Source organism: Canis lupus, chromosome 25, assembly GCF_048164855.1.
Source record: "Canis lupus baileyi chromosome 25, mCanLup2.hap1, whole genome shotgun sequence".
Lineage (NCBI taxonomy): Eukaryota > Metazoa > Chordata > Mammalia > Carnivora > Canidae > Canis > Canis lupus.
Window position 1 is genome coordinate 36,611,776 of NC_132862.1, and position 72,089 is coordinate 36,683,864.

The following is a 72,089-nucleotide window of genomic DNA, read 5'->3' on the forward strand; positions in this document are numbered from 1 at the left end:
AGGATCTATACCCTAAAAACTACAGAACACTTCTGAAAGAAATTGAGGAAGACACAAAGAGATGGAAAAATATTCCATGCTCATGGATTGGCAGAATTAATATTGTGAAAATGTCAAAATTACCCAGGGCAATTTATACGTTCAATGCAATCCCTATCAAAATACCATGAAAGTTCTTCAGAGAGTTGGAAAAATCATCTTAACATTTGTGTGGAATCAGAAAAGACCCGAATAGCCAGGGGAATTTTAAAAAAGAAAACCATAGCTGGGGGCATCACAATGCCAGATTTCAGGTTGTACTACAAAGCTGTGGTCATCAAGACTCTGTGGTACTGGCACAAAAACAGACACAGAGATCAATGGAACAGAATAGAGAACCCAGAAGTGGACCCTGAACTTTATGGTCAACTAATATTCTATAAAGGAGGTAAAACTATCCATTGGAAGAAAGACAGTCTCTTCAATAAATGGTGCTGGGAAAATTGGACATCGACATGTAGAAGAATGAAACTAGACCACTCTCTTGCACCATACACAAAGATAAACTCAAAATGGATGAAAGATCTTAATGTGAGACAAGATTCCATCAAAATCCTGGAGGAGAACACAGGCAACACCCTTTATGAACTCGGCCACAGTAACTTCTTGCAAGATACATCCATGAAGGCAAAAGAAACAAAAGCAAAAATGAACTATTGGGACTTCATCAAGATAAAAAGCCTCTGCACAGCAAAAGAAACAGTCAACAAAACTCAAAGACAACCTACAGAATGGGAGAAGATATTTGCAAATGACGTATCAGATAAAGGGCTAGTTTCCAAGATCTATAAAGAACTTATTAAACTCAACACCAAAGAAACAAACAATCCAATCATGAAATGGGCAAAAGACATGAAGAGAAATCTCACAGAGGAAGACATAGACATGGCCAACACGCACATGAGAAAATGCTCCACAACACTTGCCATCAGGGAAATACAAATCAAAACCACAATGAGATACCACCTCACACCAGTGAGAATGGGGTTAATTAACAAGGCAGGAAACCACAAATGTTGGAGAGGATGCGGAGAAAGGGAAACCCTCTTACACTGTTGGTGGGAATGTGAACTGGTGCAGCCGCTCTGGAAAACTGTGTGGAGGTTCCTCAAAGAGTTAAAATAGATCTTCCCTAAGACCCAGCAATTGCACTACTGGGTATTTACTACAAAGATACAGATGCGGTGAAACGCTGGGACACCTGCACCCCGATGTTTCTAGCAGCAATGTCCACAATAGCCAAACTGTGGAAGGAGCCTCGGTGTCCATCGAAAGATGAATGGATAAAGAAGATGTGGTCTATGTATACAATGGAATATTACTCAGCCATTAGAAACAATAAATACCCACCATTTGCTTCGACGTGGATGGAACTGGAGGGTATTATGCTGAGTGAAATAAGTCAATAGAAGGACAAACATTATATGGTCTCATTCATTTGAGGAATATAAAAAATAGTGAAAGGGAATAAAGGGGAAAGGAGAGGAAAATGAGTGGGAAATATCAGAAAGGGTGACAGAACATGAGAGACTCCTAACTCTGGGAAAAAAACAAGGGGTGGTGCAAAGGGAGGTGGGCGGGGGGTGGAGGTGATTGGGTGATGGGCACTGAGGGGGGCACTTGATGGAATTAGCACTGGGTTTTATGCTATATGTTGGAAAATTGAATTCCAATAAAAAAGAAAAGCTAGGTTAGTGGTAATAATATCAGAAAATATAATGTATCAGAATAAATTATGAAGATATATAAAACCTGGATCAACCAAATATTCAATATATTTTGCTGCTAAGATTCTCCCATCCTAAAATACACCAAACCTAGGATTTATCAGCACATCAGAGCAAGCCATCACAGAACAAATAATTTCTGTCCTATAAAAACTCCTTTGGCTAATAGAAAAAAAAAAAACCTACCCAATGCAATTTACTATAGAACTTGTTATAGAAGTAACCCAACCCCATGAAGTAACCTGTGAACCAGACGAGGACAATGTCACCTTTAAAATAATTTCCAAATAAATATGAAAGTCTGTATGTCTATAAAGAGTATAATGAGGCAAAAGAAATCCAACCGAATGAAACATTTGCTATTATCCTAAAAATGTACTCTATTAAAGGATTTCTTGAATTGATATTCTAACCATTCTCAATATTGGATTGGACTCAGCCGGGAACCAGGACAGACCTGGAAGTGGATAGATGGAACCATATACAATGATTGGTAAGTCCTGAGTATATCATTTATACACCCAAAGATGGGGCTCCCAGCCCTTTCCCATCAGGGAGAGATCTGAGTTACAACCCATACACACCATTCTCCTGCTAGTTTCCTTTGTGGTGGAGAATCAAATGAGCCCAGAGAAAAAGTGGTAATGTTGTATAAACTATTTTTGTGGTATTGTGGTATTTTAAGTGGTATTGTTGTACAAAGTATTTAATACTTACAGTATTCCAAAGAATGCTTCATAATTGTTGTACCATTTGACCTACACAACAGTTGTGGGAAGGAGATATATTTATCTCCACTTTACTTAATGTTCAAAGATGTGAATACCTACAATATTTTACAACACATATTTACAATGTATTTGACAATAAATCCTGCACTTCTCATCATATAGTTTATAGATTTTTTTGAGTTTATAAAGCCATATTTTAGGTTCAAGGTATATGAATTCACTTTGCTTTATATTCAAACACTTATAGTGTTGGGCTGGAGTAAAAGCTCAGACAGAGGTAATGTTTTCTCTAATTCTTCCAATCAGTACTCACCCATTCTGTTGCTTTTTTTTTTTTTCTTTCTGTGTTTCATTTCAGGATTAAAATTATTGGAATTGGAGAATGTGCCTACCTACACAAAATTGGGATTAGCAGTGCCAGCACTCACTTGGTTAGAAAATGGATTTGCAGCAAACCTGACACATGTATACCCAGAAGTTAAGACATCATAGATCTAAGATACTTTACATAAAATGTAGTTTTCATTCCTCTTGAAAAAAATATATTGGGATCCCTGGGTGGCGCAGCGTTTGGCGCCTGCCTTTGGCCCAGGGCGCGATCCTGGAGACCCGGGATGGAATCCCACGTCGGGCTCCCGGTGCATGGAGCCTGCTTCTCCCTCTGCTGATGTCTCTGCCTCTCTCTCTCTCTGTGTGTGACTATCATAGATAAATAAAAATTTTAAAAAAGAAAGAAAAAAATATATTAATATAAAAGTACATGAAATTCATGTTTAGAAATTTTCATTGGTGTTTTTTTTTACTCCAAATCTTTAAATCCATTTTTATACATCTATTAGATTCTTAGTATTCAAGAAATATATGACCCAACATATGTCCCCAAATCCTTTATAAAATAAAATTTCTGATATGCAATACATTAAAATATGAATGAAAAATTTAAATGACATTTTAAGATATTTACTCATATGAATTCAGACTAATATCATTTAAAATTACTTGTTTATCTAAGAACTCTAATATTTTTCCTTATCTTCTTACTTTTATTATCAATACTAGTTGTTGATTTTCTTTCAGTTTGTAATATTTATGAGATTCACTTGTGAATGTAGTGTAATTTAAACACAGCATTGTGCTGAGATGTGTTGATTTACTACCTAAACATATCTCTTTCATATACCACCTTGCAGCACCTTGAAATTTCAAGTTCAGACCATCATGCGAGTGGCATCAAGATTTTGAGTGAACAGTATGAACTAGCGGCTTTCTAGTAGTGAATGCCGGGAACCTGTTGGATAATGGACAATATGAATGGTACCAATTTGGGAAGCAGATGGGTGAGGGAGCAATCTGAACTTTGCTGTTCAAGCTTCTAGTTCAGAAAATGATTAATTAGGTTCTGTATCAGAATGGGTAACGTTTCAGAGAATATTATTTCCATGTTTGCTCAAGGTCAACAAGATCTCTGTTAACCGTAATCCTTTTCTTAAAAGTAAAATCTGTGACCTGCATCCTATGGATGTGTAATGTATACTCATTGATAGAAATAAGAACATTTATAATAGACAAGTAAGAACATAGGAAAATCACTTAGGAAAGTCTCATTCTTGCATCTTTCACAAGCCAGGCCACATTTCCCATCTTTTCACCCCCCTCTTTGCACTCTCATTTTCATTTCCTTTTCCTCCCTGAACTTCCCCTCCCCCATTCTTCAGAAAATCAGAGATTGGTTAGGTGAAACTTCCACAAAGAGTTATCAAACAGTGTTAAGAAGTGCACAAATAAATGTAGGCGATGTATGAAGAGGTTCAGTGGCAGCAGAAGGAAGAAAGTGTCCAACATCTGAGAAAGAGATTCACAGTGAAATCATTACATGGGAAAATATTGTTAAACTGACAAGTCAAGTAAGGGTTTTCCAGGAAAAAAAATTATCAGGAAGAACATTGCCAGCAGAGTGGAAAGCACACACGAGGGTACCAAATATTGCACCATTGGGAAATTATCCTAGTCTGGAAGCCCTGGGATGAGAGGTGTGAGATAGGAGAGAGTAGGAACTGAGGTTGGGATTGAGAAAGAGGAAAAGAAACAGGAGGAGGAGGAGGAACAAAGAGGGCCCAAACCAGGTTTAGGAGGATTTGGATGCCATGTCAAGGGAGAGTTAGCATTGACGCTTTCAGTTATTGCTCTAAAGTTACTGAATTCTTGTAAATAAGATAGTGACATCTTCAAATATACAATTCAGAATAATTCTCAGGGCAGTATAAAAATCTGTCTGATGGACTAAGAAATTATTTAGAAGCCTTTTCAATTGACTAGAAGAAGAAACGATAAGGACAGTGCCAGAAACAGTGGCAGGGAGAACAGAGAGGAGTGAATGTATTCAAGAACTCTTTCAGAGAGAAAATCTTAGAAAATACAGGATGAAGGGGATGAAGGAGAAATAGACATCAGGAATAAATCCCAGGGAATAAAGGGGAAAGGAGAGAAAATGAGTAGGAAATATCAGAAAGGGAGACAGAACAAGAGAGACTCCTGACTCTGGGAAACAAACTAGGAGTGGTGGAAGGGGAAGTGGGAGGAGGGTGGGGTTGACTGGGTGACGGGCACTGAGGGGGGCACTTGATGGGAGGAACACTGGGTGTTATTCTATATGTTGAATATTGACACCAATAAAAAATAAATATTTTTTTTTAAAAAGGAATAAATCCCAGGTCAGGCAGATGAATCATGGTGTTCTTAATAACTAAAGGAAAACAAAAGACACTTTCAAATTACTGAGTTTTAGAGGTGCATAGGAAATTCAGATGGAGATGTTTAGTTGAATGTCGAATGTAGAGTTCTGGAACTCATGAGCAGATCTGGGCTGGATACATGACATGGACACAAATAGAGGTGCAGAGGTCTGAGGGATGAGCTGAGATGACAAAAGGAGCATAGTCCTTGTTAGCAAAGAGCAGGTGATTATTTGCTTAATGAAAAAAATAATTTTCTTTTATAAACTCTTATTTCTTGATTTTTGTTTTATTTTTCAGGTATGCTCTAAATTTAGGTTGTTAAGGTTGGTCACAGAGCTGAATCTGTGGCAGAAGAGCACTGGTAGAGCAATAGTAGAAGTTTAGACAAATAAGTTAGCTTTTATAGAAGTGTTTTTTTATGTATACTAATAGAAGTGTTAAATGAGAGAAGTGCATTATTTTTCAGAAGACAGATGCTGAATGGCTCTGAAGAATTGAATCTACAAAACTTCTAATACTGAATAGTGTCCAAAAACAAGTAGGAAAAAGCACTGCTTCTTTGCCCTTTCAAGTTATAGTTTTAAAAATTGTATGATCATTTTATCAGCCCTCTCTAATAATGTCAAGAATCCCTTTGTATGATTCATAGCTTTTATGGCATCTAATGCTATTATATACTTAATAACATAGACTTTAAAGTTGTCTGCCTCAAGTGTACTAATTAATATTAAAATAAACTTGTTACTTTGGAAACAAATTGAGACTTTTGGCATATTTTAAGTCAAAATATTCTTACATTGCAAAACAATAATGAATAATTGTGCCTGGAAATGCATATCCCTGAAATTTTGGAGAGACAACTTCTAAAAGTTAAAACATTTTTATATTTGATTAAAATTTGTGTTATATTTTTAAGTGTAATATATATATATATGTAATACTTATTAACATATATACTTAAGAACATATGTATATGTTATACATATGTGTATATATATATGCACATACCCCCTAGGTATATATTTTTAGTATGTATATATTTATAGTATATATGTGTGTATATATAATATACTGAGTATAAACAAAATATGAGAGTAATATGTTGATTTATACAATGATTAGTGGAAAAGTCAGGGTTTTCAAAGCAATTGAGGATAAATGAGGGGAAAGAAGATGTTTAGGAATATAACCTTATCATTGTGTAAGAGTGAATATATGATATTTCATTTGACTTGAAAAATGCTTACTTGGAAATGGGAATACTAACTCAATTGCTATACAGTATCCATGGGTATGTTTCCAGTGTAGTGATTTGATACATATGAACAGTTTACTGTTAACAGTTATTGAACAATTCTTTTTTATTTTCCCTTGAGAATTCTATTTTGGGGTTGGTCCAATGGCACACCCAACATGTATGTGTCAGACCTACCACCTTTGAGTTGCCATAACATCTAATATGCATTTTAACTGTTAAAATAATCCAATTTTTTGTCTTTGATTTAGGAAATAATCAAACTGGTTTCAGGGAATTTAAAAAAGTTCAGTGGGAAAATATGATAATGGCAGAAAGGAAGCCCTCAAGAGTAAAACAGAAAAGTAGTATGGAGAGTTCCTTAGCTAAGGGTGTTCCAACAGGTCCACCCTGCTTGAAATCGCTATTCAGCAAAGCAGCATGAAGGGGGCATGTCCCAAGGTGCACCTTCCCATATTAACACAGCATCACAGAGAAACTTGCTGAAGGGGGCAAATGAGCAGTACAACTGGTTCTTTTCTCTTTTTCACACTTCTAGCCTACCTAATGTTGGATCTTATTTGGTTTTTATTACTAATGCATCAGATGAGGTGAAAAATGGTTACATGGTACAAACATTTTCAAAGAAGGGAAAAAAGGGTCAAGGAACAATGGGAGCAGGAAATGACATAATTAGATTTCAGGAGCAAAAGATTCTCAGCCATTCTTCCTTTCTCAGGGAGAGTAGGCAGATTTCGTGGTTGACTTTAATGGGAGTATAAATGGGAAAGTTTCTAGTGGTCTCATCAAAGCCTTTAGTGAAGCGACAGTGAATCAAGTTATCCCCAACTGCATATAAACAAACCTCTCTACATTCCAAAAGAAGTCTAAAGTTTAAGGATAAAAATTTTTGAAGTGCCATAAATTATATATTTATTCCTAAAGGATTTTCTACTGAGAATCTTCTAATTTACATTATTTAATATGCTCACCTCCCAACAATTAGAATCACTGTATAATTAAAAATAGTAATTTGGAGAACTGGGTAATCTAAAAATAACTTTAGTTGTTATGATTCAGACAATCTAATCCCTTAAAAATTTACATATATGTATAGTGGAAATAATAAGACAAGCTTTGATTTCGAGTAGGATTCTTAGACATGGCTTATTGAATTCACGGTAATTTTTAGAATTCTTGTATCAAAATTTCACTAGTAAAATATTTCCTTATGTGCAATTTTAGAACTTAGTGGGAAATATTTCTTTTTTAAAATATTTTATTTATTTATTCATGAGAAACACAGAGAGAGAGAGAGAGGCAAAGACACAGGCAGAGGGAGAAGCAGGCCCCATGCAGGGAGCCTGATGTGGGACTCGATCCCAGGTCTCCAGGATCACACCCTGGGCTAAAGGCGGTGCTAAACCACTGAGCCACCCGGGCTGCCCCTATTATTTCAAGAATAACCCTTGAACAAGAATTCTGTCTTTTTAAAATCCAGCCAGACTAATTGTTTTATGTTTTAATATTTAATTACTTGTTTAAACATTTAAAACAAAATCTGAGTTTCAAAGAGCATTGATAATTTAGCTTTGAATTTTAAAAAGATACAGACCTCTTAATATTCTATCATTCTTCCTCGCTTCTCCTTAACTGCAACTTGTAACATTTTTCCCACATTACATCAAATGTACACATTAATAAAATAGTACATGTTTCCATTCATTATACTAAATAAAAATGGATTTATGTTCTTTGTGTTCAATTTTTTAAGTGAGTTTAAGTTCTTATATTTCATTCTCTGTAAACTATAATTACTTCTGTTCACACATATCAATTTGCAATAATTTTTTTAAAATTCATGTATTACCTTTAAGTTTTTCTCTTAGTGGATCTAAGACCTTAAAGTAAGTTTCCAGGGATCCCTGGGTGGCACAGCGGTTTGGAGCCTGCCTTTGGCCCAGGGCACGATCCTGGGGACCCTGGATCAAGTCCCACGTTGGGCTCCCAGTGCATGGAGCCTGCTTCTCCCTATGTCTCTGCCTCTCTCTCTCTCTCTCTCTCTCTCTGTGACTATCATAAAAAAAAAAAAAAAGTAAGTTTCCCGTTGATGAATTCATATGTAATAATCTCTCTGCTCTAAGTCTCAATGTAGGTTCTAGGTTAAACACAAAAACAAACAACAAACCTGAACTTTAATGAAAAAAACAAAAGAGTGGTTTATTTCTCTCTATACAGATAAGTATTATCTAAACTAAGGGAAACTCTGTACAACTAGGAAAAATTATGCTGGGGAAACAATAAAACATGTTACAAATAATCTCAACAACATAACAAGTACTTATTTACTAACCATCAAGCATCAGGCACCTTGTCTCACCCACTCAGTGAAGATCATTGTCTTCCAGAGTTTACAGTACATTAATAAATACAAATAATTAAACAATGGCCAAAAAAAATAGGGTATTAAATGTTAAGATTGGTTAAGTACAGGAAATTGTGAGAATATACACCAAGTGCATATAATTTAGTCTGGAGAGGGGAATGGTTAAAGAATTATTTTCCACCAAATTTTGCACTTATTTAACTGGCCATCTGAAAAATAAGCAAGAGTTAAACAGGCGAGTAAGAAAGGGAAGAATGTCAAGTGGAGGCAAACATCTGATTAGATTCAAGGCAAGAGAAAGCATGACACATTTGAGAAACTGAAAAAGTTTAAGGTGTCTGCATTATTACAAGCATAGTGGTGGGGGAGAAATGAAGAGGAGCCAAGACACAAAGGATTGGTAGGAGAGGGTCAAAGATTGAATCAATGGAAAGCCCCTAAAGGGAATTAAGTAGTGAGCAATGTAGCCTGTTAGGAGGTTTAGACAATCACTCGTCATGATATGGAGAATGGACTTTGGCAGACAAAGCTAGAAGCACACAAAAACAACTGTTGCAGGAATCCAGGGCCATATGGTGGGTATGAAACTATGTAGATGGATTCAGAAATAATTATGTGATAAAAAAATAATTCATTCTCTTACTGAAGGCGAAAAGAAAGAAGTCAGGGTTGACTCCAGGGAGTCTGACTTGGACTAATGGTCACGTTGCTGCCATTCACTAGGCTAATGAGTTTAATTTTTAACATGTGAAGACTGAGAGGTTTTAAGATGTCCAATAGAGATATCAAGTGGGCAAACAGCTGTAATAAGGTCTGAGTTTGAAATATGGGTTTGGGAGTTATTAATATATTGATTACAATCAAACTTAGAGCATGGATGGGTTGAGCCAAGAATTGTGTATGATAGAGGATCTCCCCAAACTCTGAAGAATGTCAGTTTTGAAGAGATCAGAAGAAGAGATGCTTGAGAAAAAACTGAGGAGCAATAGCAGAAAACCTACATACAGGTTTAAGAGAGCATTGTGTCATAGATGCTGAGGTTACAGAATATTTCTGGAAGATAGGTCAATAATGAGCAACACTGCTGAGAGTTAAAATGAAAGCTAAAAAATCCTCATTGTGCTTTGCCAGAAGAAAGGCATTTGTGACATAATGAGAATACTTTAGTGAAATAGGAAAAGCAGAAACCAGATTTTAGAAGAACCTGGAGTAGGAGGTGGAAAGAGGAAAAAGCAAGAAGAAATAATTTCTAGGAAGTTTGACTTAAAAGAGGTGGGAGAAACTGGGCAGAAACTAGAAACCACATGTGGTTCAGGGAAACTTTTCTTGTGCTTTTGCATGTTTCATTGCTGAAAGAAAAGGAGGTAGAAAAAGAGAAAGGTTGGAGGAAGGAATCCCCTTGAAAAAATTAAAAGAGACACAATCCCAACTGTAGACTCAGAGATTTGATTTAGACAGACAGAGGGATACCTCTTTTTCAGAAATAGGAGAAGAGGAAAAGGAAATAAGTAAGATGCAGGTAAGTGTGTACACTTAGTATTAGAAAGTTCATGAATATATCTGATCGATTCTCTTTAAAAAATAATAGCTCCTTTGCTAATGTGAATAAGAGATGTAGGGAGAGAATTTTCCCTACATTAAAAATTTTTTTATTTATTTAGAGAGGGTGATAGAGAGGGAGGAGGGGCAGAGAGGAAGGAAGAAAAAATCCCAAGCAGACTCCTCACCCCCTATCCCGGGGGACGGCTCTATCCCATGACCCCAAGATCATGATCATGAGCCAAAACCAAGAGTCTGATCTTAAGGCACTAAGTCACCCAGTGCCCAGGGAGAGAATTATTGAGCAGACTAAGGGATAGTTTCTGTCTAAAATAGCCACCATATTGAATGGGATATAACTGTGGAAATACAGCACTAGTGACGAGCTAGGGGATGAGTTGATGAGGCTGATTACCCAGATTGATAGTGACACAAATCTACACCATTATTATCATCACCATAATATTTGTTGCCAAAATAATGTGATTCAGCAAAAACACATAAATTACAAAGTCCTTGTGAATTGTTTTTATGGGAAGGATAAACTGGGATCAGTTTAGAGGTCATCTTCAGCAATCGTGTTGACAAATCCAGGAACTCTGATTGCAACATTTCTCAGAAAACACATCCTTCTTTGTTATCACAGCACAGGAATTATCTTCAACCTGGCCCAGGACTTGAAATCTGTATGGGGAAAAAGCAACATTCAGTTCTCATTCGGCTAAAAATACAACCGTGTATATTTTGTGTTTTCTCCCTTCTTAGAAGGGATGTACTCTCCAAGCTGGAGATCTAAGCCACTGTAATTTTCAGACAAGAAATGCCTGTTAAAAAAATGACTTCTTTAATGAAGGTAGTTGCTCCAAATAGTTTCTTAACCAAAGATGGTCATTCGTAAATGGAAAAGCTGCATGGAATTAAAATAAAAATGTGATTAAGAAGTAGTAGTTTCCTGATTCCATGTGACCATACAAAAAAAAAAAAAAAAAGAGAGAGAGAGAGAGATCTTAGGGGACTATTATCTATAATGGTCTGAATGTTTGTGTTCCCCCCAAAATTCATAGGTTAAAATCCTCACCCATAAAAGTGATATGTTTGGAAGTGGGGCCTTTGGGAGGTACTTAAGTTATGAAGTGGAACTCTCATTAATTCCTTATAAAAAAGACTCCAGAGAGATTGCTAGCCCCTTCCACCATATTTACATGGTGGAAGGGATCTGTCTACAAGCCAAGAGGAGGGCCCTCACCAAAAGATGACCATGCTGACGTCTTTACCTTGGAGTCCCATTTTCCAGGACAGTGAGAGACAAATTTCTGTTGCTTGTATGCTACCCAGTCTGTGGTATTTTGTCATAGTAGCCCAAACGACTAAGAGGACAGACCTACCCTTTTAGGAGAAAATTTCATTTTATTACTCCAAAGGTTCCTGATTCAACTTTTTGAGTATCTGCAACAATGGAATAATGATACCAGCTTTATAACAGATAATATCATATTTATGATTCTAAGATTTAGAAATATCAACACATCTTAAAATATGAATGTTTTTCAAAAAACATTAGACCAATTCTCTGTAAAAGGTTAAACTACTAACCATTTCATTTTCCAGACCCAAATTCCAAGTGTCATACCTTTCAAAAATCTTCCTTCACTGTCTGCCTATAATAAGCCTCCTTACTTCTACGAGAGATCCTAAGAAAGAATGGTACATCTAGACTCTACATGTAAAATGTGGCAACAGTAACCCTAGTCAGAATGGGGGAAGGAGTGAAAGAATGAGCAATAGAGGAAGAAGATTTCTCCACTTTTAAACGTTTTAAACTCACATAGAGACCTCAGCAAGGGAATTTTTACTCATTTGTTTATGTATGGGGATACCCAAATCCTTTATCCATTACACAAAAGAAGGAAAAATCCCCTAAGTTCTATTTTTCCGTGATATTTTAAGCCAACTTTCTTTTCTTAAACTAAGCTATAAGGCATCTAAAAAATCAGAAAAAGAAAACCCTCAATTTTAAAAACAAGATTGGCAAATTAATAATTTTAAGCAAATTTGCAAGTGGGTTGACAGAGTATCACTTTAAAAACATAATGCTACATTTCTATTAGAAATAATCAAAGGTAATTTTTTTTAAATATTTTATTTAATTATTCATGAGAAATACAGAGAGAGAGAGAGGCAGAGACAGAGGTGGAGGGAGAAGCAGGCTCCCTGCAGGGAGCCCAATATGGGACTTGATCCCAGAACCCTGGGATCACAACCTGAGCCAAAGGCAGATGCTCAACCACTGAGCAACCCAGGAGTCCCTCAAAAGTAAATCTTAAAAGTTAATTTATTGTGCGATGTACAGAGAGTATGGCATGGGTGGGTATATGGAGTGTAAATTTTAACAAGAAATATTGTAAATAGTCTCTGTGTAAGAATATTCATTTTAGGGTGACTTTTTCTGTTTCAGAGCATTTTTTTCCCTACCCTCAGTCTGGTGGGCCTGTTTTATCCCTCCAGAGCATCTATCTCTCCAGAGCCTTCCTAAATCCCCTTAACTTCACATCTCTTTGAGAGACACAACAAAATTTCATATTTTCAAGAAGTATAATTAACTTTTGATGCTGAGGGTAGAAAGTTTCACCCTGGGCTCCCAGGAGCTTCTGCTTGCATTTTGGGGATTAGTGCCTAACCCCAAAAGATTTTAGAACTCTCTACCCATGGCATTTAAGTAGAAATGAATGAAGTGCATAAAAGTAGATACACATATTGTTGATTAAGGTGATAGTATTCAAAAAGAGTCAAATGCTATTTGTTGTATTATGTATGACATATGCCTTAATATTTCCCAATAATTGAAGTCTTCCTACTAATCAAAATAAGGATTGTTTGGTAAACTTTCAAGAAATACTTCAAAGGAAATGAAATTTAGAGAATTTTACATTAGCTACACTTTCCCATTTCTATCTCTAGCATTATAGATAAACTCAGAGCTCAAATAAGAAAACAAATTAGCATTGGAGACTTGATTTCTCTAAGGCAAATTTCCTAATCATTCACACATTAACAAGATCAAAGTCTTCAGTCTATGGAACCATTTGGTTATCTGGAGTTTCAGACAACCCCCAGGAGGGATTGGCTGCTGAAAGACTCAAATGCTAAATACTCACAACTGTAAATTTAATAGGGTGCCATCCAGCCAGGTCTATGTCTTTTGTGGGTGTGTGATGTTCAATCCAATCCAAAAGTAAATTCCATCCTGTATATTACTCTATATGATATCCTATGAAAGAGGATCCAGAGGAAACGGAGTTAAACCTATTGAAATAGCCTCCTCTGATTTTGTCCAGACTTATCTCCCTATCCAAGAAAACCTTAAGAAGCTTGAAGAAGTTTCCTATAAATTTAGGGAAGGAAACTGTATAGGAAAGTTTTCAAAACACATGACTCATATATATTATGTGCAGGCATGTGATGGTTACTGGAATTGATGGGGATGATGATGTGAACAGCAACTGCTGAAGGAGCTCAAAAAGGATGTGAAGGCAAAGCTAGGGATGAATAGATCTTCTTGAAGGAGCAAGAACTATTCAGATTGCTGTTGCCAACGTGCAGTCTTGAGAAAACTGATGCCTATGGTAAAAGTACCCACAAGTAAAGCTACAGAGCCCATCATCCCTACCCAAGATGCTAGGGCTATTGCCAGATACTGATAATGTTCAAAGAGCTCTTATCTTTCCTCCCAAGAGGTAATGTGGAAAGACAGCACTGATATTCCAGTTTTGCCATTCATATGCTGAGTGAAATTTTACAATCTGTCCGGTTCTGCAGATTCTTCATATGGAAATAGGGAAAATACTGCCTATCTCATAAAGTTATTGTGAGCACTAAGTTTTATAGCATTGTAGCATGCCTACTACCGTGTCTGGCACCTACTATGAATTCAATAAATGCCATAATTATTAGCACTATAATTCTTTTATTAAAAAAAAACAAAAAAAAACCTACTTTGGAGCACCTGGGTAATTCAGTCCCTTAAGCGTCTGCCTTCAGCTCAGGTCATGATCCCAGGGTCCTGGGATTGAGTCCTGTGTCGGGCTCCCTGATCAGGGGAGAATCTGCTTCTCCCTTTGCCCTTCCCCTTGCTCATACTCTCTCTCTCTCTTTCTCAAATAAATAAAAATTAAATCTTTTTTTTTAAATAACCTACATATTTCTCTCAGTTTTAGAAGGTATAATTTTTGTGGTGAGTTAGTTCTTACCAGTTCAGCCTTGTCTTGAATCATCAAGAGATGTGATTTCATTATTAAACAGGATTTTTGGCTATTTGTCCATGATTTAAAGGTTTTTAAAAAATGATACCATTTCCCCTTTTTCTGCAGCCAGTTATTAGGCCATAAGTTTAGCCTTGGTTTTACTGAAATGGAAAAAATAGGGAGAAATAGAAGAGCAAGGTTTGAATATCAAAAAAATGCACTCATTTTGTAAACTTTTCCCTTAAAAGTAAAGATTTTGCCCCACTTTTAATTAAAGAAGTTCTTGGGCAGCCCTGGTGGCTCAGCAGTTTAGTGCTGCCTTCAGCCCAGGGCGTGATCCTGGAGACCCGGGATCGAGTCCTACATCAGGCTCCGTGCATGGAGCCAGCTTCTCCCTTGGCCTGTGTCTCTGCCTCTCTCTCTCTCTCTCTCTCGCTCTCTGTCACTCATGAATAAATAAATAAAATATTTTTTAAAAAAGAAAAGGAGTTCTTTTTGGTATTTTAATGTATTTTAATGCACATGAACATATGAAATATTTTTCCTTACATGAAATGAATGAGGTATATAAAAGTATTAATTTCATATTCCTCATTTTGTACATAAAGTTACTAAAGTTAAGGCTAAGTACACTTAAATATACTTAAGTATAAAGTGGGAGACTGATGTAAAGGTGAAAGAACTTACTCAAAGCTATAACTATTACAGCCAAAATAGTAAACCATAGGTCATACAGAAACAAAGTAAAACAAAGAGTCTAAAAGGCATCAGGAGAAACCTGCTGTGGAAAAAAAATACATATATATTCTTTTCAGAGCCCCTGGTTGGTGCAAAAATATATATATATTTCATGATATGCTTTATCAGTAACTTTGTAAAACAAATTGTTCACCACAACCCCAATATCCTCAATGACCACCAGATGTATCTCTCTGAAAAAGGAAAAACTGGAAAAATAGACACTAACATTAAGCTATATTCAAAAATAGATACAAAGGTTTTAAGTGAATCTTATATTTTAAGCTGAGTGGTAGGTACATAAGTATTGATTGCATTCTATTTAACTTTTTGTATATCTTGGATATTGCGTATTTTTGAAATATCCACAAAATTGAGTACAAACTTGTCTGATATGTTAAACGAGATGAACATGAAAATGTAAACTATAAAATACTCTGTATAAAAGTTAGTTCTCACCCGTAGAGCTTTTTGAGAGATAGTATGAGGAATCATGTTACTTGGGGGAAAACATCACATACTAAGTTGCTATTTTGAATCAGCAAAGTAACCCAATTTGCACAACACTCTTCCCAGAGCATTTTATTTTATAAGTAATAACAACATGGACATTGAAATAGTATGTTAGTGAACTAGGTTTAACCTGCACTGGCTAGGAAAAATACCTCAACACACACTTCAAGACCAAAACTGGGGACAAATTTTAGTTCTGCTGAAATTTAGTATTGTAAATTATTGACAGAAATAAATGAATTTAAGTTCTTCTGCTTATTTAGAGGTTTACTGTGACATGCCTTTTGCTATGGTAGCATTTGGCCTCTAAAATAAAACATTAATTATTCACTTCACTCTTTGTTGGCCTGCAAGTCACATACCAGAGCAATAAAGAAGCCCAGGCTCTTGTCAGTGTGGTAAAATGGAAAGAAATTTCCATTGGAAAGTATAATTATTTAGAATGTGGAGATTATTATTGATATGACAAGGAAAAAAATGATGAAAACAGCAAACAATTTTTGAGTGCTTTAATGCTAGGACCCCTATGGTAAAAAGGCTTCCAAGTGGTCTAGAGAAACCTAGAAGGTAATTAATGTACAGGGAGTAATATAGAATGGCCATAGCAGAGAAGCACTGAGTTGACCTATTACAGAAATGCAATATAAAGACTAAAGTCTGAAGGGAAAAGTGCCTACAAAAGCATTCACATTAGTTATATTTTTCATAGTATTTTCCATCACTCTCTATGATCATCAATGTTTAATTAGAATGTACTTATTATTTATCCAAACTTAATCTGAGGTTTAGAAATATATTTTGGCATACTTCGTAGTATCTAAACAATGCAAAACTTTATAGTTTTTGGTAGATTGTTTTTACTTAGAAAATAGTTGTAACGTGGGAGAAAAGGTTAATTTTCTTATTCTACAATAAGCACTGATAAACACTCAGGCACCTGGGTGGCTCAGTCAGTTAGGCACCTGCCTTTGGCTCAGGTCATGATCTCAGGATGTCAGGCTCTCTGCTCATCAGGGAACCTGCTTCTTCCTCTCCCTCTGCTACTCCCCCTGCTTATGCTCCCTCTCTCTCTCTCTCTTTCTTTCTCTGTCAAATAAATAAAATCTTTTTAAAAAATAATAAAAAATAAATGCTTATTTTTTTTAAAAAGAACAAAAACCAGTTTAGAGTAAAAATGTAAATATCCAGTGTATGTGACTTTATTTTTAATTTGTGTATTATATAAGAAATTTAACTAAATACAACTATGTGTATTTTTGTCAGATTATATCAGTCTTATAGTCTGAACTGTGTGTGTGTGTCTGTGTGTCTGTGTATCTGTGTGTCTGTGTCTGTGTCTGTGTTAGAAAGGTTCCGAGGGTAAGAAGTTGCAGGTAAAGATAAATATTCAAAAGAGGTGGATTGGATCAGCAATGAACAAAGACTTGAGGTTGAGAGAGTATGTTGCATTTTATTATCATATGGAGGTTTGTTTTGCTGGAGGCTGGAGTGCAAAAGGGAGAGTTGCATTGTGAGAAATGAGACTTGGCATAAGGTTTATCCTGAGGTGGTTGCTTTTAAGGAACTGCAGACACTGAAAGTCTAAAAACCTAGTAGAAATTATCCTTTTGTAAGAGATATTTATATTTACATTTACAAGGGAAATCTCCATTAGCAAGTGTGTCCTTCCATTCTGTGCCAGGAAGAAGAGGATGACCAAAATCTCTAGAAACTTTTCAAAGGAGAAGGCATGGATTTAACTTTTCACAACCATATACTTGTTGACTGGGCTTTGCCTGAAAACCTCCTGTAACTGGTGAAGGGAGGAAAAAATTTACCTTGTCTAAGGCTTCTCCCAGATGGACTAAGAATTATATTCACATGAGACAGCCTTCAGAGCAAAACCCAGAGTTTCATTACATGTGCATGGAGGCTCAATAATGAAATGGAGACCCAAACAAATGACCACAGGCAGTTTCAATACATCTTAGACAGAGAGATGATTAGTTTGTGAGGAAATGACCAGATGCAGAAAACAGGTTCGGAAGCTTTAATTACCAAGGAATTCTGAAGAATTTGGGCTAAGGTTGTGTATTAGAAAAAAAGGAACAAAGTTTGTTTATTTGTTTGTTTATTGGCTTTAAAGTTTCCAATCTCTTGTGATAAGTATGTGTTTTTACTTCTCTGTATGAGGAGCATACCTTTCATATAAGAGATTTGCTTCCTACTGTGAGGGTGATAGAAGAGAGGGATGGAGTGTCTCCACACCTACAATTTCCCAAGTAGCTTCAATTCAAAATCATTTATATGCCATTGTGGTACATTTGGGCCAGCCTGCCCTTGGCGCCTACACCTGCTCCCCTGCCCCAACATTTTCTTTTGTCTTCAGCTGGAGATGGCATATAAGATGGTGGCTTGTGCCTTTTTGGGGAATTACTCAATTTTCCTGGGTATCTTACATGTACACAGAGAATGTAAATGTTATAAAACTTCAGTTTTTCTCCTGTTGATCTGTCATTTATTACAAAGGGATCTCACCAAAAATGTAGAAAAGTAAAGGGGAAAGGATTTTTCCTCCCTGGCCACTGATTTGCATTTTAGAGAGATCTTACTGGCTACAGTATGGAAACAAATAGAAATCTAGGTGATGATAAATTAATAATTAGTAATCACCTTCTTTGTGAGACATACTGATCTCCAAATGCCTTACAATTGGATCTTTCCACATTAATTTCTAAAGGATGATCTAAAACACCTTAATCACATATAACAAATGAAATTACAAACAGCAATCAACGGAGTATAGAAATGGGATCTGCAAGGATAAAAATAGGTACATAAAGCTGGAATTGTAGAGTAAAAGGCAATGACATCCACCCATTTGAAGCCAATGCATTTCCCAGTTTTCCACCAAATCACCTCCAACAACAGAGGACAATAAACTTGTTTCTCAGGGACTTAGGCACAATTTCCTGAAAAGCTGATTTCTCTTGAAGTTCTTATGCAGCTGCTAACATCCTAATCCTTAATATATTTGTGAGTTTGATTAAATATGATACCATCTACCATCTACATTACTTCCCATCAAATAAAGTTATTACAAAAATATTAACTCTATTGCTATCGAGTAACCATTATATCATCCTTAACCATACCTCCTTATTTGTAACTTACCTTTAGAGATACTATACTCATGTTTAGCTCAAGATGCTGCTCTAGACCCCCATCAGGAAAGTTTTACCAGTTTAAACTGCATGTGGCAGTGCCATTTGACTTTATCTTTATTACCTCATACATTAATCATGAGATTGTTAAGGGTAGTGACTTTTTCTTAAATTCCTTGCCATCTCAGTAAACCAATTACTTTGTATTGGCCTAGAAGCCTCCTCTGAGCTTCTCTTATTTGACTAAAAATAGAAGCTTCTGAGGTATGAGACTGTAATAAATTCCTCTTTTAAGTCATTTACTCTCAGGAAAAAAAAATAAATGAATAAATAAAAAACAACTACAAATCGACTATGAACTCTACCATAAAGGCCTTTTCTAGAGAAATTTTGTAACTTTGGGGAAGGAAAGACTACTTACACCTCTGTATGCAAACACTATTACTAATTTTGTCATCTCCAGTTTCTTCTTCTGAAAAAGCCATTTGTCTTTCCTAAAAAAAAAGTATTTGTTTTTCCCAGAGAAGCCACTCCCCATCACCTTTCTCCTAGGAAGCTGGGTATATAAACCTTTAACTGTAACCATCTAGAGCTAGCTACTTCTTTTGTTACCTCTCCTATGAATGCGAATAAATCTTTTCTTCCTGTTAATTGGTCTGTTGACAGTTTAATTCACAGTCTCCCTGGTACTAAACTTAAGAGGGTAAAGGAAGTTTTTGCTCCTCTACAATGCAGTGAAATATAACCACTTACTTGTGAAGTTTGTATTGTCCTGCTGTTTCCTGGGAGAAATATTCATACAATCACAATCTTTGGTTCCATTCTCACTACTTAGGCGACTTACTAACAAATGAAGAGAATTAGTAACACTAATTAAATTTCTACAAATATAAGCTTGTGCCTTTTAATTATCTGTTAAAATAAAACTACAAATGATTGCAGACACTGGTGGCTGAGAAATCTCTCTATAGCATTTCAACTCTATAATTTGGCAAAGCCTGAATGAACCTAGAGACTCGAGAGATTTCCACTTACAAAAAAGTAAGTAGAATCAAACAATAAAAAAATATCTAAGTAAAATTAAAAATATATTGAAATTTTTATCTGTTTCATAGGATAGAATGCTATGTGATCTTGAATGGGTTACACAGCTTTTCTGTTTCTCAGTCTACTCTCAGTCTATAAAAGTAGGAAAAGCTTAACAAACTTAGTTGTCTTGAGGCTAAAAAATAATTTATGTAAAATGCTTATCACAATTCCTAACACATAGGAGGTCACAACAAGGGTGCCTGGGTGGCTCAGTCAGTTAAGTGTCTGACTCTAGATTTCAGCTCAGGTCACAATCTCAGGGTTGTGAAATCAAGCCCTGAATAGGGCTCTATGGGGAGTATGGAGCCTGCTTAAGATTCTCTCTCCCTCTCCCTCTGACCCTGCCCACCTCTAAATAAGAAAAAAGAAAAAAAGAAGGTCACAACAAGTAGAAACAATAACAGATATAGTTACCCATAACTTTTCTTGAAGTAGAGCTCATTTGGGGAATAATTCAAGTGACTTTTTCTTAAATTCCTTGCCATCTCTTATATGAATATATCACAATTTCTTTAACCAATTCACTTGTTGTTGGACATTTGGCTTATTTCCAGTTTGAGCTGTCAGTCAGAATAAAGTTGCTATGAACATTGGCATATAAATCTCTGTGTGAATATATGCTTTCAATATTCCTGAATAAAAACCCAAGAGTGGAATGGGCTCAGTCATATGAAATGTGTATGTTACATTTTTTAAAATAACTTTATTGAGATAGGATTTACATACCATAAAGTTCATCAGCTTAAAATGTATGATTCAATGTTTTCTAGCATACTTACAGGGTTACGCAACCAAACATAAAACCTTGTAGCCATTAGCAGTCACTCATGCCCCCTCTCCACCTGAGTCCTTACCTACCCCAAACCCCAAGAAACCACTAATCTACTTACTATCTCTACAGATCTGTTTTTTCTAGATATATTACATAATGTCATATAATATGTGGCCTTTGTCACGTAGCACAATGTTTGCCTTTTTAAGAAATAGCCAGACTGTTTTCCAAAGAGGTTGTACCATTTTCTGTTCCCCCAGCAGTATCATACGAGTTCCAATAGCTGTGTCCCTTGCCAAAACTTAGTATGATCAAACTTTTTGATTCTGTGCAACACAAGTGTCCTGGTCTCTAATTTTAATTTTCATTTCCTTAATAACTAATGATAAGCATCTTTTCATGTGATTACTTATCATCCATGTATCTTTTTTTGTGAAGTGTCCATTCAAATTCCTTTTTTAATTTCTTGTTTTACGATCACCGAGTTTTGAGTGATATATATATATATATATATATATATATATATATATAAAATATATTTTTCTCTTCAAGACCTTTAGGATATATGTGATTTGCAAAAATGTTTTTCCTAATCAGTGGCCTGTCTTTCCATTTCTTTAAAAGCTTCTTTCAGGGGCACCTGGGTGGCTCAGTGGTTGAGCCTCTGCCTTTGGCTCAGGGCGTGATCCCAGAGTCCTGGGATGGAGTTCCGCATCAGGATCCCAATAGGAAGCCTGCTTCTCCCTATGCCTATGTCTCTGCCTCTCTTTCTGTGTCTCTCATGAATAAATAAATGAAATCTTTAAAAAAAAATAACGTGCTAAAAAAAAAAAAAAGAGAGAGAGAGAGAACATCTTTCAAAGACCTGTTCTTAATTTTGGTGAAGTCCAATTCATATGTATTTTTTTATTATATGTATATTGCATTTGGGGTTGTATCTTAAAAAAATCTTTACTTACCTCAAGCTTAAAAGATTTTTCCTCTGCTTTCTTCTAGAACTAGTATAGTTTAAGACTTTATGTTAGATCTATGACCCATTACAGATTATAATTTAGAGATAATTGACTTGGCTAATATTTGTATATTATGTGAATTATAGATTTAAGTTCATTATTTTTGTATATTGATCTTTTATCCCAAAACCTTGCAAACTCATTTGTTGATTGTAGTAACGTTTTTTTTAAATTTTCTCTAGTATTCTCTACAAATCACCTGCAAATTCTGCATTTCCAGTTTGGGTACTTTTTATCCTATTTTCTTTTTTTTTTTAAGATTTTATTTATTTATTCATGAGAATACACAGAGAAGAGAGAAAAAGAGGCAGAGACACAGGCAGAGGGAGAAGCAGGCTTCAGGCAGGAAGCCTGACGTGGGACTGGATCCTGCGTCTCCAGGATCACACCCTGGGCTGCAGGCGGCGCTAAACTGCTGAGCCACCGGGGCTGCCCTATCCTATTTTCTTGATTTACTATAGATTTTCTGTGTTCTATTTCATTGATTTTTCGATTTTTCCCAGCTTTTTCCTTTCTTCTGCTTACATTGGATTTCATTTGCTTCTTTGTTCCTAATTTTGTAAGATGAAAACTATAATCCTTCATTTAAGATCTTTCTTCTTTTCTTTTAATTTTAATTTTTTTAATTATTTATTTATGATAGTCACAGAGAGAGAGAGAGAGAGGCAGAGACACAGGCAGAGGGAGAAGCAGGCTCCATGCACCGGGAGCCCGATGTGGGATTCCATCCCGGGTCTCCAGGATCGCGCCCTGGGCCAAAGGCAGGCGCCAAACCGCTGCGCCACCCAGGGATCCCTCTTCTTTTCTAATATGGTATTGAGAGCTATAAATTCTTGAATAAGTACTGCTTTACTAATATCTTATAAATTTTTATGTTTGTATTCATTTACAAATAGTTTCTAAATTTTCTGATGATTCCTTATTTGATCCATGGATCCATTTATAAATGAATCCATTTATGGATCCTTAAATGGATTTATTTAGTTTACAAATATTTGGGAATTCTCTAGTATCTTTCAGTTGTTGATTTCTAATTTATTTCCATTTTGGCCTAACATAAAACATAGCATGTTTTCTATAACTTGAATAATTCTTCATCTATTAAGATTTGTCCAGTTTTATGGCCCAGTATATATATATTAAGCATTCTGTGTATTCTTGTAAAGCATATGTATACCGCAGGTGCTGAGTGGAGTATTCCATAAGTGTTAATTAAAGCAAATCATTGATTAGGAGAAAACATTTGTAAATTATCTATTTGGTAAAGGACTTTTACTCAGAATATATGAAGAACACTTTCAGTTCAATTATAAGAAAATAAGGAACCTAAATTAAAAATACTCAAAATATAGGAATAGACATTTCCCCTAAGAAGATATATAATTAGCTAATGAGTACCTGAAAAGACGTGTTTGGGATACTACTTATGAATGTGATTATCAAATAATTATTAGCACTCTGTTTTGTCCTGGGAACTCTAGCAGCCCTTGTTTCTCTGGCTTCTAAGCAAGCTCTTTTTCAACTCAGGGAGGTGCCAAGATGGGCTTTGCCTGGAGTCTCACTCCACTGCAGCCTGGAAACATCCTCAACTCAGTAAGCTAGAGCAATCGTAGAGCATACCTCATTTGTTTCTCATTTTTCAGAGATGACTATCATCCATTGCCTGAGGGGGTTTTCTTGTTTGTTTGTTTCAAATGGAACAAACAGAACCAATAGATGTTTGTTTGTTTATTATAGTAATTGACTCATGCAATTATTGAGACTGAGAAGTCTTGCAATATGCTGTCTACAAACTGGAAAACCAGAAAAGCTGATGGTGTAATTCAGTCTGATTCCAAAGGCCTGAGAGACAGGAATGCCAATGTCTAAAGGCAGGTCAAGACGGATGTCTTAGCTCAAGCAAAGAGCAAATTCAGTCTTCCTCTGTCTTTTGCTCTATTCAGGCCCTCAATAGATTGGATGATGTCCACCTGTCTCGATGAGGGTGATATTCTTTACTCAATCTACCAATTCAAATGCTAACCTCTTCCAGAAACATCTTTGCAGATTCAAGCAGAAATGCACAGCTATGGGGCACACCTTAGCCCATCAAGTTGACATACAAAATTAAGCATCTATGCCCCCTTTAATAGCTTAGTTACAGCCTGAAAGAGAACTGGGTTAGCAAGAGCGAAAAAATTAAAAGGTTTTCGTTGACTACAAGCTCAGTATGCATCAGTATCATAACAAGGCTGCCAAAGCAAAGGGAAATATATAACAAAGCAACTTTAGTTTGGCTTAACAGAGGTAAATGGTCTGGAATGAGCAAGGCAATGTTTCTACTCTGCCTGCCTTGCATGAATTAGATCACTCCTGGAATACTGCACTCAATTCTGGGCATTGCTCTGAACTAGACCTGGCAACATGGGGCACAAATGAAGAAGAGAGCCTCTGTGGGTTTTCCACTTACTTGGAGTGATCTGTCATCTCAACTTCCAGCTTAGACTTACACATTAAGAGAAAAAGTCATTCATTCATTCAGCACTTACTCTCTGAAAAGCATAGGATGTGTCCAGAGGTGGATCTGCTTTGAAGCTGGTGAAGCTGAAGCTTCAAACTCCTTTCTTATCTGGGTCCCTCCTAAGGCATTGGATGAATCTAGGCAATGTGTCTTCATGGCCGTATTTTTTGCAAACTTGTAAACCTAAGATATAACTAATCAATGCTGTCTCTTTCTGTTTTGATCTGTCTTCCATCTCATCACATTTCCTTCCACAGGTATTGATGTCATTGGAAGGGTGGCCAGCATTATTTTTTATCTTCTGAAGAGGAAATTGAGTGGCATTTTCAACTTAGTTAAGTGGCATGAATGTACATAGTTTTCTGTCATATCTAAGTATATTAGGTATGAATATATTCTTGCTAGCCTTCCTGCCATAGGTATGGCTTCTAGGAATACTCTTAACTGCTATGATACAGATTTACCTTGTATCTTAACATAAAGGTGCAAGACTACAGATCATATCATGATATGACTGGATCCTATGGAACCCAGAACCAGAAGCAAGTAGGAAATATGGGGAGGGGAACAAGATTTGAAATGTACAAAGCCATAACCCAGTCTACGGAAAATGCTTCCAAGTATCACACAAGTAAAATTGTTAGTGGAAGACTCATTGTCATTCATACTTAGACAAAATGAAATTTTCTTTCTGTAGGATAACACAAAAATATACTACATCACTGCAATGAGGACATCTGTGGAAAACGAAAGTCATCAAGTCAAAGAGTACTTAAGATTCATCCTTGAACAAGAACACTTGAAATGTCCCCAGATCTTACAGCTATTTTAGGAAATAACATGATAAACATAGCATTACCATTAACAAGTTGTAATGTGCAAAAGAATTCAAAACTCGTAATAATACAAAACAAGGGTGGGTCAACCATGCTTACTATCAAAAATAGTACTACAAATAGCATTTTTTAAAAATTAGGTTTCCTCTTGATCCAACTTAAGTGGAAGTGGAGTCTGAATTACAATTTAAAAATCAGAAAATATCACCACTGCGAACAAATCTAGAAGATCATAAAATAAATAAACAGCAAAATAAAGCTATTAAAATGCTTTTTGAGGTCACAGAACTATGAGAAAGACACAGGTCTATATTTGTGATGAGGAAAACCAGCTGTACAGAGAAAGAGAAAACAAATGTAGGAGGGAATAATCTGCTGCTCCTGAGACTAAAAAAATGACTTCTAGAATGTAAGGTTATATAACCTAAGTCTTCAGAGAACCATTTTGGTTCTAAATCAAAAATCAAAATTTGTTACTGGTGGTTTATGTAAAAGAAGTAATAGGATAGGAGCCCAGGTCAATTAAAGATGTGATGAGCCAATGTAAATTTTTTTTTAATTTTTATTTATTTATTTATGATAGTCACAGAGAGAGAGAGAGGCAGAGACATAGGCAGAGGGAGAAGCAGGCTCCATGCACCGGGAGCCCGACGTGGGATTCGATCCCGGGTCTCCAGGATCGCGCCCTGGGTCAAAGGCAGGCGCCAAAACGCTGTGCCACCCAGGGATCCCAGCCAATGTAAATTTATTGAGAGGATCACTGAGTTTGTGCTAGATATCAGAATACCCACAGAAGCTAAAGCTCTAATTGCTCCTCTCTGTGATAGTTTATCTATAGTTTGAGACCTGAAAAGTTAATTATTCTAGTGTTTCAACATTGAGATTATGTTCCATTCATTTATTTTTTTCACTTAAAATTTTAATCAGATATGAGTCTGATACCTACTTATATCTTAAAATTGTTTTTATTCCTTATAAATAAGACAGCTTAAATTGTGAAATGCCCTTCCTTTCATAAGACTATTAAAAATATTTGCTATTGGAGCACCTGGTTGCCTCAGTTGGTTGAGGATCTGCCTTTGGCACAAGTCATGATCCCAGGGTCCTGGGATTGAGTCCTGAGTTGGGCTCCCTGATCAGTGGAGGGTCTGCTTCTCCCTCTTCCTCTGCCCTCCCCCCACTCATGCGGTCTCTCTCTCTCTCTCAAAGAAATAAATAAAACCTTTAAAAAATATCTGCTACCTGGGGCAGCCCCGGTGGCTCAGTGGTTTAGCACCGCCTTCAGCGTGATCCTGGAGACCTGGGATCGAGTCCCATGTTGGGCTCCCTGCATGGAGCCTGCTTCTCCCTCTGCCTGTGTCTCTGCTCCTCTCTGTGTGTGTGTCTCTCATGAATAAGTAAAATCTTTAAAAAAATAAAAATAAATAAAAAATATCTGCTACCAATTTTTCTATGACGAATCCTAATTTACATCACACAAACAAAGAATGACTGGTCTACAGTATGGACATATATAGGATGAGACAGAAATTTGGGCACAGTTTTTTAAATTTGAAATGTCCGTTCAGATTCTTTATACCTTTTGACACATTTCAGCAATGTCTCACATTTTTAAGAGGGGAAAAAAGGTCTATAAGTCTCAAGTCAGAAATGAGCATTTGAAGTATTAATTTACTTTTTTTCTGAACAAATAAGTGCAAATATTCTCAGTTGTTTTCTCTAGTTCTTACTACATATTCTGAATAATCTTGAATTATCTTGAAAGATAATTACATGGTCATCTTTGAAATAATACTATTTCTGAATGAAAGAGTTGATTTCCAAGTGTTAGAGAAAGGAAGCACTCTGACTAGAGAATCAAGTACAATTTCTGTGAAGAGGAAAGATAGCATCTCATGTTCACACATAACCTGCTATTTCCACCTGGCCGCAGAGAAAAACACTTTAGCCACAAGCTATATATGACTTGATCACAGCAGTGCATCAAATATTGTAAAAATTTCCTTTGTTCTTTTTGTGCTGATGAAAACATAACACGTTTGAAAACAAATCCTAATAGAACCAGGACATGTTTTGGGGGATTTTGTCTCACAACTCCTCTGATAATAATCTTAAAACCAGATTTTTATGTTAACATAAAAATTTGATTTGTTGACCCTGAGATGGCAATATAGATTGAAACAATGTAGAAATAATTGCAGTCTAGTAAAAAGTGTTTTTGTTACTAATGAAATACATAACTGTGAATCATAGAATTTGAATGTGGGAAGAGATAATGAAATGGACTATATTTGTAACTTTAGAGCTGAAATCATCCATAGATACAAGCATTGTTCCAAATTTGTCATCACAGTTTTTAAAAAGTACAGATTACTGTTCTTCAACCCAGAAGATTCTAATCCAATAGACTTGGGACAGTATATGGAAATATATACATATATATATTTTTGAGAGAGAGAGAGAGAGCAAGCACAAGTGCCTGTGCTTTAAAGTTGGAGGAGTGGCAGAGGAAGAGGGAGAGAGAGAGAATCACAAGCAGGCTCCACACTCAGCATGGAGCCCCACACGGGGCTTGGTCTTACCACCCTGAAATCATGACCTGAGCTAAAATCAAGAGTCCGAGACTTAACCTACTGAGCCATGCGGGCACCCCTGTGCCCCTGGGAATATTTATTTCATACAAAAACCCCAGATTATTAAGACACACGTTGTAATATGGAACCATTGATCTAAACTAATAGTTCGTTTCTGAAAAAGAAAAGAAAAAAAAATTAAGGTCTTAACTGGTCACCCAGATAACTGTGATAAAGAAGAAACTGGAGCACAGTGTACCTACAGAGGCATTCTTCTTATCATACAATATTGCTCTATTAATTATTGCCTATGTTATTATAGAAGTGACTCTTTTATTCCAATAAATGTACTTTGACTAATATGAAATTGATAGCTTAAAGAGAAGTTATTTTTATTTCCACAAATACCTCAATCTCTACTAGCTAGGTTATATGCCAGGTCATATTTTCCTTCAGTATCCAAATCAAAATATTCCTAGCTCTCTCTCTCTCTCTCTCTCTTTTTTCAACAGAAGAAAGTCGGTATTTACAAGGTTTCTCTTCCCAAACCTGATTCCAAGGAGAATTTTATCTTTTTTTTTTTTACAAATATGCATTAAATGTTTATTACTGCAGCCAAGATGGTTCTGCAAAGTAAAATTGAACTACAAAGAGGTTGAGTAGCTCGCCCAGAGTCTCAGAAGAAATGAGCAGAAAGTCAAGCAAGGCCTCCCACAGGCAGTCTGGTTTCTACACTTAATCCTAAACCACTACCATCTGAAGCTCTTGGCAAAGCCACTCACCTTCTAAGCAAAGTGAGAGGAGCCCTCCGTAGAGGTTGAGGTCATTATCTCTACCTTCCTCTTGGTTTCGAGGTGCTGCTGCTGATGCACTACCCTCAGGGAAGCCAGCCCCATGGAGCCCACGGTTTGGAGCTGTCCTGGCAGATAAGGCAGGAGAGAATTCAACCAAAGATTAATCACTGTGAACTCTGAGGGGCTGAGAGAGGACCACTGCTCCCCTTGTGGTATCCTTCACATGCAGGAGAAAAAAAACACCCCCGGTGGGGGATGAGGTGGGTGGGGGTACTTTTCATAAACGTATCTCCCGGAGTTGAAGAATTATAAAAGGCGCCCCTTGTGGATTGACGCAGAACCCTCCAGAACCCACCCAGATGCACCACTTCAGGGTTTTCTTAAAACTGATCATTCCTCTCGCCGTCCTCTCCTGCCATAGATGTAGGCTTATTTTTTAGACCAAAATTGTTTGCTTTAAAAGTACTTTCGCTATTTAACAACATTCTAGCCGGGGTATTTTGCCTTAGAGACCGTGACATTCTTTACAACTGCCGAACATATTGACGGTGCGGCTGGAAGGATTTAATGATCCTGCGCATAGGGAACACCGCCCAGTCCGTCAGGGTTATGCAAGGACTAGCAGACTTGACAGTGTCTCTCGTTTAAAAAACATCAGCAATGTTCTATCGTGTTTTCTTTCCGCTTCGCGGTGAAACTAGGTGGTTTGCAGAGCCACCTGCACCAGCGGACTACGGTTGAAGCGGAGGAAGTGGTGCACTCACTGCAGTTATTTTTCTCTTTGCAGGCGCCGAGGGAGGCGGGGGGCGGAATGGGTGGGCGAGGACGTCCGGTGCTCGCGGGGCCTCGCAGTGCGGCGCCGCCCCCCCCCCCCCAGCCGCGCGCTTGCGGCACCGCCCTGCAGCCCACCCGGGACGGGACTGGAGTGGGGAGGAAGGAGCGGCCTCTCCGCACCTCTGCGCAGAAGAGCGGGGCGAGCTCTCCGGGGCTCTCGGGCAACGCGATCCCTCCCCGCCCCCCTCCCCTCCCTGCTCCCCCTCCCTGCTTCTCCTCCCCTCCCTGCTCCCCCTCCCCTCCTTGCTCCCCCTCCCCTCCCTCTTCACCCTCCCCTCCCTCCTCCCTCCCTGTCCTCTTTCCTACCCCCTCCTCTCCTCTCCCCTCCCCCACACGCTGGGCCTCTGCGGGGAGCTCAGGCACTAGCCCTGCCTACCCCCGCCCAGAATTAAACGCGGGGGCTGGCCTCGCGGGGACCACCGAGAGGGCGAGGGGTCGAGGAGCGAGAAGCGGGCTCTGGATTCCCACTAAGGGAGGCCATTGGTGACCTGTACAGGGCCAGTTTTGGTGAAGAGGTAAAGAAACAGACTTACCCAGATGGGTTCCACGGAGCACGGAAGAGAAGTGAAGAGGGGTTTGTAGACATCTCTTTTGAAGAGCTGTGTTCCAGGACACCTGGGAAGTGTAATCAAAGCAATGCAATCGTGATTAAAGCTGCTCCTTTAACCCAGAGATCCTTAGCTTTTCTAGACCCTGGTTGATGTCGACTTATTTAGGAGTTAGATTAGTTACTTTGGAACCATTGTTTTAGGGACACCAGGGTGGCTCAGTGGTTTAGCCTCTGCCTTCAGCTCAGGGCCTGATCCTGGGGTCCTCAGATGGAGTCCCACTCGGGCTCCCTGCAAAGAGCCGGCTTCTCCTTCTGCATGTGTCTCTGCCTATCTCTGTATGTCTCTCCTGAGTAGATAAATACAATCTTAAACAAACGAAGAAACAAACACAAACAAAACCATTGTTTTATTCCTGGTTGCAAAGACAGAGGCAGGCCTGGAGTATCGAAGCTCCAGAGTGGGTACTAGAAACCAGAAAGTTGAGCCCTGAAGGCATAGCTCCAAGGGCAATATAACACCACATGACATTCTCTTCATGAGGTTTCCCGGGGCACACCATGCTGACAGTATTCTCATTATCTTATTTACATTTTGCGAATAGAGACCTCTAGATTTCTACTCTCATCATCAGAGACATTTTCCTCAGATAAAATTTAATTAGATGCCTTAAATAAAATTTAATGTCTTAACTCTTGAGTAGTATACAGTCTATTGACTAAATATAAATTTCCTAATGTAGAAAAGCATAGTGTGTCAAAGATGTCCTGGGAGAGATTCAGTTAATAGGGTTCTATGTTTTCCCTACTACAAATAAGGCTGCAAGGTGCATCACTGCACAGGTGCTTATTCTAAGAACTTCTGCCCCAGTAGAAAAGTACAACATGGTTCCTTGGAAAGTCTATCGTTTGACTATGAGTGTGAAAGTTACACTAGTGTAAATCTTTATTCGATTCCTTCAAATACTAACACACTATCACATCTTAAGATTATTGGTGAAAATGGGTGTTTTCTGAAACCTGAAGAGAAATGGAGGAAGATACTCCCCATTCACATCTGTTGAACAGAGTGTATACAAAAAGGGAAAAATGGGAACTAAATCTTTGGTCCATAAACTATATAACTGACCACCATATCACAAATAATACACCATTTCTTTAGCAGGAGGCTAAGATTTAAAGCCCAAAATTATTGTGCTTCTCTTGTTCTTCAGTTTTCTACAAGTAAATAAAGTGGACCTAAAATAGGGTTTGTGAAAATAACATAATGCTGACTTGCCATTTGAAACAACATGGCAAACAAGAAATATCAGATCCTAGGACAAAAATCACTTTTTTTATAAAGTGAATGTGAGGAGGTGCTCTGTCACAATGGGCACATAGGAAAATTAGATGGCCTTGGCCAGGTTTCAATATAAGATGATCTTCCTGAATTTTTTTTTTTTTAAGTAAGTTCTTACCTGGGAATAGATCTTGATGCAAACAAAATAAAACAAAACACAACATAAAAAGACTGCTGAGAAAATGCAAGGGCATGAATAGATATTTCTCAGCCATAACCTGGATGATTTAATGTTCAATACAGAATCAGAAGCCCCATTTTTCTGTTGAAATGTGGAGTTTTTAAACACAAAATACATGATTATTAACAAGAGCTAACTCATTAAACTCATTTTAATCTCACTAAACAGGTTTATTTTGGTACTACCAAATTTTACCTTATCACAACCAAGAAATCAGATCACCATGAATTTTAACTATTTTAAATATTTGTTTTAATTTATAATATAATTAACATACAGTGCTATATTAATTTCAATGATTCAAAATTTCTATGCATTTCTTGATGCTCATCATGATAAGTGTGCTCTTAATCATTTTCATCTGTTTCTTCATCCTCCCACTTACCTCTCCTCTGACAACCACCAGCTTGTTCTCTGTAGTTCAGATTCTGTTTTTCATTTGTCTCTTTTCATTTGTTTTGTTTCTTAAATTCCACACATGAGTGAACCATATGGTATTTATCTTTCTCTGTCTTATCTCAGTTATGATCCTCTAGATCCATCCATGTTGTTTCAAATGGCAAGATTTTATTCTTTTTTGTGTCTATGTAATATTCCATCATACTTCTTTGTCCATTCATCTATCGATGGACAGTTGAGTTGCTTCCATATCTTAGCTATTGTAAATAATGCTGCAATAAACATCAAGGTGCTTATATCTTTTCTAATTAGTATTTTTTGTTTTCTTTGGGTAAAATAGTCAGTAGAATAATTACCAGACCATAAGATAATGCTATTTTTAATATTTAAGGAAACTCCATACTGTTTTCCACAATGGCTGCACCTGTTCATATTCCCATCAAGAGTGCACAGGGGATCCTTTACCTCCACATCTTGTGTAATTTATTTTAGCCATTCTGACACATATGAGGTTATATCTCATTGTGGTATTGATTTGCTTTTCCCTGATGATCTTTTCATCTTTTCATGTGTTTATTGGTCATCTGTATGTCTTCTTTGGAAAAGTGCCTGTTCATGTCTTCTGCCCATTTTAACTGGATTATGAGGTATGTTCCCTCTAAATCTAGTTTGTTGAGTGTTTCTAACATGAATGGATATTGTACTTTCTCAAGTAATTTTTCTGCATCCAGAAATGGTCATATGGTTCTTATTTTTTTCTCTTGTTGAGGTGATGTATCGCACTTGCTGATTTGTGAATATCGAATCATCCTTGGATCCCAGGAATAAATCCCACTTGATCATGGTGAATGATTTTTTAAAATGTATTGTTGAATTTGGTTTGATTATATTTAGTTAAGGATTTCGCATCTATATTCATCAGAGATATTGGCCTATAGTTCTCTTTCTTTTGTAGTCTTATAATCTGGCTTTGGTATCAGGGTAATGCTGGCCTCACAGAATGAACTTGGAAGCATTCTTTCCTCTATTTTTGGAATGGTTTGAGAAGTATTGGAATGGTTTGACAAGTAGGTATTAACTCTTCATTAAATGTTTGATAAAAGTCACCTGTGAAGCTGTTTGATCCTAGATTTTTGTTTGTTGAGAGTTTTTAAACTGCTGACTCAATTACTTTGCAGGTGATCTGTTCCAATTTTCTATTTCTTTTTGATTCAGTTTTGAGAGGTTATATGTTTCTAGGAATTTATGTATTTCTTCTAGGTTGTCCAATTTTTGGCATATTTTTGGCATATTTTGCTGCATCTCAAAGATTTTGGATCATTGTGTTTTCATTTTCGTTTGTCTCCACAAAATTTTTCCTTTCTTTTTTGATTTCATGGTTGATTCATTCATTGATTAGCAGCATGTTACTTAAACTCCATGTATTTGTATTCTTTCCAGATTTTTTCTAATAGTTGATTTCTTGCTTCATGGCATTATGGTTAGAAAAGATGCATGATTTTAATCTTTTTTAATTTGTTGAGATTTGTCCTATGACCTTGGATCCCAGGATCTGCCTTCTCCAGATTAGTCAAGTTTTCAGCTAATGTTTAAGTAAATTTTTAGCCACCCTTTTTGCTCTCTCTTCTCTTTCTGAGATGCCTATAATGCAAAATTACTGTGCATGGTGGTGTCACTGAGTTCCCTTAACCTATTCTCATTTTTTATTATTCTGTTTTCTTTTTCCTGTTTCATCTGATTTTTTTGAATTTCTCTCTTTCCCAGTTCACTAATTTATCCTTCTGTTTCATCTAATCTACTATTTATCCCCTCAAATGAGTTTTTAATTTCAGTTATTGTGTTATCTCTAATTGGTAATTTTTATATTTTCTATCTCTTTTTTGAGGGTCTCACCCCAAAGGGTGGACCCCCCCCCCACCCTTTTCTGAAGTCTAGTGAGTACCTTTATGACCATTTCTTTGAATTCTCTATCTGGCATATAGCTTATCTCCATTTTGCTTTGCTCTTTTGCTGTGATTTTGTCCTGTTCTTTCATATGCAACATATTCTTCTGTCTCCTCATTTTGTCCCACTTTTGTGTCTGTTTCTATGTGTTAAGAAAATCAGCTACATCTCCTGTTCTTGAAAATAATGGCCTTATGAAGAAGAGGTCTGGTAGTGCCCTGTAGTGCCATGTCCCCTGTGCACCAGAACTTGGTGCTTCAGGAGTGTCTCCTAAGTGTGTTGTGTATGTCCTACTATTGCGATTGAGATACGTTTGCTTTCAGTCCAGTTGTATTCAATGACTCTCCCTGCCTATTGTGGAGAGTTTGGTCTCTGTCATGTTAAGGGGCAAGACTGGGCCTGCCTTGAGCTTGAATTGGGTCAGACCAGATGCCTACCCTCAGCTCACTTGCCAGAACTGTGGTCACACTGAACTGCAGGGTGCTCTCCTTGCATTGTCTCCTGAGAGGTTTTCATTGGTGGGTGGAGCCGACAGTCAGACTAGATGCCTGCCTACAGTCTGCTGGGGTTGCAGTGACACCAAACTGCTGAACTCTCTCTTTGTGCTGTCCCTTGTAAGGTTTTTGTTGGTTTGTGGGAACAACAGTCAAATCAGATTTCTACCCCCAGCCCATTGTGGAGGCTGCAGTTGACCTGATATATGTGATTATCTTCCCCTCTACCAAAACAAGAGTCACTTTTTAGTGGTGCTTGCCCCTGTTGGACCTGCTTACATTATACCAAACTTGTTGCTCAGTTTTGGATGGACTCCTACCAAGTGGTGCTGGTCATATGCAATGGATACACAGAAAAGTCAGAGGTGGGTTTCTTTTTTTAAGGTTTTATTTATTTATTCATGAGAGACACACAGAGAGAGAGAGAGGCAGAGACACAGGCAGAGGGAGAAGCAGGCTCCATGTAGGGAGCCCAATGCGGTACTCGATCCCGGGACTCCAGAATCATGCCATGAGCTGAAGGCAGATGCTCAAACACTGAGCCACCCAGGCATCCCTAGGAGTGGGTTTCAAAGTGTTAGCAAGATATGTTGCATGCCTGCTTGTGGGCAGAGACCTGGAGGTGGTTTGGAGGAACTCCTACAGAGAGAGAGAGAGAGAGACAGGTTGGATTGAGCAATCTATAGGAGACTACAAAGGCAAGGTGTGTTGTTAGCAAAGCTAGGTGGAGAGTGTTCCTGCTGGTTCCTCCAGGTGTTGGTGTATTCAGGCTGGGGAGTATGAGAGAGAAATGGTGCCAGCCACCTCCTTTGTTCTTGGAGAAATCTCCCAAAGATCCCTGCCCTTCCTGTCCTTGCTCAGAGACTAGTAAATACATCTCCTTCCAGAATACCCCAGGCAGCTCTCAAACTGCTGCTTCTATGCTGTATCTTGGTGAGTTTGTTTGTTATGCTGGCTCTTGAAGGACATACTCAGTTTCCCATTACCCTCAGACTTATCCAGAGCCAATTCCACTGATTTGTAGGTTCCCAGTGAATAAACTCCACTAATTGGGAAAACTCACAAAATTAAGCCACTCTAGCTTTCAAAGCCAAATATTGTGGCGATTTGTCTTCCCAGTACAGATTACACATACTGTAGTGCCTGGTATGGAATCTGCTCTTCTCCCTTCTCTGTACATACAGTGTCTTTCCCTCCCATAGTCAGTCTTGTTGGTTGGTTTGGTTCTTTTTTTGGGGGAGGGGGGCGGGCGGCTGTCAGAGAGGGTCAGTTTGGTTCTTGATGGCATCTCCACCCTTCCTGCTGTTCTCTGATATGACCTCTTCTCTACAATTAACTGTGAGAGCCTGTTCTACCAGTCTTTGAGTCATTTTCTGGGTTACTTACTGAAGTGGGTGTCATCTAAGACATATCATAGGACAAGGTGAACTTAGGATTCTCCTAATCTACCATATTCCCCTGAAGTTCTGATATTTTTCCTTATTTAAAAAATATATACATAACAAATACTATTTTATTTTATTTTATTTTATTTTGGGGTTTATTTTATTTTTACTTATTTTTTATTTATAGTTGACATACTATATAATATTAGCTTCAAGTGGTCAACATAGCGATGTTGAAATACAATATGTAATGAGCACTATGATAAATCTAGATACCATCTGTAAATATACAAAGTTGTCAAATAGGAACTATATCCCTATGCTATATATTGTATCCCCATGTCTTGCTAATAATTGGATGGAAGTTTGTATGCCTTTTAAATGACTTCACCCTATTTCACCCATCTCCCTATCCCTTCTCCTCTGGCAATAACCAGATTGCTCCCTGTATTCATGAGTTGGTTTCTGTTTTGTTTGTCCCTTTGTTTTGTTTTTTAGATGCCCCACATAATTGTAAAATTCCATAAAAACTTGAAATCATACTGTATTTGTCTTTCTCTGTCTGATTTATTTCACTTAGCATGATATTCTCCAGACCCATCTATATTGTTGTAAATTACAAAATTTTATTATTAGTTTTATTAGTTCACTAATATTGTATTCTTAATATGTATTAATATATTGTTGATAATTATTAATGTTTTATTTTATATGTGATATACGTCAGTCATAAAAAAGAATGAATCGTTCCATTTACAACAATATGGAAACATATACCACATCTTCATTATCCTTTCATCTATTGATGGACACGTAGGTTCCTTCTATGTTTGTTAAAAGATCATCAATACAGTAGTATAAAAAAAGTGGAACCTTTTCCCAACTGTGATTTTTTTCTTCCCCAGAGTTTGGTATTTTTTTGGTATTTTGGTATTTTTTGGTATTTTTTTCATATTATAGTACAATTTTATAGTACAATTTTCTTCCCCAGAGGTTACCATTTCTGGTATTTCTTACACATTATAGTACAATTTTACATTCATCAGTTTTTTTAGTCTCTTAATACTAGTTTTGGGTATTAGAAATTCTGTTCTTCTAAACTTTTTGAAGGTATAAAATATCACACTTCATGTATCAGCTTGATTTTATAGATACCTAGGAATAAACCTAACCAAAGATATAAAATATCTCTGCTCTGAAAACTATAGAACACTTATGAAAGAAATTGAGGAAGACACAAAGAAATGGAAAACCATTCCATGCTCATGGATGGGAAAAACAAATATGGCTAAAATGTCTATACTACCCAAGCAATCTACACATTTAATGCAATCCTTATCAAAAATGCCACCAGAATTTTTCATGGAAATAGAACAAGCAATCCAAAATTTGTATGGAACCACAAAAAGACCCCAAATATCCAAAGCAATCTTAACCATGAACTTTTGAAATGGGCCATGCCGCCTGCCTTCAGCCCAAGGTGTGATCCTGGAGTCCGGGATTGAGCCCCAGAGTCAGGCAACCTGCATGGAGCTACTTCTTCCTCTGCCTCTCTCTCTCTCTCTTTCTCTCTTAGTGTTTCTTATGAATAAATAAATACAATCTTTTTTAAAAATTGAATTTTGTTTTAGAATATTATTCAACCATAAGAAAATGAAATCTTGCAATTTGCAATAAAGTGGGTCAAACTAGATTGTATAATATACATTTAGTGATACATCCCAATGACTACCTGAAGATCAGATAGAGTTTTGCCTCTTTATCTGGGCATATATGTCTGGTTTGGAACAAATCCACTTCCTCTCCGTGTAGCGCCTAGCGCTACTGGCACCTTTGTCATTCAAATAGGCACACTCTCCACCTCCTCTGATAGGAAAACTGCAATGAAAGAAGCAGAATCAATCAGTTTGCCACCAGTTATCTCTTCAAAAGCAGAGAGGATAAAGATAAAAATATAAAGAAATTAACATTAAATCAGCTTCTAAATATAAAATTCATTACAAAAAAAAATTCATTACACATACCATCTCTTTAAAATTTAAACTTACCCTCTGAGATATATATCATCTTTTATAAAAAAATAAAAATAAAAAACAACAGATTTTTCCAAGATTCTATAACAAGTAAAACTAGGATTCATAACTAAATTGATGAAAATACAGGACACATGCTATTCACACTTTCTTCACTTTGGGAAGGAGCACAGAAAAGAAATGTTTCTATGTTACAGGTAATTTTATTGTTGTTTGTTCTTGTTGTTGTTGTTGTTAGGCCCTGATTTTCTCCTGTACTATTTATCAGTATTTAAATGGCCTGACACAGACAGCTGGGTCAGAATTTAGACTCTAAGTTTTTTTCCTCTGTACTGTTTGAAATTGCTATAGTGTGACATGGTTTGCCTATGCTTAAAACATGTTAGCACGTAATAAATACACTTTTCCCCTCTATAGTGATGAACAATTTCCAACTGAATAGTTAACAATATACTTGCTGCTTTAAACATTTAGAGAATTAGATAATGTAAACATTACTATTTCAGTATTAGGACGAAGTAAAGGTTAATCCTAAATATTTACCAAGTATCCACAACGTGCTAGGCACTACACATACAACACTGTATAAATATAAGTTCTAATTCCTAAAACTTAGTGTCTGTCCAAGATAAAAAAAAAAAAAAAGCTAGTAGGTAAGATCTAGTTTTCAAAACTACCACTGGCCCTTTGCAGCAAATAAAGTGATATTTCCAAAGCTGATTATTTTTCATAACCTCGTAAAGCAACATTTCAAAACCTCCTTGTGTCCTCGGATAAGAAAACATTTATTGAAATTGTCTAAATCCAAGTCTTTCAGCATTATCCAGAACTCTTCCAGTAATATAAAAATCTAATAGGTATATGAATGAGATTGAATTTGACAATGCCAAACTGTACTTGTCCTAGACATTATGATTATGATCTTACAAATAATAGATGCCATTACCATCACTCATCTCTATGAAAATGGTTGAGGATTGATGCAGTTATGGTTTAATATAGTAATTTAACTTGCATTTATAAAAGATTTAAAGTTTAAACAGTACAGTCATATACATCAAACTGGTTCTCATATCAACCCTGTGAGAGCAATTGAGCAAGTACAATTAATTTTGTTGTAGAGGTAAGCAACAGTCTTAAAGATAGTACGTAGTTTTTTCAAAGTGAAAGAGTTGGCAAATTACACAGATGAGGCTGGAGTCAAGTTTACCATTCTACTATGCCACATATGATAGATTTTATATTTGGTTGGAGGAGCTTGCAAAACCTCTGCAACTTACAACTTTTCACTTGATTCCATCATAACTAATCTTAAAAATGTTTAGAGCATATAAATGAAGAACTCATTTGGTTTCATGCAAAGCAAATACAAATACAAATACTGCTATCATATTTTTCAGAACTTACCAGTTGGTCCATTCAGTGCCATTTACCCATTTCCATGGTTGGCCTAAATCTCTGCTGAGCCCAATCCAGTGGTCATAGGGGCCTTTATACCTCAATAGGAAATTCTTTCAGAAAAAAAAAAAAAAAGATTACATGCATTAACCTGTCATTACCTGGCCTCTCCCAGAAGCAGTGTTGCTTCTCTACTATATTCTTAACTCTCATAGTTTTCTTCTTTTTAATTTTGTATTGTTTAATAACACATAGAGAATAGATGTACTATAGTAACATCACATGTAAATATTAAAACAGAGAAATTGTTGATAACTTGTTTACTTTCAATTCAGCATAATGCCACTTTACGCTCTATTCCACAACCTGTTTCTCTATTCTATGATCAGTGTCCACTAGTATTATTTCAAGTTTAAAGTTGTTATAAATGCTGTTCTGACATTCTTGGCACTTGTCCTGGAATGAATTATTAGGACACAGTGAATGCTTATTGTCAATTTTACCAAATGACACCAAACTCTTTTACGATGTTATTGTAACAAATTATACTCACACCAGCACTAGAGACTAGTTTTCCATGCCACATTTCTTGGTCTACACTTAGAGCATCTTTTTCTGATGGCAAGTATTAATTTCAATATAATTAAATGTATGATTTTCCTTTATGATTAGTGGATTTAGTGACATTTTAGGGAAATTTTTACTCTTTTAAAGTCATAAAGATGATATTGATTTTTGTTTTACCTTGAGGTATACAGTTGGGATATTGATTTTAGATACTTCTCTTTTTTTTTTTTAAGATTTTATTTATTCATGAGAGACACAGAGACAGAGACAGAGAGAGGCAGAGACACAGGCAGAGGGAGAAGCAGGCACCATGCAGGGAGCCCGATGTGGGACTCGATCCCAGGTCTCCAGGATAATGCCCTGGGCGGAAGGCGGCGCTAACCGCTGAGCCACCCAGGCTGCCCACTTCTCTTTTTTATTTTGAGGTATGCATTTACAGCTATGAATTTCCCTCTTAGTATTGCTTCTACCACATATCATAAGTTTGGCATGTTATGTTTTTATTTTATTTGTCTCAAAGTATTTTCTATTTTCTTTTGTGATTTCTTTCCTTGTTCACTGGATGTCTAATAGTGAGTTAATTTCTACATATTTGTGAATTTCCATTTTTCCTTCTGTTGTGGATTTTTGGTTTCATTACATTGTGATTGTAAAAGGAACTTTATATGATTTCAATCTTTTCAAATATATTAACTTGCTTTGTGGCCTATCATATGTTTTATACAGAAAAATGTTCCATTTGCACTTGAGAAGAATATGTATTCTGTTGTTGGGAGGAGCATTCTGCATGTCTTTTAGGTTTAATTGGTTTATAGAATTGTTCACGATTTCTATTTCCTCATTGTTCTACTGTCTGATTGTTTTATCCATATTGAAAGTGGAATCATGAATCTATTCCCAAACAGGATACTGTCCATTGTCTTATCTTCAAGTTTGCTGATCCTTTCTTCTTCCTGTTCAAATAGGCTTTTGACTCCTCTAGTGAGTTTTTCATTTCAATTATTGTACTTTTTAGCTCCAGAATTTCTATTTGGTTTCTTTTAATAGCTACCTCTTTATTGAAATTGATATTTATTGATATTCTACCTCTTTAATGATATATCATTTTCCTGATTTCTTTTACTTTTCCTGTCTATGGTTTTCTTTAGCTCATTGAATATATTTAAGACAGTAGATTTTACATCTTTGACTAATATTTCCAATATCTGGCTCCCTCAGGAATGTTCTCTGTCAGATATGTCTCCCTGTGAATGAGCTATGCCTTCCTATTTCTCTGTATGTTTTGTAAATTCTTTGCTCAGAACTGGACATTATGAATTTTTAACTATGCTAACTCTGGAAATATAATTCTTTTCTTCAGAGATTGTTGAATTTTGATTATTGAGATATGGAGCCAGCTGTTTGTAACTTTTCCAAATAATTTTGCAAATTTTTGTGTATTCCCTACCATGTGTTATCATTGAAAGTTTATTTTATTATTTCTGTGGTCATCCAGTTACCTGCCAAAGATCTTCTTATATGTCTGGCTCCCAAAAGGGGAAAAAAACAAGTATTGTTTATTTAAATCCTTTGGAAATCACTTCCGTTGGCAGGAGTTGAAGAAAAAATGGCAGCCCACCTCTGTATCTGTCCCTCAGTAATGAAAAGCAGCACTCAAAAATAACAACACATAACCACAATATTTGAGTAATAATTTCTTATTGGCCATCCTGGCTCCAGCAAGCTTTACCAGAAAAATGGCCAGAAGTCTTCATGGCTTCTAGCCATGATAAGGTGTAGAGAGTGGTGGCCACTGAGTGAGGAGGCTGAAATTCACTGAGATTAAGTGAAATTTACTAACCTTTTCATTAAGTTATCCCTTGGATGCTGCAAGACTCCAGAGTTCCAAATCAGTTACGTCAGAGAGTTTCTGCCAACTCAATTGATGTTTTGGTAGAGATTCCTGGAGCTTTCTACTCTGCCACCTTCTCTAAGATCATTCCTGCCTGGTTCATTTTGAAACAATGTTAATAACCTCATACAAATTGAAAATTACATTTCCCTCTCTAATTTTTAAATTCTATTTGCACAATTCTTGCTCATAAGTCAAAGAAAGCATGGGCCTGCTCTCTGGCCACCTTCCTGCTGTGAATGTTAAGGTAACTGTGGATAGCCCACTGCAGAATGTAGCATCTGCTGGATTTTCTCTCCTTATGTTAAAAATCAATGTCTAGGCAGGCATCTAAACCTGTATTTTAGACATTCTCACAAAGAATTACATACTACACTGGAGGGGGCATTTTTTTTATTCTAGACAGAACTATTTTTTTTTTATGATAGTCACAGAGAGAGAGAGAGAGAGAGGCAGAGACACAGGCAGAGGGAGAAGCAGGGTCCATGCACCGGGAGCCCGACGTGGGATTCGATCCCGGGTGTCCAGGATCACGCCCTGGGCCAAAGGCAGGTGCCAAACCGCTGCGCCACCCAGGGATCCCTAGACAGAACTATTTTCTTACCAGTTCCAGGAGGGTTTCAATCTGAACAAGATCAGCACCATATGAGTCACAAAACCTCTGGCTAAATGTCCAATTTTTGATGTCATCAGAAAAATAGAAACACTTTCTTTGGAAACCAATCCAGCTTTCTGGGCATGCAGCTTCAAAACACTCTGATGATGATATCTTATGCAATTTTCTTCTAGGTACTAAAAATAAAAACAACTTGCTTATATGTTTTTCTATATATATTACCAAGTGCTTTCTAATACACTTTTCAATAGTCATGTGAAATACTAAATGTATTATCCTTATTTTTCAAATTAGGAATAGAATCCTGAAAGTCACTGCATATATGACACAGCAAATGTCAAAGCTGAGAGTCAACTAATGCCTTAGTGGATGAATTGAAAAAAGAATTCATAATACCTTAAACTCTGGACTATATACCTGTCTAACTTGGATTTCAACAATGTTTGAAAACTTTTCTTAAAATATTAGGTACCTCGATAGCAAGATTTTATCAGCCTCAGAGAAGAGATAGTTCAAGAGCTCTAGATACTTTCCTAAATAAAATGAGGGGCAGGGTATAGATATCTTTCTGGAATAAAGTTTCTTAAGATGAAATAGTCAGATCCATGTCTAAATAGTCCCAAGAGGACAAAAGACATAATTTTACCCTGAGTTTCCTTCTACTAAGGAACTTCCTTCTACTAAGGAAATTTTGTGAGGTCTTCTATATTTTGAAGCTGACAAGGATGCCCACTTTCACCACTTCTGTACAATATAGTATTGGAAATTTTAGCCAGAACAATTCAGCAAAAAATATATGGATATAAATATAGATACAGATATATAAAAGACACCTAGATTGGAAAGGGAGAAGTAAAATTATCTCCATTCACTAACGACATGATCCTATATGTAGAAATCCCTAAAAATTCCACCAAAAACATGTTAAAACTAGTAAACAAATTTAGCAAATTGCAGGATACAAAATCAAACCAGAAACATCAGTTCTATTTGTATATATCAGTGATGAACAATGCAAAAGGAAATTAAGAAAACAATTCCATTATTACAGCATCAAAAGGATAAAATAACTAGGAAAAAACCTCACAAAGGAAACTAAATACTTGTACACTGAAAACTATAAAACAATACTAAAGGAAATTTAAAAAGATACAAATAAGTGGAAAGACATCTAATGGTCATGTATTAGACTTATCATTGTTAAAATGGCAAAACTTCCCAGAGAGATCTACAGATTGGGTGCCATCCCTATCAAAAGTCCAGTTTGAAAAAAAAAAAAGTCCAGTTTGTGTTTCCCTGATGGCAAGTGATGCGGAGCATTTTCTCATGTGCTTGTTGGCCATGTGTATGCCTTCTTTGATAAAATTTCTGTTCATGTCTTCTGCCCATTTCATAACTGGATTGTTTGTTTCTTGAGTGTTGAGTTTAATAAGTTCTTTATAGATCTTGGATACTAACCCTTTATCTGATATGTCATTTGCAAATATCTTCTCCCATTCTGTAGATTGTTGTTTAGTTTGATTAACTGTTTCTTCTGCTGTACAGAAGTTTTTTTTTATCTTGATGAAGTCCCAATAGTTCATTTTTTCTTTTGTTTCCCTTGCCTTCATAGATGTATCTTTCAAAAAGTTGCTGTGGCCGAGTTCAAAAAGTGTGTGGCCTGTGTTCTGCTCTAGGATTTTGATGGATTAGGGTGGGAATGTGAACTGGTATAGCCACTCTGGAAAACTGTGTGGAGGTTCCTCAAAGGGTTAAAAATAGAGCTACCTTACGACCCAGCAATTGCACTGCTGGGGATTTACCCCAAAGATACAGATGCAGGGAAATGCCAAGACATCTGCACCCTGATGTTTATAGCAGCAATGTCCACAATAGCCAAACTGTGGAAGGAGCCTCAGTGTCCATCGAAAGATGAATGGATAAAGAAGATGTGGTCTATGTATACAATGGAATATTAGCCATTAGAAACGATGAATACCCACCATTTGCTTCAATGTGGATGGAACTGGAGGGTATTATGCTGAGTGAAGTAAGTCAGTGGGAGAAGGACAAACATTATATGGTTTCACTCATACGGGGAATATAAAACATATGAAAGGGATTATAGGAGAAAGGAGAGAAAATGAGTGGGAAAAATCAGAGAGGGTGACAGAACATGAGAGACTCCTAACTCTGGGAAATGAATAAGTGTTAGTGGAAGGGGTGGTGGGCGGGAAGATGGAGTGACTGGATTACGGGCACTGAGGGGGGCACTAGATGGGATGAGCACTGGGTATTATACTATATGTTGGCAAATCAAACTCTAATAAAAAATATACAAAAAAACCAAAAACAAAAACTTTGCTCTTCTAGGCAGGTAAAGAAAAAAAAGTCCAATAGTAATGTTTGCAAAAATAGAAAATTTTATTATAAGATTTATATGGAATCATATGGGACTCTGAATATCCAAAATAATCTTGAAAAAGACAGAAAAAATGGAAGAATCTACACTTTCTGACATTAAAACTTACTAAAAAGTACAATTACCAAAAAAGTATGATATTGGCATAAAGACAGATATACAAACCAATGAAAGATAGAGAATCCAGAAATAAACCCTTGTGGTCAAATGGTTTTTGACAAGGATACCAAGACCTTTCAATCGGAAAAGGACAGTGTTTTCAACAAACTGTTAGTAAACTTGGATATTCATATTCAAAAGAATAAAGTTGGACCCTTACCATTAACCACATATAAAAACTTATTTAAAATGGATCAAAGACCTAAATTTAAGATCTAGAACTATAAAACTCTTAGAAGAAAACATACCAGAAAGTCTACATTACATTGGGTTTGGCAATTATTTCTTGAATATGACAACCAAAACACAGGCAACAAAGAACCAATAGATAAACTAGAGTATATTAAATAAAAAAAATTCTCTGCCTCAAAAGATATCCATCAAGAGCATGAAAAGGCAACCCATGGAATGAGAGAAAATATTTTAAAATCATATATAATAAGGAATTAATATTCAGAATACATAAAGAATTCTTACCACTAAGCAACAAAAAACAAACAACCCAATTTTTAAATATGGGCAAAGGATTTGAATAGTCATTTCTCCACGGAAGATATACAAATGGCTAAATCCTACATCAAAAAAATACTCAAGCTCCCTAATCAATTATTAGGGAAATGCAAACTCAAACCATAAGGAGACAAAATTTCACTCCCACTAGGATGGCAATTACAAAAAGAAGGAAGGAAAATAAAGTTGGTGAAGATGTGGAAAAACTGGAACCACTGTGTGTTGCAGATGGAAATGTAAAATGGTACAACCACTGTGAAAACAGTTTGATATTTTCTCAAAAAGTTGAACATGGAATTACCATATGACCCAGCAATTCAACTTCTACATATAGACCCAAAAGAACTGAAACCAGACTTAGATATTGTACACCAATATTCATAGCAGCATTATTCACAATATTGCCAAAAGGTGAAACAACATAAATGTTCATCAACAAATGAATGGATAAATAATACATCATTTGTACTTGCACTGGGATATTTTTTGGCCTTGAAAAGCCATAAAAATCTAATATACCTAAAAAATGGAGGAGTTTTTAGAACATTATGGTAAGTGAAATAAGCCAAACATACAAAGAGAAACATCGTATGATTCCACTCTGAGGGGTATCTGGAAAAGGTGACTTCATAAATATATAAATTAGAATGATGGTTACCAGGGCTAAGGCAAGGGGGCAATAGGTACATACTACTGTTTATCTGGTACAGAGTATCTGCTGGGATGATGAAAAAGTTCTAGAACTGAATAGTGGTTGTGGTTAGATAATACTTTAAATGTATTTAATGCCACTGAATTGCACACTTAAAAATAGTTAAAGTGGTAACTTTTTTGTTATGTATATTTTACCACAATTCAAAATATAAAAGAAAAATAAACACTCCCACAAAGCCTAAAACATTGAAGGAATATCTGAAAGGATATAGTCTGTATTGCAAGATTATGCGAAGATTTTAAATTTCTGTTTTCTTCTTATTCCATAATAATTTAATGGAACCTGAGCAAATCACATTTCCCAGATTCCTTTTCATTTCTTTTCTTTTTTTCCCTTTTCATTTCTGTGTGCCTTTCTTACTAAGTTTTCACAAATGAAACTTGAATGAACGGGTTGTATGCCACTTTCTGTCCTAGACCTTAAAAGTCCTATGTCCCTCCTCAATGCACCCTTTTCCTTCCTTTTGGGAAATCCTGGCTTGATAGTGACATCTTACAGAAGTCAATGGCATTGTAGAGAATAATGGAAAATAGCAGTCCCACAGTCCTATTCACAAGTGACAGGATTACTGAAAGGTCAAAGAAGTTTATTTTATAACCACCATGTTTTTGTGTTCCTCGCTTCTTTAAAATATCATCTCAGCTTATATCCTCATTAATACATTGCTTAAAAATTACTGAATTCTTGGCCAATATCTAAGCATAAACACAATGTCATAAATCATACACAATCAGCTTCTACAGCTCTATTTTGATGTGTCCTCCATTAATATCTACATACATTACCTTTGAGTAATTTTAATTGAAAATGTAATTTCAATTATATTACACTCCTAAAACTAATATAACGTCATATGTCAATTTTAACCCATATATCCTTAATCTAAAGAAAAAAATTTAAAAGAAAATGTAATTTGAGAGTAAATTGTGTATATATATAAATATACAAAATATATAAATGTTTATAAATAAAATATATATGAATATATAATACACTATATGTATATATATACATATATATAGTAAAAATACATAATAAAAGCCCTAGCAATAACATAAATTAAAGCACAATATAATTGGCAGCTAGGTTCTACCTTCTGCAGACCCTGGTCATTCTATTAAGCTTGCAATAATATGACTTCTATATTACACAATTAAAATCTTAGAACCCGGGGATCCCTGGGTGGCTCAGCCCAGGGCGTGGTCCTGGAGTCCCAGGATCGAATCCCACATCGGGTTCCCTGCATGTGGAGCTGCTTCTCCCTCTGCCTGGGTCTCTGCCTCTCTCTCTCATGCTCTGTGTCTCTCATGAATAAATAAATAAAATCTTAAAAAAAATTCTTAGAACCCACTTATAAGTTTATTAGAATTTAACTCAATTGGTGAAATAAAAAAATCATTAGGAACAGGAAAATTATCAGTAAATTCTCTCTTCGTTTGGAAAGTGGACTTCTCTAGATGAAGAAAGATTACAATTCACTTACCTAACAAACCTGTTATAAGTCCAAGCACTGTAAGTATCAGAAATATGAGTATGAGTATGAGTATAACCAAGATTCGATTCTGGTTAATGTTAATAGAATGCTTTTTTGAAGACAGGTAATCTGGAAAAAAAAATATTGAAAACATGTTTTTAGTTTTGTTTACATTAAATACAGAACAGACTTCAGACTACTAGAAGCATTAACTATCAAAATGTTACTTCCACTTCATTCCTTTTCACTAGAGGGGACAATTGGCTTGTTATTTTGTGAATTTACAATTTTGTTTCTGGAGTTTGTTTAATTGTTTACAGAAGTTAAAATTGATATTAAGACAGAACTCATGAACAGTTTTGCTCCTGAAACCTAACTGCAAATCTCATTAACTTCCAGATCCAGCTACCAATTTAATAGAAATACAAGAGAGAAAATCATGTCAATTAAAAAGGAATAAAATGAACAAATTTCAGACTGTGGGAAATTCTACATAATAAATTATTTTGAATCTTAAAGAAAGGAGCGAAAAACAAATTTTAAAAAGCAATCATGAAGGAATCTTTTGATTAAAAGGGACTTACAAAGCTTTTTTTTAAAATCAAAGTAAAGGGCAGCCCGGGTGGCTCAGCGGTTTAGCGCGGTCTTCGGCCCAGGGCCTGGTCCTGGAGACCCAGGATGGAGTCCCACTTCGGGCTCCCTGCGTGGAGCCTGCTTCTCCCTCTGCTTGTGTCTCTGCCTCTCTCTCTCTCTCTCTGTCTCTCATGAATAAATAAATTAAAATCTTTAAAAAATAAATAAATAAAATCAAAATCAAGTGAGAAAATGATTCTCATAAAAGTCAGTTTAGTGTGATTCAAGGGAATACCTGGAGGGCTTCTGAGCTGGATAGCAAGCGTTCTCCCCTGACAAAGATAGTATTTAACAAGGATGCTCACCTTAGAATAATTCATTAAGCTGTATATTTGTTTTGTAAAATTTTCTACATTTGTGTTGTATCTCAAACCATCCTACTTATCTAAAACCTCTTGTAAATTTTACCATTGGAACTGTCTTCTGACTCCATCTCTTGGCTACCACACACACTTTTAGCTACTTCATCTAGAGGTGTTCTTGGCTAAACAGGCATATTTTTCTCCAACATTCTATCCACACTAGAAAGCTTTTCATTAATGTTTCCCAGATTGACCAATGGTTGACACATACACGGAAAAGATGTGAACCAACAAGTGAGATGACTTTGGAATCAAAGCCTACAGAATTCTTAAACCTAGCCAGAATAATTGCCTGGTAAAAACATAATTGTACTTCAAAAATTTATATAAAGTCAAAAGTCTCACAACAAAATATTTCTTTAAAATCTCCAGAATACAGTCCAAATTATTAAATATATGAAAAATCATGAAAATTCAACTTCCATAGGAAAAGACAATCAAAAGAAGCCAATGCTGAGATGACACAGATGTTAGAATTAACTGACATATACTTTAAAGCAGCTGTTAGAAATACTCAAAATACCAAATGAATGAAGAAATAACTGGTCATTTAACACCCCTTAGTAAAATTAATTTTTATTCATATTTACTCATTTTAATTTCATAATTTAATTTTTAAATTAATATTTTAATTTTACTATTTATTAGCTTATTGATAAATCATTATAAATATATTAATAATAAAATATTAATGTGTTTGTGACATTTTTAAATTTTTATTCTCAATCATAAATTTACCCTGACCCCATTCTCTTACATCTTTCTCTAATAGTTCTCTCTCCTTACTTGTTACAAGTGCACTTAAGTATCTGCATATTTTTACGCATATTATAAATTAATTTATATCCTCTAGCATTCTCTTATCCTTGAAAACACTTTAAAAGACTTAGCCATTTTTCCTGTGCAGAAACCAGATAGCATCACCGCTATAACCTTACCACCTTAGTTCCCACATTCATTACATACAGTCCAGCTTCTTACTTGGGGTTGCCAGCAAGTCAACTGGTACAAAATTTGCCTCCACTCCAGTGCTGTCATGCATTCTGGGACCAGTTTTTACAAAAAAAAACCACTCAGCGGGCGGTTTGAGCTCCAGAGTGAGACAAAAGGTCACATTCTGGCTAGAATTTCCTCTGTAACTGAAGATTTTGTTTCGTTTGCAGGCTCTTAAGAAAGAGAAACTAGTTTGGTTAGGCAAATGATAGGATAAAATAATTTTTAAAAAAGTCATTATAGCTAGCTCAGCTTTGGTGTGAGATAGAGAATACTCGTGAATTATGCAAAGAAGGTGAGAAATTATTGTAAGAATGAGGCAGTTGGTCCTCGGAGGCAGTGAATTTTAGGCAAATAAAAGAACAGTAATCCTAATCTCAAATTAAAACCTATTCCCAAGAGCTCATCCTCCTTAAAAAAAAATTCCAGAATCTTTGCTGCTCTTCTAGTTACCCTGAAAACTCTCCAATTCTTGAAAAGAGGTTTCTCTTGTGGTGTTTTGTTTTGTTTTGTTTAAATCTTCCTCTTCTAGTTCTCAGCATAAACTTGGTATCTCTCAACTTGTATTACCATCTACAAAAGTAAATATAAATTTTCAGGTTTATCCTTTTTGCATTTTTCATGATTTTCTTGTCAAAGAGGATAGAAAATGAGCCTTGATAAATTTCACATTACCTTGGAATTCCTACACAAATGGAAGAACTAATAATACTTTTGCTATTATTATCACAGTGTGATAATATAAAACTACAGTTTGTTGTCACTTACCATGATATTTTTACTTTTATTTTATTTAGTCCTTGAGTAAGGAATAAATAATATGTCTAAATTCACAGTTACTGACAGACTCCATGATTAAAGGTTCTAACTTAGGAACTACTTTAAAGTAGCAGTTTTACTACTACTAGTCAGTAGTCAGTAAAGGTCAAATGTTGACTCCTGTGACATTGGTGAGTCAATCATACACTCAGAAAACCTATTTCTGAAACAGCTCCTTATTGTAAAAAAAAGAAACAGAAAAATTAGTTATGTTAGTCATGATGATGAATGAAACTGTGAGGCTGAAATGGCAGAGTGATCCAGTTGAAAAGAACTGTGTTCATCTATGCCTTCAGAGAAGAGAACATGAGGATAGTTGGGAGACTCCTGATATTTAAGATGCCTGGAACACAAACTGTGAAGGGTGAAATGTGAGAAAATAACTTTCTAATTAACACAAGGGATCTATGTTAAACTATGAATTTCATGACTTCTAAAAACTAAGATCCTGTCCACTTCCTTGTGAAGCACTATGTCTAAGAGCTCACACCATATTTTAAGTGTTTTTTTTAAACATTTTTTAATTTAAATTCAATTTGCCAACATACAGTATAACACCCAGTGCTCATTTCATCAAGTGTCTTCCTTAGTGCCTGTACCCAGTTACCCCATGCCCCCACCCACATCCCCTTCCATTGCCCTTTGTTTCCCAGAGTTAGGAAGAGTCTCTCATGGTTTGTCTCCCTCTCTAATTTTTCCCAATAAGTTCCCCTCCTTTCCCTTATAACCCCTTTTACTATTTCTTATATTCCATGTATGAGTGAAACCATATGATCACTGTGCTTTTCTGACTGACTTATTTCACTCACCATATATACCCTCCAGTTCCAAACACATCAAAGCAAATGGTGGGTATTTGTCTTTTCTGATGCCTGAGTAATATTCCATTGTATATAGACCACGTCTTCTTCATCCATTCATCTGTCAAAGGACATCATGGCTCCTTTCACAGTTTGGATACTGGGAACATTGCTGCAATGCACATTGGGGTGCAGATGTCCTGGCATTTCAATACATCAGTGTCTTTGGGGTAAATCCCCAGTAGTGCAATTGCTGGATCATAGGGTAGCTCTATTTGTAACTTCTTGAGAAACCTCCACACTGTTTTCCAGTGGCTGTATTGATTTGCATTCCCAACAACAGTGCAGGAGGGTTCCTCTTTCTCCACATCCTCTCCAACATTTGTTGTTTCCCATCTTGTTAATTTTCCCCATTCTCACTGGTGTGAAGTGGTATCTCATTGTGGTTTTCATTTGTATTTCCCTGATGGCCAGTGATGCGGAGCATTTTCTCATGTGCGTGTTGACCATGTCTATGTCTTCCTCTGTGAGATTTCTGTTCATGTCTTTTGCCCATTTCATGATTGGATTGTTTGTTTCTCGGGTGTTGAGTTTAATAAGTTCTTTATAGATCTTGGATACAGGCCCTTTATCTGATACATCATTTGCAAATATCTTCTCCCATTCTGTAGGTTGTCTTTTAGTTTTGTTAACTGTTTCTTCTGCTGTGCAGAAGCTTTTTTATCTGGATTAAGTCCAATAGTTCATTTTTCCCCCTTGCCTTCATAGATGTATCTTGCAAGAAATTGCTGTGGCCAAGTTCAAAAAAGGTGTTGCCTGTGTTCTCCTCTAGGATTTTGATGGATTCTTGTCTCACATTTAGATCTTTCAACCATTTTCAGTTTCTCTTTGTTTTTTTTTTTTTATCTTTGTTTATAGCATAAGAGAATGGTCTAGTTTCATTCTTCTTCACGTGGCTGTCCAATTTTCCCAACACCATTTATTGAAGAGACTGTCCTTTTTCCAGTGGATAGTCTTTCCTGCTTTGTTGAAGATGAGTTGACCATACAGTTGAGGACCCATTTCTGGGTTCTGTAATCTGTTCCATTGACCCATGTGTCTGTTTTTGTGCCAGTACCACACTGTCTTGATGATCATAGCTTTGTAATACAGCTTGAAATCTGGCATTGTGATGCCCTCCGTGTTGATTTTCTTTCCATGGCATTTTGATAGGGATTGCATTAAATGTGTAAATTGCCCTGGGTAGCATAGACGTTTTAACAATATTTATTCTTCTAATCCATGAGCATGGAATGCTTTTCCATCTCTTTACATCTTCCTTGATTTCTTTCATAAGTGTTCTGTAGAGCTTAGGATATAGATCCTTTACCTCTTTGGTTAGGTTTATTCCTAGGTATCTTAGAGTTTTGGGTGCAATTGTAAATGGGATTGACTCCTTAATTTCTTTTTCTTCAGTCTCATTGTTAGTGTCTAGAAATACCACTGATTTCTGGGCATTGATTTTGTATCCTGCCACACTGCCGAATTGCTGTATGAGTTCTAGCAATCTTGGGGTGGAGTCTTTGGGTTTTCTATGTACAGTATCATGTCCTCTGCGAAGAGGGGGAGTTTGACTTCTTTGCCAATTTTAATGTCTTTTATTTATTTTTGTTTACTGATTGCTGAGGCAAGAACTTCTAGTACTATGTTAAATAGCAGTGGTGAGAGTGGACATACCTGTCATGTTCCTGATCTTTTTTTTTTTTGTAAATTTATTTTTATTTGTGTTCAATTTGCCAACATATAGAATAACACCCAGTGCTCATCCCGTCAAGTGCCCACCTCAGTGCCCATCACCCACCCAGTCACCCCCACCCCCGGCCACCTCCCCTTCCACCACTCCTAGTTCATTTCCCAGAGTCGTGTTCCTGTTCTTAAGGGAAAGGCTCCCAGCTATTCCCCATTGAGAATGAGATTCACTGTGGGCGTTTCATAGATACCTTTTAAGATATTGAGGAATGCTCCCTCTAGCCCTGTATTTTGAAGAGTTTTAATCAGGAATGGTTGCTGTCTTTTGTCAAATGCTTTCTCTGCATCTATTGAGAGGATCACATGGTTCTTGTCTTTTCTCTCATTGATGTGATCAATCACATTGATTGTTTTACAAGTGTTGAACCACCCTTGCATACTGGGAAAAAAACCCACTTGGTCATGGTGAATAATCCTCTTAATGTATTGTTGGATCCTATTGACTAGTATCTTGTTGAGAATTTTTGAATCCGTGTTTATCAGGGATATTGGTCTATAATTCTCCTTTTTGGTAGCATCTTTGTCCTGTTTGGGATCAAGGTAATGCTGGCCTCATAAAACAAGTTTGAAAGTATTCCCTCCCTTTCTATCCTTCAAAACAGTGTTAGTAGAATAGGTATTATTTCTTCTTTAAATGTTTGACAGAATTCCCCTGGGAAGCCATCTGGTCCTGGACTTTTGTGTCTTGGGAGGTTTTTGATGACTGCTTCAATTTCCTCGCTAATTATTGGCCTGTTCAGGTTTTCTATTTCTTCTGGTTCCAGTTTTGGTAATTTGTGGGTTTCCAGAAATGCATCCATTTCTTCTAGATTGCCTAATTTGTTGGCATATAGTTGCTTATAATACGTTTTTAAAATCTTTTGTATTTCCTCCATTTGGTTGTGATCTCTCCTCTTTCATTCATGACTTTATTAATTTGAGTCTTTTTTCTTTTTAATAAGGCTGGCTCATGGTTTATCTATGAGCAGTGGTGAGAGTGGACATACCTGTCACGTCCAACTCCTGGTTTTGTTGATCTGTTCTCTTTTTTAAAAAAATAAATTTATTTTTTATTGGTGTTCAATTTGTCAACATATAGAATAACACCCAGTGCTCATCCCGTCAAGTGCTCACCTCAATGCCCGTCACCCATTTACCCCCACCCCCTGGCCACCTCCCCTTCCACCACCCCTAGTCCTAGTTCGTTTCCCAGAGTTAGGAGTCTTTATGTTCTGTCTCCTTTTCTGATATTTCCCACTTATTTTTTTTCCTTTCCCCTTTATTCCCTTTCACTATTTTTTATATTCCTCAAATGAATGAGACCATATAATGTTTGTCCTTTTCCGATTGACTTATTTCACTCAGTATAATACCCTCCAGTTCCATCCACATTGAAGCAAATGGTGGGTATTTGTCATTTCTAATGGCTGAGTAATATTCCATTGTATACATAGACCACATCTTCTTTATCCATTCATCTTTCGATGGACACCGAGGCTCCTTCCACAGTTTGGCTATTGTGGACATTGCTGCTAGAAACATCGGGGTGCAGGTGTCCCGGCGTTTCACTGCATCTGTATCTTTGGGGTAAATACCCAGCAGTGCAATTGCTGGGTCGTAGGGCAGGTCTATTTTTAACTCTTTGAGGAACCTCCACACAGTTTTCCAGAGTGGCTGCACCAGTTCACATTCCCACCAACAGTGCAAGAGGGTTCCCCTTTCTCCACATCCTCTCCAACATTTGTGGTTTCCTGCCTTGTTAATTTTCCCCATTCTCACTGGTGTGAGGTGGTATCTCATTGTGGTTTTGATTTGTATTTCCCTGATGCCAAGTGTTGTGGAGCATTTTCTCATGTGCGTGTTGGCCATGTCTATGTCTTCCTCTGTGAGATTTCTGTTCAGGTCTTTTGCCCATTTCATGATTGGATTGTTTGTGTCTTTGCTGTTGAGTTTAATAAGTTCTTTATAGATCTTGGATACTTAGCCCTTTATCTGATAGGTCATTTGCAAATATCTTCTCCCATTCTGTAGGTTGTCTTTGAGTTTTGTTGACTGTATCCTTTGCTGTGCAAAAGCTTCTTATCTTGATGAAGTCCCAATAGTTCATTTTTGCTTTTGTTTCTTTTGCCTTCGTGGATGTATCTTGCAAGAAGTTACTGTGGCCGAGTTCAAAAAGGGTGTTGCCTGTGTTCTCCTCTAGGATTTTGATGGAATCTTGTCTCACATTTAGATCTTTATCCATTTTGAGTTTATCTTTGTGTATGGTGTAAGAGAATGGTCCAGTTTCATTCTTCTGCATATGGATGTCCAATTTTCCCAACACCATTTATTGAAGAGACTGTCTTTCTTCCAGTGGATAGTCTTTCCTCCTTCATCGAATATTAGTTGACCATAAAGTTGAGGGTCTGCTTCTGGATTCTCTATTCTGTTCCATTGATCTATGTGTCTGTTTTTGTGCCAGTACCACACTGTCTTGATGATCACAGCTTTGTAGTACAACCTGAAATATAGCATTGTGATGCCCCCAGCTATGGTTTTCTTTTTTAAAATTCCCCTGGCTATTTGGCATCTTTTCTGATTCCACACAAATCTTAAAATAATTTTTTCCAACTCTCTGAAGAAAGTCCATGGTATTTTGATAGGGATTGCATTAAATGTGTAAATTGCCCTGGGTAACATTGACATTTTCACATATTAATTCTTCCAATCCATGAGCATGGAATATTTTGTTGATATGTTCTACAGTTCTTCTGGTCTCTATGTCATGGAGTTCTGCTCTAATCTTCATTGTCTCTCTTTTTCTGCTTGGTGTAGACTTTCTTTGCTATGTTTCTCCAATTCCTTTATGTGTGAGGTTAGCTTGTGTATTTGAGTTTATTCAGTTTTTTGAGGGAGGCTTGTATTAAGATCTATTTCCCTCTTAGGACTGCTCCTGCTGTATCTCAAAGATTTTGAACAGTTGTATTTTCACTTTAATTACTTTCCATGAATCTTTTTAATTCTTCTCTAATTACTTGGTTGACCCATTCATCTTTTAGTAGAATGTTCTTTAACCTTCATGTGTTTGATTTTCCTCCAAATTTCTTCTTGTGATTCAGTTCTAGTTTCAAAGCATTGTGGTCTGAAAATATGCAGCGACAATCCTGTCTTCTGAGACTGATTTGTGACCCAGTATGTGGTGTATTCTGGAGAAAATTCCATGTGGACTTGGGAAGAATGTGTATTCTGTTGCATTCAGATGGAATGTTCTGTATACATCTGTGAAATCTATTTGGTCCAGTGTATCATTCAAGGCCCTTGTTTCTTTGGTGCTGTTCTGTTTAGAAGAGGTGTCATTGGCTGAGAGTGCTGTGTTCAAGTCTCCTAGTGTTAGTGTATTATTATCTAAGTATCTCTTCACTTTGGTTAATAATTGATATACTTGGCAGATCCCACATTAGCGGCATAGACCCTCTAAGTATGATATAGTGTTCCTCTTCATCTCTTACTATAGTCTTTGGGATAAATCTGATGTATCTGATATGAGGATTGCTACACTCAGCTTTCTTTTGAACCCTTTGAATGGTAAATGGTTCTCCACGCCTTCATTTTCAGGTTGGAAGTGTCCTTAGGTCTAAAATGAGTCTCTTGTAGACAGCAAATAGATGGGTCTTGTTTTTTTTCCAGTCTGATACCCTGTGTATTTTGATGGGATCATTTAGCTCATTCACATTCAGAGTAACTATTGAAAGATATGAATTTAGTGTCATCGTATGACATGTACTGTCTCAGTTTTTGAGGATTGTTTCTTTGGCTTCCTCTTTCTTTTATAGGGTCCACCTTAATACTTCTTGCAGAGCTGGTTTGGTGGTCACATATCCTTTCAGTTTCTGCCTGTCTTGGAAGCTCTTTATCTCTCCTTCTATTCTGAATGAAAGCCTTGCTGGATAGAGTATTCTTAGCTTCATGTTCTTCTCATTTAGGACGCTGAATATATCCTGCCTGCCCTTTCCAACCTCCCAGGTCTCTGTGGAGAGGTCTGCTGTTAATCTGATACTTCTCCCCATAGAAGTTAAGAATCTCTTCTCTTGAGCTGCTTCAAGAATGTTTCTCTTTATCTTTGAAATTTGAAAGTTTCACTATTAAATGTCGAGGTGTTGAACAGTTTTTATTGATTTTGGAGGGTCTTCTCTATCTTTTGGATCCGAATGCCTGTTTCCTTCCCCTGATTAGGGACGTTCTCAGCTATGATTTGTTCAAATATACTTTGTGATCTTCTTTCTCCTAGCTTCTTCTGGAATCCCAATTAGATGTATATTCTTCCTTCTCAAGCTATAATTTATTTCCCCAAGCTTTTCCTCATGGGCTCTTGTTTTTCTCCTTTTCCCTCAGCTTCTTTCCTTACCATCAACTTGTCTTCTATGTCATCACTCTTTCTTCCACCTAATTAACTCTAGCAGTTAGAGCATCCAGTTTGGATTGCATCTCAGTTAAAGTATTTTTTATTTCAGCCTGATTAGATCTCAATTCTGCAGTAATGAAGACTCTAGAGTCCTTTATGCTTTTTCCCAGAGCCACCAGCACCTTCATAATTGTACTTCTGAATTGAATTTCTGACATATATTTAAATCCATGTTTATAACTCTGTGGCAGAGATTACTGCTTCTGGTTCTTTCTTTCATAATGAATTATTCCTTTTAGTCATATTTTTCCAGTGTAGAGTGGCTGTATGAGTGAGCTGAGGTAAAAATATCAACCACAACCTAAGTAAAATATACCCTAGATGATTCCAAAGATGTCAGAGACTAGAAAATAAAAAAAAAAGAACAGAACAAAATAAAACAAAAGGACCACTAAAGTGAAAAACAAATTTTAAAACAAGATAGTAAAAAATTAAAAAAAAAAAACATAAACAAAGAAGAAAACAAAAAGAAAAATAAAAAAAGCAGGGGGAGGATGGTGATGGTGAGGAAGTGGTGGTGGAGAGGGATTATAGTCTCCCTGAAGGGATCTAGAGGGTGCTCCTCCTGGCTCTGAGTGTACTTTGTTCTGCATGTTAGAATATGTTCCATCTCAAATTTATATAAGCCAGCCATACTTATATAAAGACCCAACATCAACCACAACAACAGAACCAAGATAAAAGAGCAAGGCAGAATGGGAAGGAAGAGAGAATATAATCTCACAAAATGAACCAACACAGTGTTCCACATGGGTGTATTTTGGTCACATGTTAGAAGGTACTAACCTTTCCATCAGGGAAAACTCAGGTGTGGATTTTTAAAGTTTCCACTTGTCCAGAGCTGGGCTTTTGTGCCTTGGAGGCTTTTATGGTTCTGCTTTTGCCCAGTTCGTCATGATTCCCCTCCCTGACTTGATTTTTTTAATTTTTTTCTCCTTCCTACCTTCTTAGAAGCAAAAACTTTCCTCTCTGTAGCATTCCAGCTGTTCTCTCTTTACATCTCAGGTTGAATTCACAGGTGTTCAGGATGTTTTGAAGGTTATCTAGGTAAGTTTGTGGGACCAGAGAAGTTGAGGACCCCCACTCTTCCACCATCTTGCCCTGACTCCCCTAGCTGACACCATATTTAAGATACAGTGACAAGTTTTTACACAATGACATAGGACACAGAGATGTATTTTAATTTCACTTAGGAAAAGGACTTTTTTTTTCCTTTCCAAAACAAGATTTTTAAAAAATTAGGCACATATTTAAGAGACAGAAATGAATGACCAATAGTCTGGCTTTTAAAAAAAGAAAAAAAGTTCCTTCAGGGACCTCATTACGACTCAATAGAAGGAACTATTTCAAGTGACTAATGTAGAAGTAATTTTATCAGATTTTGTATCATTGGAACAGATTGCTGATAAAAAAAATAGGAAACAGCAAAACCTCATGAAAATTATTTAGTCTCACTTGACCGCTGCCCCATTTTTCTTGGCCTTTCTGGTTTTGACAACAGAATGGGTGATAGATGTATTCAATGTGAGAGAAATATAAAAAGCTGTGTACATTTTGTGAAAGAACACAGACTTTGGAGCAAAATAATCCCACCCCTAACACAACTCTTATAACCTGGTAGTTGTTTGACTTTCTGTATACATGGTAGGCACAATTTTGGCACCTCTAATCTCCAATCTTGTGGATATATTACCTTACATGGGAAACATTTTCAAAAGGTCTTTAAATAAGACCTTTTGAAAGGTCTGGATGGTGCCTTGGTGCCTGGATGGCTCAGTTGGTTAATTAAGCATCTGACTCTTGATTTGAGCTTGGGTCATGATCTCAGGCTTTATACTGAGAATGAAGTCTGCTTAGCTTGTCTCTCCCGTCCCCTCTGCTCTTCCCCTGACCTTGTGTGCATGCACACACACACTCTCTCTTCTTTCTTTCAAGGAAAGCAACAATGTTAACTAGAGAAAGTTTTGAAGGAGCTGTGCTGTTGGCTTTGAAGACGAAGCAAGAGGCTGCAACCCAAGTAAGGCAGGTGGTGTCTAAAAGCTGTAAAAAGCAAGGAAACAGACCCCCCTGCCCCCAAAGCTCCAAAAGGAATACAGCTCCACCAATACTGATTTTTGTTCAATAAGATCCATTTTGAATCTCTGATTTTCAGAACTATAAGATAATTTATTTTTTTAAACCATAATTTGTGGTAATTTCTTATTACACAAATTATTATAGCATATTAACTAAGTTCTCTTACCCTAAAGATCTAGATGGTGACAGACTTGTTCTGAAAAATGAAATCTATGATTTAAGTAAAAGTGTCCAATAAGCTTCAGCTATTAAATACTTAGAATTCAAGTACTAATAATTTATACCTGCTTAAGGAAACATTATGAACTTTGGTATCAAAAATCGTGATGAAGCTTTGGTCTGGAGAATATCTACAACTTTTTTTCTTCTAGTTTCAAATAAAGCCATTTCCCCAAGTGCAGAACACTGGCTAGAACTTGTTCTGATAGTCGTGTTCCTGGGTTTAAATATTCTGAATATCAATGTTCCTTTAAGGGTAGGAGAAATGGTGTGTTTCATCCTAGTGCATCATGCAAGAGATCTGAGAGAAATGAGGGAAGCCTGCTGAGCAAAGCAACTATTGTTAAATAGTTCAGCAAAGAAAGTACCCTCTTCCAGAAGCAAAAACACTGAGCATGAGCAATCAATGATGAATGACGACTGGGCCTAAAAATGACTGTGCAAGACCAACTACATGAAATGCTGTCTGTCCAGCAGCAGATCTCCGTGCTCTAAAGGGCTTCCCACTTGGTTTAATATGCCACCATGGACATCTTCAAATTATTACTAATACTTAAACAAGATACTCCACATTTTTATTTTGCACTTAACCCTGCAAATTAAGTGAGTCCTGACTCTGTGTATATGAAAGAGGTGAATTAGTTGTGACTTCATCCAGTATAGCTATCATTTTTTTACTTAAATTTTTTTTTAATTTTCAGATTATTAGAGTCATATGCAGTTATGAGAAATATTACAGAAAGAACCATGTCCCTTTTAGTCACTTTCCTCCTGGGTGGGTAATATTTTTAAAACTACAGTGGGTTTGGTTTACACATCTTTGCTTAGTAAAAATATCACAAACATTAATTCACCAACATCATGTGTGTTTACATATATACATTCACATATATAGAAAAGGTATATGTTGTTCCAACCCTAAAATAAAATTGAATTGAGAAGAGTGCATCAAAAAAATTAATTAAATAAAAACTACAGTCTGACACCACAACGAAGATCATGACTGACACTGACACACTCAAGATACAGAATCATTCCAACACCACATGTTTCCATCAGCAAGGCTTGCCATCAAAAACTTTAAAAATCAGCAGGCTTGGCTCTGAGAGAGCCTAAGGGTGATGAGAAACTGAGTCTCAACCTTTAAACAGTATTACAACAATCTTGCCTGAGTATAGCATAAAAGCATAAAAGCAGCATACATATAGAGTATGCGGGAACATATTTCTTGGTCTCAGAGCAAATACAGGAAAGGCAGATATCTATGGGAGACTTCTCCAAGAACAAAGGAGCTGGCTGGTGCCATTTTTCTCCTCTTCCCACTACCCTAGATACGTAGATACCTATGGGAATCAGCTAGCTTTGCTAAAGTGCATCCTGACCCTGCATTCTCCTGCACACTGCACCACCCAATCATTCCCATTCAGCAGAGTCCCTCTAAAGTGGCTACAGATCTCATCCTGCAACCATCTCCAAGAATGGCCAGCACCACTGCAAAGTGACTTGCCCTGACGAGAAAGATGGTAAGATAACCACAGACACAAGTATGACTGTAGCCCCAGCAATGGTTTGAGGGCAGGCATCTGGTCTGACCCAACTCAAGCCCAAGGTGGCCTAAGACTGGCTCCTTAACAGCACAGGGACCAAACCTTGCCCATAACAGGCAAAGAGAGCATTGCAGACAACTGGACTGAAGGCAAACACATCTCAATCACAACAACAGAGCACACACAACACAGGAGACACCCCTGAAGCACCAAACTCTGGTGCACAGGGGACTTTGCACTACAGGGCATTACCAGACCTCTTCTTCATAAGGCCGTTACTTTTAAGAGCAGAAGATGTAGCTAACTTTCCCAACCACATAGAAACAGACACTGAGAGTTAGACAAAATGAAGATGCAGGAGAATGTGCCCCAAATGAAAGAACAGGGCATAATCAAGCACAAAAAGCTAAACAAATATAAGCAAAATGCCAGACAAAGAATTCAGAGGAATGGTCATAAAGATACTCACTAGACTTGAGAAAAGAGTGGAGGGTCCAGTGAAATCTTCAACAAAGAGACAGAAAATTTCAAAAAGAACCAATCAGAGATGAAGGACTCAGTAACTGAAATTAAAAATACATTAGAATAAAAAAAAAATAGTAGACTAGAGAGAACGGAAGAACAGATCAGAGATCTGGAAGATAAAATAATAGAAAACTATCAAGCTGAACAAGAAAAAGAAAAAAGAATAATAGAAAATATGAATAGGCTAAAGGAACTCAGAAATGAAATCAAGCATAATAGCATTTGCATTATAGAGATCCAGAAGGAGAAGAGAAAAAAGAAAAGAAAGCAGAAAATTTAATTGAAGAAAAATAGCTGAAAACTTCCCTAATCTAGGGACGGAAACAGAAATCCAGATCCAGGAGGTATAGAAAGCCCCAGCAAAATCAACCCAAGGAGGTCCATACCAAGGCTTACAATAATTACAATGGCAAAAAGTAGCAATAGAGATAATTTTAAAAGCAGTGGGTGAGAAAAAAAAAAACAGTTACATATAAGGGAAATCTCATGAGGCTATTAGCTGATTTTTAGCAGAAGCTTTTCATGAAGCCAGAAGGGAGTGGCATGGTATATTCAAAGTGTTCAAAGGAAACAACCTGGAGCTAAGAATACTCTGTCCAGCAAGTATATCATTCAGAGTTGAAAGAGAGATAAAGAGTGTCCCAGACAAACAAAAGTTAAAGGACTTCATCTCCAGCTTTATAAGAAATGTTAAAGGGGATTCTTTGAATGGAAAGGAAAGGCTTCAATCAAGAAAGAAAGGTATAGAGATAAACCACAATAACGGCAAAATCAATTATATCATATAAAAATCAGTCAAATGATTCAAAAAAATTAAAAAGATGTAGATATGACAAAATACATAAAATGCAGGGGTGGGGAATTTAGTGCTTTTAGAATGAGTTCAAACTGAAGTGACAATCAAACTAAAATAGACTGCTATATATAGGATATTATATATGAACCTAATAATAGTCACAAATCAAAAACCTATAATCAATAAGCAAAAAATAATAAGAAAGGAATCCAAGCATATCACTAAAGAAAACCATCAAACCAAAAGGGAAGAAAAGCAAGAGAAGAAAGGAACAGAGAACTACAAAAACCATAAAACAAGTAACACAATGGCAATAAGTACATAATTGCCAATAATTATTCCTTATATAAAAAAATGACACTCCTATCAAAAGACATAGGTGTTGGGGATCCCTGGGTGGCTCAGTGGTTTAGCGCTGCCTTCAGCCCAGGGCATGATCCTGGAGAATCAGGATCGAGTCCCACAATAGGCTCCCTGCATGGAGTGTGCTTATCCCTCTGCCTCTCTCTCTCTCTCTCTCTCTCTCTCTCTCTCTTTCAGCGTGTGTGTGTGTGTCTCGTGAATAAGTAAATAAAATCTTTTTTAAAAGACATATGTGACTGAATAGATACAAAAAGAAGACACATCTATATGCTGCCTATAAGAGACTCATTTCAGATCTAGAGACACATGGAGATTTAAAGTGAAGGGATGAAAAAAATAACCTAGACACATAACTAACACCCTCCCCCAAAATTGACTCAAAATGCATCATTGACCTAATGGTAAAGTGCAAACCATAAAATTCATAGAAGACAAACGGGAGAAAACCTAGATGACCTTAAATATAGTGATATCTTTTTAAATACAACATTAAAGACACAATTCATGAAAGAAAAAATGGATAAGATGGACTTTATTAAAATTAAAAACTTTCACTCTGCAAAAGTCAACAAGAGAATTAGAAGAGGAGCAACATAGATGGAAAATAAGCATATGAAAGGATTTTCCACATCATATATCACCAGGGAAATGCAAATTAGAGCACCAATGAAGTATCACTACACATCTATTAGAATGACCAGAATCTGGAGCACTGACAACACCAAATGTGTTTGCAAAAATATGGAGTAACAGGAACTCTCATACATTACTAGTAGGAATGCAAAATGATACTGTCACTTTGGAAATAGTTTAGTGGCTTCTTACAAAACTAAACATATTTGGACCATATGATTCAGCGGTCACACTTCTTGGTATTGACTCAAAGAAGTTGTAATCTTATGTCCACATGAGAACCTGCACAAGGATGTTTTTAGCAGCCTTATTCATAATTGCCAAAATTTTGAAGCAATCAAGATGTCCTTCAGTGGCTGAGTAGATAAACTGGGACATTCAGACAATACAATATTATTCAGAGCTAAAAAAAATAAGCTATGAATCCATGAAAATACACAGAGGAAATTTAAATGCATATTACTAAGTGAAAGAAATCAATTTGAAAAAGTTTATGATTCCAACCATATGACTTTATGGAAAAGGCAAGACTATGGAGTCAATAAAAAATCAGTAGTTATGGCAGTGAGGGGATAGGAGATAAATAGCAGAGCAAAGAGGATTTGCAGGCCAGTGAAAGTATCATTTGACATTATAGTTATGGATTTATGTCATTATACTTTTGTCCAAATTCATAGAATACATAACACCAAGAATGGACCCTAAGGTAAACTATGGACTTTGGGTGATTATAATGTATCAATGTGGGTTCATCTTTGGTGTTTCACTTCATTCTGATGAAGGCGGTTGATAATGAGGCTATGCATGTGAAGGGTTAGGCTGTATATGGAACATCTCTGTGCCATCTGTGTCATCCTCCCAAAACTTCTCTAAAAAAAATAATAATCCTTTTTTAAAAAGTCATCACGACCATTTTCTAGTTGGATGTTTTTTACTGTTGATTTTTAACATTTTTTTTCAATATATTCTAGATATTAGTCCTTTGTTAGGCACCTGGGGTGCACAATTTTCTCCCAGGGCTAGTCTGTCTTCTTATTTCCTTAAAAGGGTATATTTTACAGAATAAAGGTTTTTAGTTTCAGTGAGATCCAGTTTACCAAGTTTTCCTTTTAGGAATCATGCTTTTGGTGTCAAATCTAAGATTCACTGTGTGGCTGTATATCCAAAACTTTTCCATGTTTTTTTACCAAATTTTTTCTCATTTTGTGTTATAAATTTAATTAAGCCTATTGTCCCTCTTGTGTTAATGTTTGTTAGGTCAAGGTTTGTTTTTTGTTTGTTTGTTTGTTTTTTCTTTTTCTTTTTTTCTTTACTTTTGCCAGTGGCAATCCAAGTGCTCCAGCATTATTTACTAAGTCCTTCTATTCCTTTGTGAAAATTCAGTCAGTCATATTTGTGTGGTTCTATTTGTGGGCTCTGTATTCTGTTATATTAATCTATGTATCTAGCACTCTAAAAAGAATAATAAAGTAGGAGAAATAATTCTATATGATTCTAAGACTTACTACATTGCTAAAGTCAAATACTGTCAGATTGTTTTTAGTTTTCCTAGGAAAGGAATGGATTTCCATTTGAATTTTGGAATAAGTTTATCTATAATCTCTCTATAAAAATTTTGCTGGGATTTTGATAAAAATTACATAAAAATTATACATCGCTTTGGAAAGAACTGATATTTTTACTCTGTGAAGTCTTCAAATGAGCAGTATTTCCATTTATATAGATTTTCTTTCATTTTTTATCAGCATTTTACTTACTTATTTTTAATGATTTTATTTATCTAACGAAAGAGAGTGCATGCATACATGCATGCATAAGCAGGGAGAGAGGCAGAGGGAAAAGGAGAGAGAATCTCCAGCATATTCCCTGCTGAGCATGGAGCCAATGGCTCAATCTCACAACCCTGTGATCATGACCTGAGCTGAAATCAAAAGTCAGGCATTTAGCCAATTGAGACAACCAGATGCCCCTTTCATCAGCATTGTAAAATTTCAGCATTTGTATCCTGAGCATGTTTTAGTTTTTTACATAAATATTTCATTTTCTTGGGAATGACTATAGATGCTATCATGTTTTTAATTTGTTTCCACATGTTAATTGTTAGTATATAGAAAAGTAATTAATTTTTGTATATTGAACTTGTATTCTGCAACCTTGCTGAGATCACTTATTAGTTCTAGGAAGGTTTTGTTTTGCTTTTATACTTCTTGGGTTGTCTACATAGACAATCCTATGATTTACAAATAAAGACAGTCTTAATTCCACCTATCCTGTATGTTTTATTTTTTTGTTGTTGTTCACTTATATTTTTGTATCATTGCACTGCCTAGAACTTCCACTATGATGTTAACTGTTGGTGGTGAAACAGGACATAATTACCTTGTTCCCAATAACAGGAAGAGATAATTCAGTCTTTCACCATTAAATATAAGGTCAGTTGTATGTCTTCTGTAGATATTTTTTATTGAGTTGAAGTACTTCCTCTCCTCATTCTTAATTTTCTAGGAGCTTTTATCAAGTTGTTTCCCAGGTTCATGGTATCATAGGGGATTTTCTATAGTACCCTAGACATTTTGGCTATTATGTTGAGAGATTCTGGGAACATTTCATTCTTATTTTAGCAGGCAGTCACCATTTTTAGATTTAGCATGCATATTCTGGCCCACTTTTGTGATCTGTGGTTCTAATGACAATTCTCAAAGGCTTTACAGTGTTCTTGTGGTCTTGGCTTATTTGGTACCACAGGGGCTCCCTCTGGTCTCTGCTGGTGCTGCATGAGGGGGAAGAAGGAGCTTTCCCACCTGCTCGACCTGGTGCATCTAGCTGGAAGAAGGGGGTCTTCAGTCAATATAAATTAAGAAAGCTGCCTAGACAGTGTGCTTGTAATGGTGTGTTCACCCCTGCTGGGTTCCTGGATGTCTCTGCATGGGAGAGGAGAATCTCAGGTTTGGAAGGATGAGTGATTTCCTCAGCTGCTTATTATTAGTTAGGCTCCCAATCAATCTCCTTAGCTGGTGCTCTCAGACTCACCTGGTGTTGTCAGTGGAAAGCCATCAATCAGGGCAAGGAAACAATCTGCCTAGGGTGTCTTTTATTATTAGGTTGGATCAGGAAATACCAAGTTATAATAAAATTCTTATAGGCATAGTGGAAGGGTATACAAGATGCCCTGCCATTGTGTTAGTTCTCTAGTTCTAGAATCCCAAACCAGCTCATCTTTATTTTACCATCTTTAGATATTCCCCACTGCCAGAATGCCTGGGTGGCACAGTCAGTTAAGTGTCCAACTCTTGATTTCAGCTCAGGTCATGACTTAAGGGTCATAAGATGGAACCCTCTGTTGGGCTCCATACTCAGTGGGGAGTCTACACCAGATTGTCTCTTTCTCTCTGCCCTCCACTTGCTCATGCTCCCTCTCTCTCAAAATAAATAAATCTTTTTAAAAAGAAAGAGAAAGAATGAAGAAAGAAAAGGAAGGAAGGAAGGAAGGAAGGAAGGAAGGAAGGAAGGAAGGAAGGAAGGGAGGGAGGAGGGGGGAGGGAGGAAAGAAAAGAAGAAAAGAAAAGAAAAAAAGAAAAGAAAAGAAAAGAAAAGAAGGGAAGGGAAGGGAAGGGAAGGGAAGGGAAGGGAAGGGAGAAGAGGAGAGGAGAGGAGAGGAGAAGAGAAGAGAAGAGAAGAGAAGAGAAGAGAAGAGAAGAGAAGAGAAGAGAAGAGAAGAGAAGAGAAGAGAAGAGAAGAGAAGAGAAGAGAAGAGAAGAGAAGAGAAGAGAAGAGAAGAGAAGAGAAGAGAAGAGAAGAGAAGAGAAGAGAAGAGAAGAGAAGAGAAGAGAAGAGAAGAGAAGAGAAGAGAAAGAAGAGCCCACCTTGTCCTATCAGAAGTTATGGCCCCATCCACATTTTCCAACTGAATTCCTGTTGTGATAAATCTTATCCAAGTTCACTTTCTTTGTCCTTCTCCCCTTTTGCATTTTTATTACTTTGTTCTATTTCCTATTCTCCACATATTCCATGGTTATCTCTGCCCTTGAGATCTCTCTCTGGTTATTACATTTTATTCGGAGACACTAGAAGTCTGATTCTAGATCTGACTGGAATATTGATAAAATCCAATCTGCAAAATAAAGCATCTTGCATGGGATTTCCACTAAAAAGATTTAAATATCGAGACCTTCCAAGATGGTGGAGCAGTAGGAGACCTTAGTTTTATCTGGTCCTAGGAATTCAGCTAGATAGCTATCAAATCATTCTGAACACCTACAAACTCAACCAGAGATCTAAGAAAAGAATAGCTGCAACTCTACAAACAGAAAAGTCACCACCTTCTGCAAGGCAGGAGGTAATGAAAAGTGAATCAGAGGTGATATATGGGAGGATAAACTGAGGGGGGTGGGGAGCCTCTGTAAGCCAGCACCAGAAAGTGATAGAGAAGTGAAGTGCAAAATCAGAGCTTCTAGAAATCTGCTCCACTGAGTGATGTCCCTGCCTGAAAAGCACTCAAGTGGCAAAGCGGGGGCAGAATCCTAGGTGAGGCAGTGTGAGCTCAGGATCCTCAGGAAGACCGGGCACCTGAGTGCAGCAGAGTTCCCAGGCATCAGAGTGGAGAAGCCGGCTGCAATCAGGGAGCCCAGGAGTGGGCTCTTGGCTGGGCGTTGCCATAACCGCAGACCATGGCATAGTCGATGACCTGAGCAGGGGCCCAGCAAGTGGCAGAACCAGGGAGACCCTCCTTCCTTCTCTGGGGAGGAGCAGCAAGTCCATGATACAGGAATCTGCAGGGTTTGAGGACTCGAAATGGGGTCACATGCTTGAGATAGAAACTTCCAGTCACCGGCTGAGTGAGCATGGAGTGCCCACAGAGACAAGGAACACAGGAGTAATTGATCTAGAGCCACTTATATTTAGCCTGGCTGCCTGCCAGTGGGGGGATGCAATTCCGTGTGGGGCAAAGACAGCGGAGAGTTAGTGTAGTAGGTCCTCCCCCAGGAGATCAGCGAGCCAAGACCAAGTTACTGATCACACAGAACTGCAAAACTCCAGTGCTAAGGGAAAATAATATAGAGAATTCAAGGGGGTTTTTTCCTGTTTCTTTAGTCTTTCAATTTTAATTTTTTCTTTCCTTTCTCAACCAATTTCTTATTTTACCAACTCTTTATTAAGGCTTTTTTAAATTTCATTTTTACAGTTATATTCTATCCTTTCATTGTATTTAATTTTATTTTTGTATATATATAAGCTTTTCTTTCTTTACAATTTTGGGCTGTAGTTTTTTTTCCAACAAACAGAAATATGTATAGTGTATTGCTCTCTTCTATTCACCTGTTTATATTCTTTCTTTGTTATTTTGTCTTTTAATTTTCATTTACAGTTACATTGTATTGTTTCATTGTATTGGATTTTATTCTTGTACATATACAAAGTTTTCTTTCTTATGGTTTTGGGATCTAGTTTTCTAACAAACAGATCAAAATACACCCAAGATCCAGTGTATTGCTCTGTTCTGTTCACCTGCCTGATTATACTCTCTCTTTTTGTTTTGTCTTGTTTGTGTTTTTAATTTTTTTTTTCAATTTTGGGTCTCTTCCAGTTTGTTAGTATATATTTCTCTGAGGTAGTTGCTGCCATTTAAGTATTTTGTTCTCTCATTCATCTGTTCTCTGGACAGAAGGACAAGACTGAAAAACTCCCATCAAAAAAGAGAACAAGAGGCAGTACTGACTGCCAGGGACCTAATCAAGGACATAAGTATGATGGCAGAACTAGGGTTCAGAAGAACAATTATAAAGATACTAGCTGGGCTTGAAAAAAAGCATAAGTACACTAGAGAATCCCTTTCTGGAGAAATATAAACTCAAATTTAATCAAGTTGTAATTTTAAAAAAAGGCTACTAATGAAATGCAATAAAAATTGGAGGCTCCAACTGCTAGGATAAATGAGGCAGAAGTGAGAATTAGCGATATACAAGAAATATGATGGAGAATAAAGAAGCTGAGAAAAACAGAGATAAACAACTATTGGATCATAAGGGGAGAATTCAAGAGATAAGTGATATCATAAAGCAAAACAATATTAAAATAATTGGATACTAAGGGAAGTAGAAAGGGAGGGTGCAGAAGGTAGCAAATTATAGCTGAAAACTTCCCTAATCTGGGTAAGGAAACAGGCATTCAGGCTCAGGAGGCACCGAGAACCTCCCTCAAAATCAATAAAAGTAGGTTAAAGCTTCGACATGTAATAGTGAAGCTCGCAAATCTCAGAGACAAAGAGAAAATTCTGAAAGCAGCTCAGGACAAGAGGTCCGTAACCTTCAAGGGTAGAAACATTAGACTTGCAGCAGATGTATCTACAGAGACCTGGTAGGCTGGAAAGGACTAGCATGATATATGCAGGGTGCTAAATGAAAACAAACAAACAAACAAAAAACATGCAGCTGAGAATACTTAATCCACCTAAGATGTCATTCAAAATAGAAGGAGAGATAAAAATCTTCCGGGATAAACACTCACTAAAAGAATTTGTGGTCACTAAACCAGCCCTGCGAGAAATATTAAAGGGGATCCTTTAAGTCAAGAGAGAGCCCAAAATTAACATACACAGTAAAGGAACAGAGACAATATACAGAAACAGTGACCTTACAAGTAATACAATGGCACTAAATTCATATCTTTCAATAGTTACTCTGAATGTAAATGGGCTTAATGCCCCAATCAAAAGACACAGGGTATCAGACTGGATAAAAAAGCAAGACCCATTGATAGGTTGTTTGCAAGAGGCTCATTTTATACCCAAAGACACCTCCAGATTGAAAATGAGAGGGTGCAAAATCATTAATCATACTCATAGACATCAAAAGAAAGCTAGAGTAGCAATCCTTATATGAGAAAAATTAGATTTTAAACTAAAGAGTGTAATAATACATGAGGAAGGATACTATACCATAATTAAAGGGTCTATCCAACAGGAAGTATTAAAGAAACACATTGATAATACTATAATAATATTAGGGGACTTTAACGCCCCATGCACTGCAATTGACAGATCATCTAAGTAGAAGATCAACAGGAAACAATAGCTTTGAATGACACACTGGACCAAATGAACTTTATAGATATATTCAGAACTCTCCATCTGAAAGCAACAGAATACACTTCTTCTCGAGTGCACATGGAATGTTCTCCAGAATAGATCACATACTGGCTCACAAATCAGGTCTCAACTGGTACCAAAAGATTGGGATCACTCCTTGCATATTTTCAGAACATAATGCTTTGAAACTTGACCTCAATCACAAGGGGAAATTTGGAAAGAACTCAAATACTAGAGGCTGAAGAGTATCCTACAAAGAATGAATGGGTCAACAGGAAATTAATATACATATTGTATATTGCTTTGGGTAGTATAGACATCTTAACAATTAGTATGTATATATATATATATATAATATATATATACATATATATGTAATGGAATATACTACTTAGCCATCAAAAAAGTGAAGTCTTGCCTTCTGTAATGATGTGGATGGAACTAGAGGATATTATGCTAAGTGAAATAAGGCTATTAGAGAAAGACAATTATCATATGGTATCACTCATATATGGAATTTAAGAAACAAAACAGACAATCATAGGGGGAAGAAAGGAAAAATAAAACAAGATGAAATCAGAGTGGGAGACAAACCATAAGAGACCCTTTACCACAGGAAACAAACTGAGGGTTGCTGGAGGGGAGAGAGGTGGGGGGGGGGATGAGGTAGGTAACTGGGTGATGGATATTAAGGAGAGCATGTGATGTAATGAGCACTGGGTATTATATAAAACTGATGAATCACTGAACTCTACCTCTGAAATTAATAATACACTATATGTTAATTAATTTAACTTAAAAATAAAAAGGGGGCTAAAGACTTGAATAGACATTTCTTCAAAGAAGATATACAAATAGTTAGAATTGTCTACTTCTGGACCACAGTTTACCGAGGGTACCTAAAACCACAAAAAGTGAAACCATGGTTAAGAGGTGACTATTGTATTATTTCCAATTGACATGAACACCATGGAGTTTCTATACAAACTCTGGCTTGGGAATTGCACCTTCTGGAAACTTCCACAAGCTTGGTGCTACGAACTAGTAGGAAATTTACTTAATATGTAATTTATTTTATTTATGTATTTGGGGTATCAAGTTTGGGGGACACAGACATTTTAACGATGGAAAGAACAGTGACATAACTATATTATGTAGCCTTAATTATCATTAGGAGTTTCAGTTGTATACTGAGAGTAGAGGAGGAATTATTGAAAGATTCTCAAGGAAATAGCCTGATCATATTTGTATTATAATGATCACTCTGGTTGCAATGGCATTTGAGTGAATGAATCAGAATGGTTTTAAAATGGAAGAATGGGCAAGTCCCAAATTATGTAGGAGTTGTCTGTTAAAAACCATGTACTTTTACAAGCTTATTCCTATGAAGAAATATTTCCCATATATGCTTTGAATGAGTAATTCAACTAATAATGATTTTCACAGAGGCATTTCCACACAGGCAGAAACTGATTTAAACAACTCATTGACCTCCTACTGGGGGTAGTAGGAAAATGATGACAAACTTAATGTCACTT

The 72,089-nt window shown here is 36.6% G+C and overlaps 1 protein-coding gene across 2 annotated transcripts; it reads right to left on the minus strand.

Annotated features, from left to right (window-relative positions):
- Nucleotides 1–34,714: 34,714 nt before the first annotated feature.
- CLEC2D (C-type lectin domain family 2 member D) lies at nt 34,715–49,639 on the minus strand. Of its 2 annotated transcripts, none has more exons than XM_072799090.1 (6): nt 49,455–49,639; nt 47,503–47,622; nt 42,223–42,410; nt 39,170–39,273; nt 37,462–37,607; nt 34,715–34,983 (listed from the first exon to the last, which is right to left on the minus strand). In XM_072799090.1, exons 1-5 carry the CDS (start codon nt 49,528–49,530, stop codon nt 37,469–37,471), a joined length of 627 nt encoding a protein of 208 aa, XP_072655191.1. In that variant the 5' UTR covers nt 49,531–49,639; the 3' UTR covers nt 34,715–34,983; nt 37,462–37,468. The 2 variants fall into 2 exon arrangements, with proteins under 2 accessions (XP_072655191.1, XP_072655192.1); XM_072799091.1 differs by having other exon boundaries at nt 49,470–49,638.
- Nucleotides 49,640–72,089: the final 22,450 nt, after the last annotated feature.

What these genes read in the sequence shown, in the direction of transcription:
- CLEC2D (XM_072799090.1), bottom strand. Translation starts at nt 49,530, where the DNA reads ATGCATGACAGCACTGGAGTGGAGGCAAATTTTGTACCAGTTGACTTG. An exon ending in ACTTATAACAGGTTTGTTAG is followed by an intron (nt 42,411 to 47,502) that starts GTAAGTGAATTG and finishes TTTTATTTTTAG; the next exon opens with TACCTAGAAGAAAATTGCAT. An exon ending in TTGAAACCCTCCTGGAACTG is followed by an intron (nt 39,274 to 42,222) that starts GTAAGAAAATAG and finishes TTTTTCTGAAAG; the next exon opens with AATTTCCTATTGAGGTATAA.